The sequence below is a fragment of the Adiantum capillus-veneris genome, chromosome 11 (genome assembly GCF_014529385.1).
Source record: "Adiantum capillus-veneris isolate H3 chromosome 11, ASM1452938v2, whole genome shotgun sequence".
NCBI classification, from domain to species: Eukaryota; Viridiplantae; Streptophyta; class Polypodiopsida; order Polypodiales; family Pteridaceae; genus Adiantum; species Adiantum capillus-veneris.
The window spans coordinates 143,134,379-143,206,467 of NC_140941.1; the positions used below are offsets into that span (position 1 = coordinate 143,134,379).

The 72,089-nt window shown below is 43.8% G+C and overlaps 1 protein-coding gene across 3 annotated transcripts; it reads right to left on the bottom strand.

Annotated features, from left to right (window-relative positions):
* Window positions 1–13,061: 13,061 nt before the first annotated feature.
* Window positions 13,062–48,246, bottom strand: LOC147448144 (polygalacturonate 4-alpha-galacturonosyltransferase-like). 3 transcript variants are annotated; one of them, XM_086524003.1, is made up of 10 exons: window positions 47,385–48,246; window positions 47,128–47,162; window positions 46,989–47,048; window positions 46,739–46,876; window positions 46,459–46,645; window positions 46,327–46,361; window positions 45,876–46,207; window positions 14,194–14,551; window positions 13,483–14,070; window positions 13,062–13,400 (listed from the first exon to the last, which is right to left on the bottom strand). In XM_086524003.1, the coding sequence occupies exons 1-10, from the start codon at window positions 47,521–47,523 to the stop codon at window positions 13,125–13,127; spliced, it is 2,148 nt and encodes a 715-aa protein (XP_086380129.1). In that variant the 5' UTR covers window positions 47,524–48,246; the 3' UTR covers window positions 13,062–13,124. The 3 variants fall into 3 exon arrangements, with proteins under 3 accessions (XP_086380129.1, XP_086380130.1, XP_086380132.1); XM_086524004.1 differs by having other exon boundaries at window positions 46,459–46,525; window positions 47,385–48,244; XM_086524006.1 differs by lacking the exon at window positions 47,385–48,246 and having other exon boundaries at window positions 47,127–47,145.
* Between the last annotated feature and the right edge of the window lie 23,843 nt (window positions 48,247–72,089).

Sequence of the window (72,089 nt, forward strand, 5' to 3'; positions counted from 1 at the left end):
GCAACTGATTGGATCACAAATAATTTCACCTTACTTCCCAAATCAATCTGTTGTAGATATAGACTTCCTCTGCAACTATCCACACGACAATGATGTGTTTCTTGTTTTTGCTAGCATAATAAAATCTTGATCAACACTGCAAAAATTGTAGCTGAGAATAATAAAAAGGATACAAGAGAATTTTGTAAGCTCCCGAGTACCGATATATTTCCTCACAAACTTCATAGTGGTATGACGAATTCTTGCATGCTATTGAAACATCCATTGGTCTTTGTCTTGATATTCAATTTGAACATTAAAGTTGATATCCATGGTATGCTAATATCCCTCAAAACCATAATTACAATTGTGAATCTACTTCCTTCGTACAATTGCACAAAAAATTATCATTGTTAAAGCCAATGTTTTTTTTTAAAGTTATGAAGGAAAAAACTAGAATGAGTGTAAGGAAAAATATCATTTTGGAATACCCATGACACAGAGACCTTAAAGATACTTATTCTTAATCAATAACATTCATTATCCATACATATAGCAAGGCAATTTGGAAGTGCAAATTTCAGAGATATGCATAAAATTAATGCAATAACAAAAAAGATCAAAAGGAGTAAGAAAATTTTGATGCTCATTACCAACACGCTTTCTAGTACTCTAGAGTCAACCTCTCCTACTCTTTAAAAAGCTATTCCATAATATAGATATACATGTTTATCCTTATTTTAATCGTGGATGATTGATGTTTTCTTGGCACCTACTTAGAAAAATGAAAAATAAATGCTAGGGAGAGCCACTAATAATAATGAAAAGGTACCCTTGTAAGCCTTATGCTGGTAACAAAAATAGCCATGGAGCCTTTCTTCGTCGATCACACACAATTGGCTTCAACACACTATTTCAAAACTTGCTTAAAAAATTAAAAACAATGTTGGTTTGATTAACTCACTATCCAATACCTTTTAGCACAATCATTGAGCCATTACAAAATATGGAGCATAGTAAGCTCCCACTGCGATAAAAAAATAAACATGCAAGTTAGAGACAATCTCTCATTATTAGATTAGCAGAACATATATTCCTGTCAACCGTTTTTATTTTCTCTTTGAGTTACTTTTTGTAAAGAATACATTCATGCTATTTCTTCTCACACATCTCATGGATAACTATTCTTATAAGAAAAGAAATCAAGAAATTTTAAATGAACAACTTCAATCCTACCTTCACAAAACTCTCAAATGGAAATTTAGACATAGAATATGTTCTTTACAGACATGGTGCACCAACCTACTCCATCTCATATATGACAAAGTTTGATATCAATCAAGCAATTAAAGAAGAATTTAACACTTGTGTCCAAACCAACACAAATACTTTGAAATATTGCATAAAATAGGCTCAAAATCAATAACAAAATTTTAAACAGGCAACAAATAATGCTAGCTAGCTACTTAGGATTAGCAGATTTTGGTTTGGCTGCTTATGTTTGGTCACACTAAATTGGGTTAAGTTTGGCCATTTCAACCCGCTTAGGGCTAGCTGCTTAGGATTAGCGGATTTTAGTTTGGCCGCTAGGAGTTGACCTTTGTAAAGGAGCTTAGGGTTGGCCATGTAAAGGCGCTTGGGTTTGGCCGCTCTAAACTGGCATAGGATCGATCGCATTAGTTCGGCCATTTCAATCCGCTTAGGGCTAGCCGCTTAGGGTCATTTCAATTTGCTTAGGGCTAGTCACATAGGGATAGCTGCTTAGTGCTAACTGCTTAAGGTTAGCAGCTTTTGGTTTGGCCGCTCTAAATTGTGTTAAGTTTGGCCATTTCAATCCGCTTTGGGCTAGTTGCTTAGGGTTAGGGACTTTTGTTTTGGCTGCTAGGAGTTGACCTTGTAAAGACGCTTAGGGTTGGTCGTGTAAAGGTGCTTGGGATTTGGCCGCTCTACACCAGCATAGATCGCATTAGTTTGGCCATTTAATTCGCCTATCCACTTGGAGTTAGGAGCTTATGGCTTAGCCATTTCAATCCATTAAGGGTTAGCAGCTTTTGGTTTGGTCGCTAAGAGTTACCCGGGTAAAGCTATTAGGGTTGGTCGTGTAAAGGCGATTAGGGTTCAATGATCTAAATTGGCTTGGGGTTGGCCATTTCAATTTGTTTACGGCTAGCCCTAAAGGGATAGCAGCTTTTGGTTTGGGGGTTAATAGTTGACCGTGTTTGGCAGCTTAGGGTTAGCGGCTTTTGGTTTGGCCGCTCTAAATTGGCTTAGTGTTAGTGGATTTTGGTTTGGCAACTCTAAATTGGCTTTGGATTGCATTACTTTGGCCATTTCAATCCGCTTAGGGCTAGCCTTTTTGGGTGTGTACACATTGGTGTCATGTAGACATGGGTGTGTACGTATGTCGCACCCACAAATATTGGCATTGACCAATAAAGACAAGATTATAACCTAATGGTTCTGATCTATGTGCACCTCTAGACCAAGGTGTGTGAGGATCGGGCATGGCTAGAGAATGTGAGGTAGTTCACATTGTGCCAATGTATAAGCTCTAAAGGGATAAGTAGCTTATGGTTTATTTGGAACCACTTGTTGAGGATCTTCAAATCTTGTGGATAGGGACTGATGTGGTTGACATGTCACAATCGATCAGTCAACAGCATGCCTATGTGCAAGGCATTCTCATGTGGACCATGCAAGATTGGCCACGCTTTGGTGAGTGTTCAAATAAGTACTTTTAAAGCCCGATCTATATGCATTATGTTGGTGGTGTTTGGTCACTACTTTATGCTTTTTATTTTCTTCTTTCTGATTTTAAGGTGTGAGCTACTTGGGCAATTGTGCATGTCCAATATGTGGTCCTCGACTTGGCTTCCATCGCTCTAATTATTTTGGCAAGACAGTTTACAAGGAGCACGAAAGATTTTTGTCAGAAGGATATGAGCTGCGTGGACCAAAAATATCCAAACACGACACCCATGAAGGTGAGTGATTGGAAAAATATGTGGCAAGAATCGAGAGATTTCATGCCACCCGACATGAAAAGACTCTCTATTTTTCATGAATTCGGAGTTACTTACTTATCAATCATTTGCTCGACCATATGCATATTTTTAAGAATGTGAGGGAGAATTTATGGAAGAACATTAATGGAAAAAGGGATAGCAAGGCCCAAAGAGACAATCTGCAGGCTGTGGGATGAATGCCCAAGATGTGGCCTCGACTTAAACCCAATGGAAAATATGTTATTCCAAAAGATCCATGGATTTTGAGTCATGCAAAGAAGCAACAAGTGAAAAATACCATATCTTCATTCAAGACTCCTATTAGGTGCATGTGCTATTTGAAAACAGCTTAACTAGGAACAACAAGCTTAGTGGTATTAAGTCTCATGATTGGCACAAATTTTTACAGCTTATCCTACCAATTTCCATAAAGCATTTTCGAATAGTTGACATTACAAACACGATCTATAAGATTAGAGAGTTAGTGCATTGGATCTCATCAAAAGAGATGAGAAAAGATAGCATAATTGGGGCTGTCTCAAATGCTATAGAGGCAGCAGTGTCTATGGTGAAGAAGTATTTTACAACAAACATTCTTACTACTTCGTTCGTCAAAGGGCTCACCTTGAGGGTAGCATAGTGGAAGGATAGCTAGTACAGGAATCTCTTGTTTTTATCAGTGAGTTTTTGGGTTCGATTGACCCAGAGATGCCCACTCTGAATTGCTGAAACAAACGCCAAGGTAATTGGGAAGGAGCCGCAGGAACAAGACATCATGAGAAAGATGGATGTTAAAATGCATACAAAGGTTATGATATTTATTCCTCTCAACTCAGAATTCGTGTAAAAGTAGATTGAGAATTATGAAGTGGAAAAGCAACAACGTTTGGCTGATCGCTTGTTATTCAAGCATAATCATGCCACTAGAAACCTTCCCTTTCCAAATCATCTACAAAAGCTGCCAGACTTTCCTATTGGACGTTGGCTAGATGCAACAATTTCAGAGGCAAAGCAAAATAGACTCTTGATTACTGAAAAAGAAGAGGAGATGTCGAGGGGATGCGATTGGCATGTGATCACAAATATGAAGCATTGTGGTCACATGGGCGACACTTTAGAGTGCAACGGATAGACAAACGAAGAGTTACCTTCAAAAGTGGTTTCAAGGCAACCTTGTCCAAGAAAGTCAAAGTAGTGTCAGGGATGACAACACAAAGATTGGCCATCTTGAATACTTTGGCTACATCCAAGACATCTTGAAAATTAGCTTTAGAAAGTTTGACATTTTTATTTTCGACGTGAAGTGGTTCAAGGTTTTTACTAGTGGTCCCAATGTAACTTTGCACAAAGATAGGATTGGACTAATTCAAGTGAACTCTAGCCGGGTGTGGACAGATAATCGGGATACATTTGTACTTCTATAGAATTGTGAATAGGTTGTGTTATCATAGATCCACCATGGAATGAAAAAGATAAAGATGATTTGACTAAATTGCATTGGTTCTTTGTTATCCAAGTTGCTCCACAAAGCAAACAAGTGTGTGAACGATTGGAGGTTGAGGACGAAGAGACACATGAGGAGCATGCATGGATTGCAGATGATGTGGATGAGGATATTGAGCTTAAAGTCGGTGCTCTTGGGAAGCAAATGCCTAGACATGGAGATGAACGATCAAAGATGGAGATAGATTCAGAGATGGATATAGTCATAGAGTTTGATGCAGAAGTTCATACTAAGATAGATATCTTTGGTGCATCAACTCTCGTAGAAGATGAGAGATTGACTAATGATTTTTGTTAAGTAAATTATTGTCCAACAATGAATAGATAGTGATTTATGTTGCTTAAGTTTGTTACTTGTGATTAAGTGAACTTACGTATTATATATATGTTTTCAAATTAGTTTTTGCAGTCACGGTAGATGATGAGGAGCCATACCCTCCGAGCTTCAATTTTCTTGTTAGTCCTGCCGGCATGTCGGCATGTCACCTGAGTAGATGGCCATATTTTTCTCACGGTTTATTCATGAACAAACACTTTGGAGAGCAGATATAGCTGCTCCGATTTTTGTGACCAGTGTGCCACTTACACCAATAGGTGGTACCACACCTACGACGAGTGTCCCAGTTACGCCGATGTGTTAAGCTACACTGGAGATTGCACTCTCTCGTTCTTCCTCGAGATGACGCGGGCCTCATCGTTCTTTTGGGGGTGGGTGTTGCAGTAGTGGCGCTACCAATGTGTCCACATCATCGAGAGCGTGTCCACCTCTCTCTTCAGAAGGGAGTACACCACTTAGCACACCATATCACTTGGGGATCACATGAGTTTGATCATAGCAAGGTGTACAAGACCAAGCATGGGACTAGAAAGTCCATGCGACAAAGGGTTTGACAACTCTGTATGGTACAGTTTAGGCACTCTGTGATGGAGCATTGCGTTTACCAGGATCGAGAGACAAAGAATGACATCATTGATGTTATTCACAAAGAGTACAGGTCAGTAGATAGGTATGATCCAATCTCCACTGAAACTATAAATCATGAGCGTGGCTATTGTGACGATGCCACATTCTCCATCAAAGGCAAGAGACAAGTTCAACAATAATGAGCCAAAGCCAGCATGGTTGGACGTAGAGGAGTGGGTGGGGATTGCACGAGAGGCACAAGAGTATCCTAACACGTTTCAACAGCAGAGAGATGCAGCTATAGTACACCTAAAGTCTGTAGGATCATCTCATCTTGGGAGTGGAGGCTACAAGACTATTTAAATAGCGTATGTGCATATGTTTTCTAATATCTATCTTGAGTGTTTATCTTACAAAAACTTGCCATGAAGCGTCCTCCGACACGTCAAGCAGAAAAGTATGGAGATCTATTCAAGCATGGATTGTCAGCTCTTCTGTACTAGCTTCAGGATGAGGGAGAGGCCGTCGACTGGGAGGCTTTACCTTGACGAGTATGGTTCATGTATATGTTTTCATTGAGTACAATTCATGTATAGTTAGTTATGGTTATGTTTTTAGTTCATGTATACTTAGACATCGGTTATGGTTCTGATTATATTCGTGTATACTCAGTTTTGGTTTTGGTTATGATTATGAACATTATTATGGTTATGGTTATGGTTTTGATTGTGGCCACGGTTATGGAATTTTTATTTGGTTATGATTCTGAAAATTTGTTATGGTTATGGTTTCAGAATCTTGCGATAGTTATGGTTATGGTTTTGAAATCATGTTATGGTTATGGTTCTAGTTATATTCGTGTATACTCGGTTTTGGTTTTGGTTATGATAATGAACATTATTATGGTTATGGTTATGGTTTTGATTGTGGCCATGGTTATGGAATTTTACTTTGGTTATGATTTTGAAAATTCGTTATGGTTATGGCTATGGTTATGGTTTTGGAATCATTTTATGGTTATGGTTTTGGAGGCATGGTATGGTCATAGTTATGGAATTTCTTTTAAATTATGGTTTTGGAATCGTGTTATGGTTATGGTTTTGGAATCATGTTATGGTTCTGGTTTTGGAATCTGCTGAAGGTTATGGTTATGGTTTTGGAGTCATGTTATGGTCATGGTTATGGAATTTCTCTTTGGTTATAGTTTTCGAATCATGCTATGGATTTGATTATGGAATTACTCTTTGATTATGGTTTTGGAATCATCTTATGGTCATGGTTATGAATTGCTAGAGACTACTAGGCCAATTCTTGCTTGAGATATACACACACAAAGTGAGCTTACTACCAACCGAGAGTTGGAGAGAACATATCATACAAACAAGGCTAACAAAGTTCTTTCAACCTCTCGAGATGACATCTCACTAGGGTCACCCTTAGTAGAGTAGAGGAGATTAGAGCACATCAATGTCGAGGAGTGCCTAAAGGTATGCCCATCACTTTTATGTAAGAGTGCCAAGCGGTGCTGACTTGGATGGCATTTTCATGTTAATGTACTCTCCAAGACATGTAGTAATGCATTGAGCACCATCCTGAATAGATCTCCATATGGCCATCGTATAATCTATTTATGCCTTGTATAGATCACAAATATCCATCCATAATTTCTAGCAAAACTATATCACAATAGGAAATATTTTCTACTGAATTTGATGGCATAAGAATAACATTAACATTTTGTACATGGTTTTGTTTCATATGCTAGTTCACTTTCGCATCTATTAGACATTCCTAAAATCTCTCTCTCTCTCTCTCTCTCTCTCTCTCTCTCTCTCTCTCTCTCTCTCTCTCAGAAAAGGAGTTGATTTCTACTACTTGGAAAGCCCTCAGAACACCAAAGCGGCATCGATTCTAAGGGAAGTACAAAAGTGTTTACAAAGCGAGCCCGATAGCAATATCTAAAAAAGCCTAGATACGACTAGTAGCCACAAGGGCATGACTGTAAAAACTGGAAAGCCATGGGGGGAAAACTCTCCTAAAGAGAGTAAAAGGTGACATGATAGAAAGAGGATGATACTGTCGTTGAAAGATAGGCACTCCCACCCAAATCTCACTCTTCCACTGCATATCATAAGCCAAAAGCCACCCATGGTGATGTGGAGTAAGCAAAGGCAGAAGGAGGCCACAAGATATAACTAGCAAAGCAATGCACTGAGCAGACAAGAAATTGTTAGTAAGATAGAGACCAGTCCACTTGTTGAAGGTGGCTCCGAAAAAACAAGAGCTAGGGAGGGAACTCCAAGAAGACAATGAAGGAGGCTCTAATGACAACCAAGTGAAATCCCGTTGTACAATCATGATAGAGAGAGCAGACAGCAAGCCAACATCCCTGCTAAAGAAAACAAATACAAAATCAAATAAATAGAGGAAAAATAAATAACAAAGGACAGAACAAAACATCCAAAACAGATAGTCAAAAAACAAAGCAAAAACATACTCTAAAGACAAGCCTCCCGCTTATCCACACACACACACCCAAAAGCAATTCTTAGGAGTACAACAAAAACGAGGCACACAAAATCTGACTCCCACACACACGCATACACACACAAAATTAAACAAAGCAAACAAGGCAAAAAAATTTAGGAAAACAAAAGTGCTATCCCACTGGATGACCCAACATTAGAGGGCCACCAAGACCAACAAGGAGATAGAATGGCAAAGCGAGAGGACATCAGGGGGTGGGGGGTGGTTTAACGAGTGAGATGGAAAGAGAGAGGGTGGGAGGGGACGACGGGAGTGGGAGAAGAGGAGGCCGTCCTTGAGGGAAGGGAAGGGCGGCTAGAGGAGGAGAGGGAGGAGGTTGAGGAGGAGGAGCAAGAAAAGAGGAAAGCACATGGGCGGCAAGAGGAGGAAGGCGAGGGTGGACCGAAAAAAAAAAGGCTTGCTCTATTGAGGTTGCTTGAAGACCTAACTCAAAACAGGCCTTCAATAAGCAACATGGAGAGTTATTAGCTTCACCACAAAGCTTGATGATGGTGCAGCATAGGTCTTCAAAGAGACACCCCCCAAACACCACCGACATGGTGAAGAACACCACGAAGTAAGAGGCGGCCAAGCCTGATGATAAGGTGACGTCCTACATTGTGGACATCCTCAAGGTCATCGCTAACCGACTACACAAGCTTGAGAAAGAGGTCGAAGGATTGACCAAGGAGAAGGAAGCATGGAAGAACGCGAAGGAGAAGTGGGAGGAAAGAGAGAGACACAGAAAGAGGAATGGAAGAAAGAAAAGGAAGAACTGAGGCAGAAAATCAAACTCCTCCGTGCCTCTATCGCATCCCTCACCGCCGAAGAAGAAGAGATCAAAGTAGAATCCAAGGAAGCTCTCAAGGAGGAGATCACCAAAGCTGTTACGGCAAGCATCGACGACAAATTGGAGGCCATCAAGGAAGGATGGGTCGAAGTAGTCAAGAAGAATATAAAAAAAGAGACAAGAGCAGAAGCCCAAATAGATGAGGTGCTCATCATACACTCAACCATTGAGGAAGAGAAGATGCAACAAGCCTGCCGCCTCAATGTACGAGTGACTGGCATCAAAGAAGAGGAGGGGTCCACACCCGAGAGCGATGGGAAATCCCTATGCATGAAGCTTGGGCTCCGTTGGATTTGCATTCCATAGCCAAGAGTGTTGGTGTAGACTCTCAACTTCTCTACTAGCTTGTAGAAGGAGATGGAGCTCTTGCACTTTTCACTCAATAGAATGAGAGTGTGTGGGAGAGTATACCCCCCAAGCTATCTCCCTTCTTGGTTTGGTCAACCCCCCCCCCCTTGTAGCTCATGCTTGAAGCTCATTGGATCCCAAGCTTGGCCAATCACATGCAGGATGCATTACAAGCAACAAGGATAGTCTTGGGACAAGTATCCCCATTTCTCCTTTGAGAGAAAGAACTTGATAAATGAAAAAATATATATACTTAATTATCATTGGACCCCTTGGGATGACAACCAATAGGCTTTGGACACTCCTTGAGGGTAACCTAGGGGCTTGACATGTGTCCTACATGCCTCTTGAGCAAGGGGTGCCCTTTGGGAGAGAGAGTAGTAAGGCAACCACCCCCCCTACTTGCATACAAGGAAGACGTTGAGCTACCCTTCTCCAAAGCTTGGAGAGCCGGCAAAGACCTAGAGAAAAGAGCCCTCATCCTCCAATTCCCCTCCGAGGAGTTTCGAGCCTCATTTATCCGAAAGAGGGCCATCTTGAGAGGACTAGAGGGCCCACCTATCTACCTCGACGACGACCTCACAAAGATGCAACAAGACAACCGCCCATGCATGCCTAGAGTCAAAAAATCTCGCAAAGAGGCGGTTTACCAAGATGGTAGGGTCTTCATCGATGGCAACACCATCCTATAGGGACTCGCAGTCTATGAGACACATGAGGAGATCCACATTGCCCTTTGGAACTACAATGGGGATCTATGGACACACCTAGAGAGACTTGAGGAGGTGATAAGAGGATGGGACCTTATTCTCTTGAAAGAGACACGGAGTCTATCGAGGGTCCATGGTTTTCAATGGGAGTCCTCACATAGAGGGAGTACTCGCCAGCACACTACATGAGGATCGGGTGGGGTGGCTATACTCTTCAGACATGGACTCTCGAGCAAGATACAGATTGTTGCACGAGACCCACAGGCCCACTACCTTTGGATCAGCTTTGAACTATCACGGGACAAGATCCTTTACATCGCCCTCTGCTACTTCCCCCCTTAGGCTCTAGATTTTCTAGTACAGAATTGGAGAGGCATGGAAAGGACCAACCATCCCCATTTGCATGCCTATCAAATGAGATTATGGAGTACTCTACATTGGGGGAAGTTTTCCTTACAAGGCGACTTCAATGCCAAGACATGTTGTGACCAGTGTGAGACATACGACATAGAGGACCCAATGGCACTGCATGCCACACACGAGGAGACTACCATGAGAGATTCAACAAACACGATCCGCATCACAAAGTACATGGATTTACAATCGGGGGGGAAGGGGGGAGGGTACCGTGGATTACATCATGGGCTCCGAAGAGGCCACCCACCTACTTAGCTCGTTCACCATCCCGCCCATACCTATTGGAGGCGATCACACCTAGCTTGCACTCTCCCTCCCTAGAAACACCACCCACGACACGGCCCCCACACACCACGATTTATTTCACACACGAGCTAGCTCCCATATACTCCGCAAAGGTTGAGAAGGGACTCCTTTTCCTCCACCCCTCTACACTACCCATGCTCACCTCCCACATCACATTCATCCTCAAACATCAGCCATTAGCTCTTTCTCGTTCACCACTCAGACATGCCAACCCCTCCCCCAAGGAATTCGCAACAAAACAACTAGTATGATGATGAGTGCAGAGACCTTTATCGCCAGTTGTGTATGCAACAAAGGCACTCTTTCAGAAGATCTACTTTATCCAGAGAGTGAGAGAGCTCTCGGTCGTCAAACTTACATAGCGAGCATTTGAGTCAACCATACATATAGCAGAATCAAGATATGACAAAGCTTGGTACACACAAGCTAGAGCATGGTGCGCATGGCTTTGATCTTAAGAGCCTGCCACCTTTCCAGTATGATCCCAGGTTCATCTCTCACGCAGGAGAGAAATATAGTGCTCCGATAGGATCCCAAGCAACTATATATCAGACAGGCTTGGATCACATCTCCCCTTTAGCGAAAGATGTCACATTACAAAGATCATTTCCTTACCATATTGGAGGACCGGTTCATACAACGACCACGCTATATGAACATTTACAAACCACACAACTCACGAGTGGCGATTGGTCAGCTCAGAGTATCATCACACAGGCTAGAGATAGAGGTGGGATGCGCTCATGACATTCCCAAGGACAGTCTGTCGAGTATACAACGACGAGTGGAGAGAGAGGAGTCCTTTGTTTGCAAATGCAAAGCCTACAATGATATCAAAGGCAAATACAAGTCACTTTTCAAAGGGCAACCTACCCTCCATGAGATCATGCTCTCTCGAGATCAAAGAGAATTGGGGTGCTACCTGTTGGAGATACCGAGGCATAGAGGCATACTTCTACAACCATGACTCTCGAGCTGGGCCAAACGACACCCACATGTTATTGGACGCCAGGCCCACGACTCCACCACAGACAGATTTAGGAGATCCAAACCTAAGCGTGTCAAGCTATTGAGGAGAGACAAGCACAGATGATGGCTCACCTAGTTGCTTTCATCCGAGCATAGCATAGGATGGAGCTATCTAGCTTGATGCATTTGGATGGTTGTACTACCTGAGCATATAGACATGCACATACCCCTAGTACTAGAGCCCCCCCCCCCCCCCCAAAATCCTTATCCTTATTTGGTAACAGTTTGAATTGTTTTGTGTTTCCCAATAGATGGAGGACATACATGTGTACTTGATTTGTCTCATACAAGACGTTAAAATCTCTCTCTCTCTCTCTCTCTCTCTCTCTCTCTCTCTCTCTCTCTCTCACACACACACACACACAAAAATAGAAAAGCATGCAACATCTGCGATCAAACTTCAAAGGAGCCAATCAACAAGGTACTATAAATGCATAGTCAAAATTAAGAAGCGGCTTGTTAATTTTTAGAAATTCGAGATCTCTGGAAAAGCCCTATTAAGCATTTGAATTTTTTCGAAATTCGAGATCTCTGGAGAAGCCCTATCAAAGAATCAACCAAAAATAGTTACCAGCAATATGCAAACATATAATGTAAGTTGTGGTTGAAATGAAACGGATGCATGAAAGTAGAGCGGGTGCAAGAGGTGAACCACTTGTAATGATGATAGCATATAGTGTTTAGGGTTTAGGGGTTAGGGTTGAGCTTGATATTGGATGGACATAGCAATCAAAACTAAATGCAACTGCAAAGATAAATTCTAAACATGCTCGAATCAATACTAGCAAATTCTAAACTCATAGCGATCATTCACAAGACTATAAGACCGAAATCACCAGCTCTTCACTGATGACATAGGGTGGTATCAAGTTTCTCAACCACGATGAAGAATTTGAAGATTTGGGCTGACATAAAAAGACCAATATAACGGTAAATTTATAAGATTGCACTACAAAAGCTAATAACTATGACCAACATTAATACTGAGCGTCCACTTGTACAAAATATCCATGACACCTTAAAAAGCATGGTAGTTTCGTCCAAAACTGTCATTACTCCCATATCTAAGGTCTACAAAAGATCTCAAGATCTCGTTGACTAACACAACCCAAAGATTTTTGCATGTCCCAACTTTTATACATAACATACATGAAACCTTTTAATACATGATATCATTTCAAGCTGTCATCAGCAGCATTCTATGGAGCGTTTAAACATGGCAGATATTGGTGGAATACCTTAATGACTAGCGCAACCCAAGATATCAGGATTTATAACCACACAAACTACAGATGGGTCAAAAATAACTTCAATTCACAGAGGTTAATGTCCTTCCAGCCTATTTGGTCTAGAAGCTAAGGCATGTGCCCCTCATCAGGGCCCGAAATTAGAAACTAGAACTTGCACTTACTAAAGAACAAGAGCATGTTCCCAATTCCCAATTTTAACCGTTGACACGCGTGCAAGATCAACTTAAGCGGCACTTCTACTCATTACATAAGTGTATTAAAGAATGAAAAAAATATACCAAGCTTTCATGCCATGCTCTACACATTTACGTTGCATTGTTGCACAAAAAAATTGCTGTAATTTACATATTTTGTCCAATATGATTTGTACCTTGACATGGATAAATCTAGCCAGGGCTTCATGTTCCCGTTGTAATGAACTACAGCAGCGCCCTCTATGTCCTCGCGCTCAACATGAGGATCATAGCCTAGCCCAAGCACATGCCACGACTTGTCCAGAGGGTAAGTGAGATTATAAAATGTAATTAGACCAGGAGGTAATGTTCCGAGCTTCCATAACTCCCGTTGCTCGTTCTAATGGCATCCAAGCAAACACTGATCTTTTAATACGATTCTATAACATGTATTAAAAAAAAACGCAAACTTAAAAACTCACCAGATTCTGCCACCTGTGATAAATGCTAGTGATATCCCTCCTTTTCCACTCTTTCAGGTCAAACACATTCATGCCATAAGCCCAGCCACAGGCATTTGGATTAAAATTATCCAAAATCAAGGGATTCGAGAAGTTGAGATACTTATCAAAGCGATGGAAAGTCTCTCCACATGTCTCCACTGCCCCATTCACATTTCCATGCAGGTCTATTGACCATAAAGAAGTCAAGTCTTTCTGCACCACTATGTCGTCATCCAAGAAGAGAATTTTGTCCAGCTTTGAGTAAACCTCTGGGAGGTAAAAGCGTAAGTGATTTAACATCGATAGGTACTTGGGGTTTCGGTACTTTAGGTTTGTTGCAGCATCAGCAAGTGTTGTGGAATGATCAGATTTAAAATAATACTCTTTCATGGATGCAGTTTCCAGTTGGCGCAAAACTGGACAATAAGTTGAGTTTAGCCACCTGAAATCGTCTATATTTTCAACATGAACAGTCGCTTTCCCAGGTGGATTTGCAATAAACCACATCTTCATTGCCGCAAAGTTCAGTTTGTCTGAAACAAGGTGGAATACATGTTTCTCAGGCTCCTGCAAAAACCCAGAAAATATAATCTCAAATGTCTAGATAATGAATGCTCTGAATTGTCCATCTCAAACCAAAATATACCAACTGGAATATTTCTGTCTGCATGCCAAACATACAAAATGTACCTTGGCGTTCTGAACTGTTGAGTTTACCACCACTGCAGCTGCAATAACATTGTCTGAAAACAGTGCATAGTGAAAGAGACTAGGATCTTCTAGCTTCTCCCAGTTAGCATATGTTTTTAGATCATTTGAGAGTGAGTTGAACTCTAGAGTCAAAATCATGGATAGGCAATGTAACCCTTTCGGTATTGTCTTGGCTATGAGTTGTCGTAAAACACTGCTCTGTTTTATCAATGCATGCGCCTGATCATCTGAAGCTTGTAGCATTGCCCTCAATTTCTTTGTGACAGCTTTACAATCAAAAATGTGCTTCCTTGCAGACAATAAAGCCTGACCCATTTCCTTAATCTTTTCAGAAGCACTGCATCATAATCAAATTCAATAAAACTTCCTGACAGCTGCTGTACAAGCATTATATGGTTTAAAATTTTAGAAAAACCCATTGCATAACCAACAGAGAAGATATGTGTGCATGAATTTTCTTTGAAGTGCTCGAGTACATACGTATGCATTAATCCTTTAAAGAGAGCAGAGACTTTCCGCACCAGGAAACAAAAGTTCCACAGCTTTGGAGAGTATTTACAAGCGAAGGTATACTATTTTCTTCGAACAAGCCTCTATAGGAGACAAGCTAGACTTATGTGCCCCAACGTTACACTCTCTACTCATACTCAAGAATGCTTACAGTGCCAGAGTACTACATTGTTAATCATATCAGTTTTTTTTCCACCACATGCTAGTAATGCATCCCACCACATATTCTGGTACCTTAACATGCTTCTTTTACATGCATTTTGTGCTGTACCATATTTTTTGTGACGTGTCCCATACACTCAAGCCTCCTCCCTGTACTCAAAGCTGCCCGCTTGTCAATGTCACTTTTGTACTCCCACAAGATGCACACCCCATGGGACTCCAATTATGCCACTAAGTATTTGCCTATACCACACATCCTGCTATGTACACCTTGATGTCACTCAAAAAGCTGAAATCAACCGCGACAGCACCAAATAACCACTTCAAAACGATTCACAGATCACAATAGATTTGCACTGGCCCGGCGGAGTTCTGTGCCTAGAGATATTGCCCCCAAAGACTCGCGCCCCTTTCGGTATTTCTTTTTATATTAATCAGTTCAAAGTACAAGAGAGTGGGTCGGGATTCACTCTCAGACTCTGCGTCCAGATGCTCTGAGAAGTGAGGCCCTCACCACTAATTTAAAGGTTACAAGGGATGCCCAAAAGCAGAGCCCCAAAAGCTTGAAAGCAAAAGCAAATTCTCTCTGTCTCTCTCTCAATGAGAGTTAAAATAAAGCAATTCAACTCTCTCTCATCCAAAATCCTTGCGTAGCAAAAAGCTAGGATTTGCGTTGCTCATCATTATTCAAAAAAAAAAATATTTATTTTTTTCGCCTCCACAATTTTCGGAAATTAGGGTTTCTGGCAGAAATTAGGGTTTTTGCTATCCGCCACGTATCACTTTGTGACATACCCCCCTCTTGAAAGCATTGTAATCGACCGCGATTACGCCTGCAAAACCGACAAAAGCCATAAACCGTCTTAGCAGACACTGACTATTAGTACCTACGTACTAGGAACACACATCTAGCACATGTACAAAATCAACAGTCATATCACAGGACATCACATGACATTCAACATTCATTCGGATCTTAGACCATGATTTATCGGCAATGTAGCTAGCAATCACATCTAGGTCCAATCGGGACCTCATCGATGTCCGATTGTCTAACCCCTATTGCAACCATGTCTATTCGAGATCAATCAGACCAAAATGTTGCAGTCATTTCGTCTATCAGTTCCTGCACTCAAAAGAAGTCAAGAACAAATCAGTATCATTATCAGGAATTCCATTTCATAAAGTCATCCAGCAGAATACTATCAGCTCTCAGTATCCCTGAAGCTCAAAGAGACATCAGTGACTTTAGTATCAAAATCAAGGCATCTATTGACAAAGGAGCGAAGTAACTCCCCTCTTGTGCATCCCACTGCACCAGATCTTCGGCCAAGCTGAATTTCTGGTTCCGTTTGGAGTAGACTATGCTAAACCAAAACATCGAGGTAAAGTTTCACAATCCGAGGAGTATCTGCTAGGTCCTCCTCCTCCACCCACTTTGCATCAAATGCAGGAAAGTTCTTGAACTTAACCAAGAACCGCCTTCGGACTTTTCTTTCTTCGTATCCATATGTGCCAAAATCTGTTCAGGAACAAGGGTCTCCTCGTTTTGTTCCACTACGGGTTGCTCATCAAGCTCCCCATCATCAGGCACATCACCCTTAACAGGTTTCAAGAGACTCACATGCAATGCATTGTGAATCCTCCAAGTATCTGGCAGTTTCAATTGGAAGGAGACATCATTTATCTTTTCAATAATCTGGAAAGGTCCGCAGTATCGCATACTAAGCTTTGGAAAAAGCCTCTCCTTTCCCTTTTTCTTTCTTAGGCGTGCCTTCTCAAAACGTAAGAGCACCCAATCATCCTCCTTCAGTTTCAAGTCGCGACAATGGCGATCAGCTGCCTTTTTTTGTCGTTCTTGAGACTTCTGCAAAGTCTCGCGAACCTTGGCAAAAGCCGTATCCAAATCTCGCGAATATTCATCCGCTTCAAATATCTAATCTTTCGTGCTCAAGAAGGATGGAACCTTCGCAGCACTTTCAACAATCTCAAATGGCGTCTTCCCCGTCGAAGAGTGTATCTTGTTATTGTAGGCAAATTCCACCAAAGATAAGTTCTTTTCCCATTGAGTCTTCTGATCCGAGATACAAGACTTCAATAAATCTAAAACCACTGAATTGGCAATCTCAAATTGCCCGTCAGTCTGCAAGTAAAACAATGACGAGAACTGCAACCGCATGCCAATGTTCTCCCAAATTGCCTTCCAAAACAAACTCATAAATCTGGGGTCTCTATCGGAGACAATCGTCTCAGACGTGCCATGTAATTGGAAAATCATCGTCATCATTATGTGCTCTCGGGAGATCAAAAATGAAATCCATTTCAATATTTTCCCAGGGGCGGGTGGGTATGGGTAAAGGCTGTAACAATTCCTGTGCCTTATGCCTGTCAAACTTGACCTTCTGGCATACTGCGCACAAACTCATCTGCATCCTTTTTGAGTCTCGGCCAAAAGAAGTATCTCTCTACCCCTTCATGGTGGTAGCAATGCCGCAGTGACCCGTAAAAGGTGGACAGTGGCATTCAGTCATAACCTTTTCCCGCAACGGCTGTGTAACGCACAACATAGTCTTTCTCATCAAGTAGCCTTCCCGAAGGGAGTATCCAGCTACTGTCTCCCCATCCTGTATCCGTTTGAAAATATCTGCAAAATCTGTATCGGTGGCATACTGATCGACCATATCCTCAAAGCTCCTATGATGTATCGCGGAAGTAGCCAGAACCAACGGCTTCCGAGACAAAGCATCTGCCACCACATTCTTCTGTCCCTGCACATGGACAATCTGGAAGTGAAACTGTGACAAGATGTTCGTCCATCGCATCTACTTTTCTGAAAACTGCTTCTGTGGCAAGAAGTAGCGCAAACTCTGATGGTCTGTAAAGACAGTAAAATCCGCTCCGAGTAGGTAATGCCACCACTGAGTAAGAGCATGGATAACCACCAAAAGCTCTTTCTCATAAATCTGTGCTGTCATCTCCGGCCTAGAGAACAATCGGCTCTCGTAAGCAATGACATGGCCTTCTTGCATCAAGACCGCACCCAAACTACGACCATAAGCATCACAAAATACTTCAAAATACTTCATACTGGTTGGCTTTGTAAAAATTCTTCTTGTTCGCATAGAAGTTTCCATCATCAAAATCTAAGTTGTCTGTAGACGAGTCCTCAGTAGAACTGTTAGTCTCTGGGCGAGATTTAGTCTTCTTTGCCTTTTTCTTGCCCTTTCCGAAGCTTTGTTTCTTGCTTCGCTTTTTACTTTTTCTGTCTTCTTCGCTCGAATCTGAAGAGCTAGAAGAACTGTCAGAAGAAGAAGAAGAAGAACTGGGTACTCCTTCAAATCGAACACGCTTCTTCCGTTTCTTTGCCTTGTCAAAAGTCGACTGACGACCCAAATATCCCTGGAAGTTAGTGCTTTTCTTCTGCTTTTTGCCGTGCTTTTTGGCTTTCTTTTGCGCGTCAAAATGCTGAGCAATCCGTGCATCAGCCACCTCTTGTAATTCCTTCTCTGTATACTGTTTGTGATCAGAAGGTTTCTTGAGAGCGGGTTTCAGGGGTGGTGTAGTGGTTTTCTGCCACTGTGCATGCACTTCCTGAAAAGAAGTCTCGCTCATATATTTTGCCAATTTCGGATCCTTCGCAAAATTGAGCATCATCTTTGTTGCATCGCCGATAAATTGACAACGCTTCATCTCTCTTTGCTCCGCCTGAGTAGGCCGAGGCGGGCCATACTCTGTCTGAATCTTCGTTGTGATCCCTACCTGCATCTCCAGATGCAAAGGGAGTCGACTGATCCTTGCATGAGGCCATAGGTGCCGCAGAAAAAAATTAGGGATCGGATTTCCCGTAGAAGAGAAATCGGCCGTGCTCTGATACCACTATAACAGACTTGGACACTCCAAGTCAAGAATCAACCGCGATAGCACCAAATAACCACTTCAAAACAATTTACAGATCACAATAGATTTGCACTGGCCCGGCGGAGTTCCGTGCCTAGAGATATTGGCCCCAAAGACTGGCGCCCCTTTTGGTATTTCTTTTTATATTAATCAGTTCAAAGTAGAAGAGAGTGGGTCAGGATTCACTCTCAGACTCTGCGTCCAGATGCTCTGAGAAGTGAGGCCCTCACCACTAATTTAAAGGTTACAAGGGATGCCCAAAGCATCTTTCTTCTCTGGGTTGCTCTTCCTCTTTCTACTTTCATTTATCGAAGTCTGTTCAGCTCTTTGTGTCATGATCTCATCGCTGGGGTGGGTCAAACTGCTAGAGTGAATGGCAAAACCCCGTTTCGCATGACTCATCAACTCCTGCATAGAAGCTGACTTTTGTTCCAAGCACTGATCTCGGATCTCTGTAGGTAGACCCAAGGTAAACCGCTCAATCTGTTCCTTGAACAAGATCTTCTTAAATGAAGAGGCGGGTAGAAAAGAGCCCAAGAATCTCTCGCAATAAGCGTCACTGTATCCTTCTTGGTCATCCGAAGATGGTTCCAAGCAGTTCGTATGTTGCGTTCGTACTCTCGAGTCAACAAAGAAGAAATAAAAAGCCTCTTGAATTTCAGCCATTTAACTGGCGCAGTCTTGCTTAATAGAAGTGTGGACCACCAAGTTCGAGCATTTTCCTTAAAATAAGAGAAAGCTCTACGAATCTTAGAGTGCTCTAAGTAACGCCCTCCCGCGAAAGCGATGTCAAACTGCTGTACAAAAGACAAAGCCTTTGAAGCATCTCTATAACCAGAAAAGGTGTCAAATTTAATTGATTGTCCACCTTCCTTAAACTCTCAGACTTTCTTGCTTTTGTCTTCCAAAAAGTCATACTGGTTGGCTTTATAAAAATTCTTCTTCTTTGCATAAAAGTTGATGTCGTCAGAGTCTGAACTGTCTGTAGACGAGTGCTCTGTAGAACTGTCATTCACAGGGCGAGATTTAGACTTCTTTGCCTTTTTCTTGCCCTTTCCAAAGCGTTGCTTTTTGCTTCGCTTTTTGCCTTTTCAGTCTTCTTAGCTCGAGTCAGATGAGCTAGAAGAACTGTCAAAAGAAGAAGAAGAAGAAGAAGAAGAACTGGGTATTCCTTTAAAGCGAACACGCTTCTTCTGCTTTCTTGCTTTTTCAAAGGTAGACTAATGACCCAAATAACCCGGGAAGTCGGCACCTTTCTTCTGCTTTTTGCCGTGCTTTTTAGCTTTGTTCTGCGTGTCAAAAAGCTGTGCAATTCACGCATCAACCACCTCTTCTAATTCCTTCTCTGTATACTTCTTGAGAGCGGGTTTTGGGGGTGGTGTTGTGGTTTTCTTCCACTGCGCGTGCACCTCCTCCAAAGAGGTCTTGCTCATATATTTTGCCATTTTTAGGTCCTTGGCAAAATTAAGCATCATCTTTGTTGCGTCGCCGATCAATCGTTGACACTCCATCTCCCGACGCTCCGCCTGAGTAGGCTGAGGCGGGCCATACTCCTTGCCTGAATCTTCGTTGTGATCCCTTCCCACATCTCTGGATGTAGAGGGAGTCGACTGATCTTTGCCTGAAGCCATAGGTGCCGCGGAAAAAAATTTGGGAACGGATTTCCCGTAGAAGAGAAATCGGCCGTGGTCTGATACCACTGTAACAGACTTGGACACTCCAAGTCGAGAATCTACCTCAAATAACCACTTCAAACAGTTCACAGTTCACAATTTATTTGACACTAGCCCGGTGGAGTTCCGTGCCTAGAGACATTGGCCCCAAAGACTAGCGACCCTTTCGGTATTTCTTTTTGTATTAATCTGAGTTCAAAGTACAAGAGTGCGGGCAGGCGCTCACACTCAGACTCTGCGTCCAGATTCTCTCAGTTATGAGGCCCTGCCTGCTTATTTAAAGAGTACAAGGGATGCTAAAAGCAGAGCCCCAAAAGCTTCCATAAAAAGCTGCCCCAAAAAAAAGAAAATGCTTGCAATTTAAAGCTTCTTAAAATTAAAGCTCTTTCTCTCTTTCAAGCTTACGTAAATAAAAGCAAGGCCAAAAAGCTTCAACGTAGGACTTTTCAGCCAGCATCACGTGGATCAAAAAAAACAGCCAGAAGCTGAGCGCTGCCGCAAATGCTGCCACATCATCAACTGCCGTCCGTACTGCTGCCACGTCAGTCTGCCTGCCAGCCAGGTCAGCATTTCAGCCGGCCACAGGGGGGTGTGCACTGGGCAGCCCACGTCAGCATTGCCAGGAATTTTCCCGGGGGTTGTCCATGCTGAAAGGGTGTATGTGTGTGCAGCCACATCACCAGTTTGTGACAATCTCCCCATACCAACATGCTGTGTCTCCCGGCCTGACTAACCGTCGAGAGGACTCAAGTGCAAGGTGGGCGTATCTGTCTCTGAGAAGTTCCCACAAGCGGTGTAGGAAGGAAACAGACCTGGTGAGCGCCTCAACTACTAGTGGGGGGGCAGCTAGCTCTGCTCGGATAATGGCACATGGTACTGAAGCCTTGGCTCTAATGAGCCGCGAGATCATGAAGACCAGAGGCTTCTCCATGTCCCCCCATCCATCAGTACGACCTCTTCTCCCGTGATGATCCAATGAAGGCCCCCATATCTCAACTCCATAGAGCAATACAGAAGCCACCAAAGTGTCAAAGAGCCAAAGCTTCATCCGAAGCTCCTGAAACTGAACCTGTGAACACATCCTCTCCAGTCTTCCCAATGCCGAATGGGCTCTGGTCAATCTAGTCTCTACTGCTCTCCTCAAAGAAAATGTTGGTCCACTAAAAACCACTCCAAGGTAAGTGTAAGCATTTGTATATTCCACTGTCTCCTGGCCATATGTGAATGCGGGCGCTGACCTCCTGATCCACTGTGGGGTGGTATTAAATACCATGACCTTGGTTTTACCAAGGTTGACAGACAAGCCACTCTCATGGGCAAACCTATGCAAAGCATCCAAGTGACGTTGCATCCCTCCGGAGAGTCGGAGATCAACACAATATCATCAACATATAACAATAGCGAAATCCACGTCCTTGCCAGCGGTGCACCTCTATCACCATCTCTCTCAACGTAGTCAGAAACCTTATCCACATACATACCAAATAGAGTAGGAGAGCGGGCATCCCTGCTTCACCCCAATAGTGGAGTGAACCGTTGTAGATAGACCCTCTGAGGTGCGTACATGCCCTACTACTGATCTGTATAGTGCCATGATCCCCCAAATGAGCTCTGTGGGTACTCCCATCTCCTTTAATCTGCGCATCAATCTAGCTTTGGGTACTGTGTCAAATGCTTTGCAGAAGTCCACAAAGCTACAATAGATCCGTCTCCCACGAGATATGCCTTCCTCGATGATTGCCCTGAGTGTCAAAATATGGTCAAGAGTAGAAAAAACTCTCATGAACCTTGCCTGCCCAACAGCACGCATTCCCTCCCTCTCTACCCATCTACTCAGCTCAAGAATGGATGCGTACAACCATGCAAATGTGTGTCCAATCATGATAGTGCGATAATTTCCAGGCTCCATAGGGTCTCCTGACTTGAAGATAGGTACGATCGTAGACAGGCTCCAAGTATCAGGCAAGCCCTCACACATGGCACGGTTAAACATAACTGCTAGAAGCTCTGCTAGTAGATCTCTGGCATGCATGAAATACTCAGCCACTAAGCCATAATGATCATATGCTCTCCCAATCCTCATCCTATCAATGGCCTTCTTCACCATCTCAGCGGTGAAAAAAGCACATGTGTGTGGGCATGGATCGGGGGGGTCGAGAAGGGGTTGTTGTCCAGAACTGTGTACAAAGATGATGCGTACTGAACCCCAGGTCTTTGTAGAGGTAATGGTGGGGGGGGGGGGGGGGAGTGCTCATGAAAGAGCCTCCATGCCTCACGCGAGTGCTTACTTAAGAATAGCTGGTATAGATTCTGCTCTAGTCAAGCCAAAAATGCCCTCTTCTTCCGCCGCACTAGGCGTCGGAAGTCAATCAGTGACTGTCTGTGTGTGATGTTCCTCGAAGTCTAGCTCTAGTCTGACGGCATTCCTCTTCATACCAACTGTTCTAAGGCATGCTCCCAGAACGACGTCTCTGTTCACGCTGTGTGTGTGGGTATGCCTCTGCTGCTGCATCATGTAATGGCTGTGTCAGTATGGTAGTAAGCTCTTCCAGAGGTCGTCCTGGCTCCTCAGTGGATAGGCGTCTGTAGATCCCGTCTATGTATGCAGAATCCGTCTTCCGCGTGAAGGTGTAGCGAGTAGGGGCTACTACTCGTGGAATGTGTGCTACACTGAACTAGAAAGAGATGGTCAGCGACACAATAGCATGATCCACTGCCACCCCCACAAGCGTGGTCCCAACTATGAGATCCTGGATACTAGAGATGAGGCTCGGCTGTGCCATGACATAATCAGAAATCTACCGTGCTGGCTCCATGTCTGTGTGGGAAGCATGTGAAGCCTCCCGCAACGGGAAATCTCTGTAGGCCATTCAAGATGGCCAATCCATGTGCAGTCCCCATCCATGTCTATCAGGTGTCGTCCATACTCAGTATGTTCTCCATCCTGTGATATCCTGGATAGGCCCGTCTCTGCAACATCCAGCTCTCTTACCATCTCCTCTGAAGTATCATAAAATACCGTCTGATGATGGGCAGTCCCAGCATTGAAGTCCCCTAGAATGATAATGTCACCATCTCTAGAGAATTCCCATATGTCATCATCCAAAATAGAGAAGGGGGACTATCCTCTGGGTGGTGCATATACTGACATACTCGGGGGAAAGTAGCAAATGGCAATGTAAAGATATCTACCAGTCTCTGCTCTCAATCTCACCCACATGTACCTAGCTTGTTCATCCCTACGAGCTATATGTATCAATGGTTGCAACTCCTCCCTGAATAACACTGCCACTCCTCCTGAGCCCTGCCCTTTGTGCTCTGATCGTGTCTCCTGTCTACAAATGTCTCCCATCTGTATCCACTAATGTGAGGCATAGACTGCCGGGCCTGATGTGTCTTAGAGTAGAAGATGATGTCTCTCCCGATAAAACTCTCCTCAAAAGCACCCACATCAAGACGCATAGATCCATTACAATTCCAGGTAGCAACTTTGAGTGTGGTCCCATAGGTCTCACACCGTCATGTGGAGCATGGCTCCAATATCACCACTCTTCCATCTCGGTAAAAAGCGATCTTACCTTTTCCCTTGCCGCTCTAATCTCTAGCATTACCTCCTGCATATGAGCGATCTATGAGAGGGTAAGATCATCCCCGAGAAAGATGCCCGATTTCTTAAGAGTTGGTCTCTTCTTCAAAAAGTCCTTTGCTTCCATGGAGGAAAACGAAGGATGAGTGCCCTTTCTTTCGAGGTTTCCCCCTTGCTCCCATTTTCTTGTTGCTCACTCTCCATGCTCTTGAGTGCATCGGCTCATGAACCCCCATCAAAGCCATGATTTCTTTTACCTCTTTGTCCACATTATCTTTGTCTTTAAGGCCGCAAATTCTCACATGTAGAGAGCGCACGTGCCTTCTTTGCTCCTCTTCTAGTGTCAGGTTAATTATGGTGGGTGTGGACGTTGTTGTTTCCTTGCTTTTCCCCTTCTTGGCCACCTCAACCCATTTCTCGGCCTCATCTGCCTTCTGTTGAGTCTTTGTGATAACATCCACCCAAGAGATCGTCATTTCTTTGTGTTGCTCTTCCGCCTCTTTGATGGCTCGTACTTGTTCTTTGATCGTGTTGAGCGCTTCTATTACTGAAGGTTGCAATTCTCATCCTTCAAGCGTGTTTCGTGAGCATGCCTCGGCGAGCTCCTTCTTGAGTGATGCAATCTCTCCGTCTTGGGCCGTCATCCGATCTCCCATTGCCATGATCTTGCTTTCTTGGGCCGAAACGCGATCCTCGAGCATTCTTATTGTACCTAATAGTTGGCGGTTGATATTGTTAATAATTTCGACCATTTCTTCTTTGCACTTTGAAACTGCATCTTCTAAGGGGTCGGCCTTATCGTTTTGCTTCCTCATGTTTGATCGGTGTCAAAAAACAAGAGAAGAGAGAAAATTGACCTACACGCACAAGCGCTTCCACATTATGCAACATGTTCCACACTAAGCATACATGGCGTGCATTTCTTACAATTTCTGCACAATACGATCAAAATGACCAAAAAATTCCGTTTAATGCAATTTTTTGAAAATCAGCAATTTCTGCACTTTTTGAATTCTGTGATTTCTTGTAAAATCCTCTGTAAATCTTCTGAGAAAACTTTTTAACATCTATGTGAGGCCGAAATCGGCCTATGAGACAAATCAAGCATACATGTCATGTGACACATCCAACCCTATATGTCCGTGGACAAGCTACTGCACGACCAAAGTTCAGTCAATCAAGCCAGCCTAGAATAGGAAGTGATCTGGCACTTTGTGAGTCTGTTCGCAGACCGTGCATGACCAGTCATGTAGAGTAGATGCATATCCTCCGGTTGCACACGGCATGATCATCAGCATTCCCATCAAAATCCATCAGGGGAATTTTCCAGTGCATTAAACCTATTTTCCCTATTTTTGACATTTTTCACTTATTTATTAGGTGACTTTTGTTGGGAACTAGGTAGGGCAATTTTGCTAAGATAATATATAAGCAAACCAGAGCTAGCACTTTCTGGCAGAAGAAGAAGGAGAGCATCAAGCACTCAGTGCAGCAGGCCTCCGAAGACCCTTCTCAGCAAGACGAACCCCCCCCCCCCCCCCCCCCTTCAACCTGGCGTTTTTGGAGCCTAACAGCCAGCATTGTTTAAGCCTTGCACCTTGGCGATTTCAGCAAGCAGATTTCAGCCACACTTCGCGTTTTTGGACAGCAGTACAACATCGATTTTCAGCCTGTGTACCAGCGTTTGCTGCAGCAGGACTTCAGCCAGCAGTAGGGCGTTTTTCAGCAGGAGATTTCAGCCCTTGGGGCAGCGTTTTTGCAAACCTTGCATCAGCGTTTTTAACCAGCCATACCAGCGTTTTGCATCAGCCAAATCCGCGACATGAAGCCACACTCAGTAGCGTTTTTATGACCAGCAGAAAGTAGCGACAAACCGCATCAAATCAGCGTTTTTTTGTCAGAAGCATTAGCGTTTTTGCAACAGCAGTGAGTCATCGTTCAAAGCACTCAGTTCCAGCATTAGCCTCGTCCTCGTCGTCCAGACCATCGACATCGACATAGCAAGCATTTAGATTTGCATGAGCCATTGTACCAGATTGTGCAATCAATAGTAGACCACTCTCGCCATCGAGAGTGGGGCCCTTGGAGGAGGGGTTTACAACTCCCTGAGGTCGTATTCACTTCTCTCTCTATCTCTCAGTCTCATGCATCTTCACGCACAGTGTCCATTGCACTCTCTCATTAAAGAACGGAAGGCTCTCCCTTCCATAAGTAAAAGGAACCTTGAGCACACTTCGGAGCACTCATCTTGAGCAAAGTTCAACATTCATTCCGCTGCACCTTACAATACATGTGTGTATGTCCTCTGTCTATCGAAAAAGACAAAATGACAAAATAGTTCAGACTGGTACAAAATAAAAGAGAGAAGGACGTCTGGTGGGTGATGAGATCTATGGGGATGGGTGGGGCTCTAATACTAGGGATATGTGCATGTCTACTGTGAGAGCGATGTGCGGAAGCGTGAGAGAGAGAGAGAGAGAGAGAGAGAGAGAGAGAGAGAGAGAGAGAGAGAGAGAACACAAATGCAAGATGTGGGAAGAGGGGCGATCAGTCCCCCCTGGCCCCATAAATAGGTGCCCAAGGGGAGGTAGGGCACGCAATTCCTAGAAAAAATCCCCCACGACCCAACAAGAAAAGATATATGGAAATATATATGTGGGCGCCCGGACAAGGTGGGCGCCCGGACCCAAACTCGGGCGGCCGTACTAGGTACAACCTAGGCTATGGGTGGCCAGCCCGGAGACATACTAGCCGTACAAGTATGCCCTAGACCTATGTGAAGCAGCAAAGTGGTGTAAGTCTAACACCCCCTCTCAACACCAGATGTTGAACAAACCGCGTGAAGCCGAAGATGTGAGGCAAATGATGAAGATGTATGCTGCGATGTCCACTGAAAGACAATACTCAAGTGAACTCCGTGAGTGTAGCCGCAGTCTGGGGTGTCCCGACCGCCAAGAAATCTCCATGGTAAAGTGTCGTCACGAGCAGTGTAGCAAGCTGCTATACTACGTGAAGGTCCCGAACTGAGTGTGAAAACAACTCCTTGTTGTGAAAGAAGTGTTAATAGACCTGCAAGTGTCCTGCCCACTAGGATATGTGGTGTCTCTAGTCAAACCAATCTGGAGAAAATAAGGAAGCCCAGGAATCGTCATGAGAATGACCGGAAGCTTGTCGATGCATGAACCTGTAACCCAGTGTGGCCAGGTGGCTAAACTATGTAAAACTCCAGGAAGGCCCGATGTGGCAATCTGCGTAGTAAACTCCTCCGAATGAAGGAAAGCCAAACTGAACAGTCTACACTATAAAAGCTACCATAAGCTGCAGCAGTCACCGACAAACCGCACAGACCACTGTAACAAACTGCTGACGTGTCAAAGCCCTGAGGAAGGGAGCCAACTTGTAAATGTCGGCCGAGGGGCCTAAACTCTAAGAAGAACAAGTAACAAAAGAAGTCCTACCAACTTATGGTGACCCCGTCCGATGGGGCCCCAAGTGACAAAGGATTAAAATAAAGCAGGACCTACACACACATACACAAATTGATGACGTGGCAGATTTTCGAAAATTGCGCTGACATGATGACGTGGTAGGCTGTACAGATTTCCGCGTTTTGCGCTAGCTGATGACGTGGCAGACTGTACATAGTTTCGTAAATTGCGCTGGCAGCTTTTTGGCTTTGCTTTTGGACCAGAAGCTTTTGAGTTTGAAGGCTTTTTACTGTAAACTGCTTTTGGGGCCTAGGGCCTTTAAATATGAGGTTAGGGCTCATTCTCTGGCATGCTTCCTGGAGAAGGTGCAGAGTATGGAGTACGACTTGTACTGTGTTGATGCAATATAAAGAAATACCGAAAGGGGCGCCAAGGTTTGGGGCCAATACTCTCTAGGGTGGAATTCCACCACTCCGTGTCGCGTGTCGTCTCTCTCTCTCAGTTATGTTTTTATTGAAGTGCTAAAAGTCTGTTCAGTCTGTTCTTTTCTATTGGCACGTGGTGCCCGTCTTGTGACACCACCATCGGATGGTGTCGTGTTAGTAGGTAGGGTAATCCAAGATGAGATAAAAGCGAGACTCAACAATCTACACTGTGTAGGGCCTCTGAGAAGAGGAGTGGTCAGACCAAGCTGTCTGCACCGTAATCATCCAAAAGAAGCCGGACTGAACAGTCTGCATTGTGAAGATCCTCTAAGAGACCAATCTTTCTGCGCCGTCTTGCCTGTATCTCCTGCCTCCAATCCTTCGGTGTCAACCAAAACAGAATCTACGCCAACAACGCCACCAAGCCGCCTATCGGTGTGGCTCTCAATGTGAATGAGCTGGGAGTGGCCTACTGCCTAGGAGGGGGGATAAGTCTATTGTAAGGTTACGGAGGGTGAGTGTAAGCAACTCTGAAGGTAGCAATCCAAATGATCAGGAGTGTAGAAGAGCAACTGCACTACCATCCAAGCAAAGCTCCGAGTGACTCCGGATGTAGTCACGGGATGCCTGATCTCTCGCATCTCGCGGGTAAACTCCTCAAGAGAGTCCAAAGCACTCAAGTCCCACTCCGGTCTGTAGATCCAAGCAGTCTAAGAAGAGATCCAAGATCCTCTCCCTAAGTCCATGTAGATGCTCCTATGTAAGCAAGTGATCTGACATGTCGAGGTCAAGTGGTAAGTGTCTGTCCACCCAAGATGGTGGTGTCTTCTCTGGGAATGTCAAAATCCCATATGCCGATGTCACGGCCATATCTCGTGTGTCCTCCTCTAATACAAGGTGGAAAGGTACGTGGCGTACGGCATGGTTAAGGTACGTACGAAACGTACTTCAATACTGAACCACCTTTCAGGTACGTAATAGGTACGTACCATTTGGTAAAAAAAACCATATTATACTGAAATTAAATTCACAGAGCTTTCAAACATGAGACTCATAAACAACTTAACTCGCGCGGCCGGACCAGGTAGAACCTAGGCTAGCCCGGAGACATACTAGCCGTACAAGTATGCCCTAGACCTATGTGAAGCAGCAGAGTGGTGTAAGTCAACCATGCAAATGCATCAATCTAGCTAGCTCCATCCTATGCTAGTGGGGGGGGTGTAAAATGTAGTTTATGGGAGGGTCAGGGCAAGGTTTGCCCTGATGAACGCCTCTGAGTAAGCCATCATCTGGGCTCGTCTCTCCTCACACACACACACACACACACATCTCGGAAAGGCTCTCCATGCTGATCACAACTGCTCATGCAAGTGACCAAGGGTGGTCCGGCATAGATCTGGCATGCCCCAATGGACAGACCCGGGGTAGGTACACAACTGCGACTACTCGTGACACTGCCAACTGCTCCTACACATGAGACCTCTGACAACACCTGGGAAACCACCAAGCAAGCACGAGGACAACAAGTCTAGATCTCCTCCTGGCAAAGGAAGAAATGCCTTGAGGATGATCGGATCTAGTATTGTTGCTCCGGGTGCATGGGGAACTAACTGCAACGCGTGTGGAAGGACTATTGTGTGCCTGACCGGCTGCCCCTCCTGTTGCACGTCTCCCCAACCTCCGCTCATGCTGGCTGCCCAAAAAAGCTGGTATGGGAGGCTGCCCCCTCTCCTGCCTACTGGGTGTCGGCCTCCTACAGCTTCCCACCGGGGCACCCAAGGGAGGGTGCCCCATATAGGTCCCCACCAAAAGCTGCCAACCCACATGCCTAGCCCTCACGACCCAACAAAAAGCCCATAAATGGGAAAATAGCAATGAAAGGTGCCCAAAAGGCCCCTGGGGTCTTGGGAAGGCAAGAACCCGGCTTGGGAAAAATACCCAAGGCAAGCAGGAGCTTGTATGGCCAAGTAACAAAGCCAAAACCTTGAGCTTAACATGGCTAAAGCATCCGGATATGAGAAAACTGCCTCACATTGGCTAGGCACAGCCACAAAACAGCCCTCACTCCTTAACACCTGTCCCCTAGGAAAAATTGGATTGACTAAACAAATCCAGAGAAATGCCATAACTCTAACACCCCCTCTTAGCTCCTCGAAAGGAAGACCGACAAGGAAGCTTGAGAAGAGAGGGTTTCATCGATGAGGATATCTGCTATAGAACTATGAGGTTGAAAAATACAAGGCGTCCTACTATCATCCAACCTACTATCCCCGAAAGATGTTTGGGAAGTAAAATTATTGTTCGCTCAAAGTAAACCAGCTCTATCAAGAATCTCCTCAACTCAACCGACTCACAAGTCGCACAACCAGTATTGTTGTTAACCGCTCTAAGAGAATGCATCAAAAGGTAACAACATAAACTACCAATATCCAGATCATTTCCCAACTCTCATGTGCTCCATCCTTGAGAAAAGAGTCAAAAACTTGTACCTCCCGTCACATAGCACATGCCAGAATCTCCATTGCCACGAGAAATCCAAAGAATGCGGACAACCAAGGCTACTTAGAAATCAATTGTCTGATGATAAAGAACCAAAGAATTGCACTAACCACCATGTATCATGATGAACTGCAAACTATATCTAACGACCGTGAAGTGTTTACGTCAATGCGTAGAGCTCTTACCTGCGGTTGCAATGCAACAAACACGACTGCAATGTGACAACCGGGGAGGGAGTAGGAAGCGTGAGAAGGAGAGAAGTAAGTGTCGTTAGCTCACACTGTGTTTCATTATCCAAAACTTAATAATAACTTACAAAAATTGGCTTTTATACGTTAGCCAAGGTTTTTGGTGATCAAAACTAATAATCTGGGAGCTCTAACTAAAGATAGGTAATGACACGTTGATAAAATTTGGAAGCTTGTAGCCCGGCTCATCTATTACAAAGTTTATCCAAAAAATAGGAGTAACAATATTCCCGATTTAAAAAAAATAGTAAGTGTTTTTACAATGAGAGCTCCAAAAATGGTATCGGAGTTAGCTCGTTGCTAACATTCCCCCCCTCCTTGCCTGTGTCGTCCCTTGACACAGCTTTATGGGATGAAATAGTGTTCAGGTTGACTTCATCAGGACTGAGTGAAAACTGCTACTGATCTTCATCTGTTTGGAACACATCCCGAGAGGATATCACCCAACTCTCAAAGTGAATTGGGAACAAACATCCAACAGAAAGAAATGCATATCAATACTGAGACTGCAGGTACCACAGCAAGATCAAGGGACCCTACATCCAAGCTCTGTAAGAGAAGGACAAGATGCTATGAAAGCCACCAAAAAGAGTGTCAGTCCTGTCCGCTACACATGGAACCACTAGAATTGTAGAAGGTAGTCCCAGAAACTGACTACCAAGCTGGCTCCACACCCCCTCTAAAGGGAGAACACTCGGACCATGGATGACTGCCATAACTCTCCAACAGTCTCCACTTGTGGAACTAGATCACCCGAGATAAGAGAATCCGAAAGAAAATATACATCTGGAACCTAGAACCAAAACTGGGAAAATCAAGATCATCTCCCTAGGGATGGCTAATTTGTACACAGTAGAGGGCGGTACTAATTCAATTGCCTGTTAACTTTACACATAGCACTGAGAAGAAAAGAGAGCACAGGTGCATCCAACGACTAGAATGTCACTGCGCACACGAAGACCAACACCTTGTAGGCCCCAAAGACTGGCGCCCCTTTGGGTATTTCTTTATTCAATTGAAAATAGGCGATCCGAACACATAGATCAAAGTCTCACAAAGCTGTCCAGTGTGACAAACTGCTGATGTGTCAAAACCCTAATTCTGCTGAAACCCTAACCCTAAAATCAGAAGCCCTGATTCTACCCGAAACCCTAATTTTGCTGAAACCCTAACCCTAATTCTGCACGAAACCCTAACCCTAAAATCAAAAACCCTAATCCTAATCCTAAACCTCATTTGCTGACGTGGTGGGCTGACACGTGGCCTACTGTACGGACACCAATGCGATTTACGAAAAGCTGGTAGCTTTTGGCATTGCTTTTTGGACCAGAAGCTTTTGAGTTTTAAAGGCTTTTTACTGTAACTGCTTTTCAGGCCAAGGGCCTTTAAATATGAGGTTAGGGCTCATTCTCTGGCATGCTTCTTGGAGAAGGTGCAGAGTCTGGAGTACCAGCTTGTACTGTGTTGATGCAATAGTATTTAGCTTGTACTGTGTTGATGCAATATAAAGAAATATTGAAAGGGGCGCAAAGGTTTGGGGCCAATACTCTATGGGGTGGAATTCCGCCACTCAGTGTCGCATGTCGTCTCTCTCTTTTAGTTCAGTGGTTATTGAAATGCTAAAAGTATGTTTAGTCTGTTCTTTTCCATTGGCACGTGGTGCCCGCCTTGTGACATCCAAACCTGGAGAGGGCTGCAATTGCAGGTTTTTGACCCAATTTCAGCAACATAACTATGCCAAAACCCCTGTAGGTCAAAAAAACATGTACAAGATGGATTCCCTTGCAATTTAGTAGCTGTAACAGAAATTCAGGGTGCTGTAATTCCCTGTTTTGTCACTGCCAACTGCCCGAAGCCCTGTCTAAGCATCACGAGGCCTTCCCGAGGCTCCCCTAGTGTTCTCTTGCAGTTCAGGTGTGAAACCCTAAACCTGCAGGGCATTACAATATGCGCAAAGGAAAGAGAGAGATGCACGAGAGCAAATCATCGAGCTGCATAAGACAAAGGAGAAGGCAAGCTTTTCATTAAAGCTGTGAAACCTGCACCCACTAATCACACACACACACTGTAGGTCACAATGCTTCAAAAATCAGCCCCTCTCTCTCTCTCTCTCTCTCTCTCTCTCTCTCTCTCTCTCTCTCTCGGGCGCCCCCTCTTGCTGAGGTGTCTTGCAGGTTGCCCTCCTACTGCCATGTGTCCAGTTTTCCCCTTTGGTTTAATTTCCTAGTGGCCCAAATTCCATTTGGCCCGCACAGGCTTCCATACTCATCAGAATTCAAAGCTAATTGACCCGACCAGTCCCACACTGACTGACCTAGATTCCCGATGTGAGAAACCCCTTTGGCCGCAACCGTTTTACACTAGCCATGCAATGTCTACTTGCACCCTTTCAAGGGTTTCAAAGAAAACAAGTTAAAAAAATTTATTTTATTTTATTTTATTTTATATATATATATATATATATATATATATATATATATATATATATATATATATATATGTAGTACATATTTAAAGAAAGCAACAGGAAAAATACACCTTCTCGTGACACACCCCACCCTTGAAATACTGTAAGCGACCTCGCTTGCATGCCAATAATATATGTTGATATCTCTTGATATCACATAGATTCTATGATGGGAATCCGAGATATACATGCTTCTGGAAATGTAGAGTTGGACAATAAGACAATCCCACCAACCTGGCTACCACACATATATCAAGCATAGAAGTCTTCTCGTGTACTCTCAAGCACAAATTTCTCTAGCCAAATTCTGTATGGAAAGAGTACATAGAATTGCTTTACTCCTTTGAGCATCATGAACCATGCTCTTATCTTGCTCCCCCCCACTCGATGAGATTTTGTAAGTTGGCAAAACTTCATATGTTGCTTTTGTTTCTTCTACTACTACTTCTCTTAGGTTTTAGGCCCCTTGGTCGGGATCTGCAAGTCGGCTAGGGTTAGGTTTAGAGAACCCTAACCCGTCGGGTCTTCAGTGGCTAGACACATCAGCAGTTGATATCCCCCCTTCTTGAAAGAAGAGTAACCGTCCGCAGTAACCATGTATCACCAAAACAACTCAAGTTAGCTCAAAAATTTACGAGGGTCATCGAGAGGGACATTCCAAGGGACAATCAATTCTCTCATTCCAAATCGGAGCTCTTGATATTCCGGCGTAGCAAAATTAGCCATCACACCCAGACCGTGCTGATCTTGAACGGGTGTCTCGAAGCACTAAAATTACATACCCAGGCAATCTCACCCAATTAGGAAATTTCAGTGATTGGCACATCACAATGCAACACAGATGCTTACATATGTATGTTATAAGACATAGAAACATAAAGTCGCCGATGAACACCCCCCCCCCCCCCCCCGCAAATAACCATCCCGATCCGGGCCATGAGCTGTTCAACGACTCCCTCATCATTCCCGCAAATAACCTAAGAGGTCCGGGCCATGAGATATAGAGGCCCTTTACACCCAAATGCTCCCCAAACCGCAGCCTGCGTCGCTTGGAGGTACTAAGAGTAACCACTGCTCAGACTTCAATACTCCCTCCTAAATAACCATCCAGGTCCGAGCCAAGAGTAACAACAGCACAAACATTCAATACTCCCCCCGTAAATAACCATCCACGTCCGAGCCATGAGTAACAACAGCACAAACATTCAATACTCTCCCTCTAAATAACCATCAAGTCCGGGCCATGAGTAAAAACAACACTTTTCAAACATTCAATACTCCCCTCGCAAATAGCCAGAAGGGTCCGGGCCATGAGTATGGGCAAGCATTCTCAATCTCAATTCTCGTCAATACTCCTCCTGGAAATAAATTACTAATCATTGAAACCAGTATTAAACCCAGAGTCGAACAATTCAAATCGGCACCAAGACAGGTTTAAAACAAATACCATCCATTTCAAACAAATTCCAAATAGGATCTCTAAACATTTTCTCAAGCAGATTCAAAAAACTGCTAAATCAAATTGAAAAAGCATTCTAGACAGCTCGAAAAGACAACCGGCTTTCCATCCTGAGACCTACACAAAAATTAGGGTTAGGTTTCTTCCAGAAGTTTGTAGCCAATCGCGACATGATCCATAAGCTCTTAATTCGTAAGGCAGTGTACCTGTAGTGGTGATGGTAGTCCCATGATATAGCAATCACACTAGGCCTCCAAGGTTATCAATTCGAGAAGAGGCACCTACTGAGAGATGTCGAGAAATTTCAAGTTGTAACCTGCTAGGGTTTCCGTGGCAAGCAGAAGCTTAATTTTTCAAAATTGTCGAAATCAAAAGCTACTTGCATCAATGCACAGGGTTCGTCGAGACGAGCTCCTTCTTCATCTCCTCCTTCTCTTGCAAGTGGTCTTGGGTTTTTTATGGCTTATGCCCCTTAAGACAGAGCAATGAAGACGGGCGATGGAATAAGGATGGGAGTGACTTGTAAGTCCGAGACAGGGACACGAAGATTCTTTGATTGAAAAAAATATGAGGTTCTTTAGCTTCTTTCTTGAGTGTCGTTTCTTCTTCATCCAAATCCATAACTTCCATCTGCAGGTCCATCTAGGTCAAGTTTTTCTCTCAAGAAACCAAAAAAGAAAAAAAAAATCATGTAAAATCTGAAAGTGCCATCTTGCTCTATCTGCTCTTGAAGGACCGGTATGCTTTCAGAAAAGCACACGCCTAAAGCTCCGATACAACTGTAACGAGAAGGCACCAGGTGCCAGGGGGAAAGAGCAGACGAGACAAACTATTAAGCATTTCACACAACTGAACTAAACGAGATGCACGGCACACGAGACGAGGAGTGGCGGAGTTTCACCCCGAGAGAGCACTAGCCCCAAACCCTGGCACCCCTTTCGATATTTCTTTATATTGCTACAACTCTGTACAACGTCGGTACTCCATGCTCTGCACCTCCACGCATGAGCATGCCAGAGAATGAATGAGCCCATGGCACATATTAAAAGGCCCTAGGCCCATGAAAACCATTCTACATGAAAAGCTTCAAACTCAAAAACATCTGGTCCAAAAACTGAAATTGGAAAGCTGCCAACGCTAATCTCGGAAATCCGTACAACTGCCACGTCATCATGCTGCAGCGCAATTCACGAAAGTCTATACTGTCACGAGGACGTGGCAGTTATTAACCATGTCACAGAGATGTGGCAACTGCTAACCTTGGTTGTTGGTTTCTTTCCAATGGGGTTTATTTTATTTATTTTGAGACCCTCTTTTTCAAGTAGCAAACGGTCGGACATTGTATGGCCAATGTGAACGGTAGATTCACCCGCAGACGGGAAGTGGTCGGCACTGGAATTCGCATGGTAAGAGGATGTCTAGGCTCAGAGCAAGATCATATAGGTCCCCCCGTCGTACTTAGCAAGTTGGTGGATACTAGGAAGTGAACTCAATTAAGGCGTAAAGTCAAGGTGGGACTACCAACAAAAAGTATCCGACAGTTGGGCCACATTGCATTTTTGGATGCGGTCCCAATGAGGATAGATGGTCAGAAGACCAGTGGGAGCCCAACGGAAGCATCTCCTAAAATTTAGGGAACTGCTATTTTGGGCCACGAAATGTGTTCGCGTCATTACCTTCGGTATGACTAGGGGAACACTTTACAACTCTGCCGCGAAGTCAACTGACGCACCAGTTGAGATATTTTTAGCAGGGAAAGCCCAAACTCGGAAACTGGGCGACGTGTCAGCTTGTGAGCGATTCTGCCACTCTGGGAGGCAAAAACGAGCTGCATATCATCAAAGGGGGCGCCATTTTCAGCCACAGGCGGATTGCAACAGGTACAGAAGCTATGGAATGCTTACCTTGCCCTCTATGTACAGTATGGTGACGGGAGTGATGCCCCGCACGCTACATACTGCTCTCTTTCTCCCCTACGTGCAGTTATGTGATGCCCCACAAGAGGGCTACTCATTTGACTGATGTACAGTTGTGTGGGTTCATGCTTTTGTGCTGAGGCAAGAGCCTCCTTGAGCAGGAACAGAGGTAGCTAACTGCTGCTCCAAAGCAGGCACTGGTGAGGGTCATAACCTCACCGTACAGGTGCAAAATCAGCGCTGTGTATGCGCTGTAATTTGACTGTTTTTCAGCCATACGGATGCCAGGATCATTGGGAATCGTGCCCCACTGGCAAAGGACAGTTAGGGGACTGTTTGGGGCTGAAAACAGGGCAAAAACCAGTAAATACAGCGTGCTGAATTTACTGTTTTTGGACAGGAATCAGAGGGTATACGACAGTGCAAGCGAGTTCCAGCAGGGGAATTGGTTTCGCGCAAGTTTTGGGGCTGTTATGCTGCCGAAATTTGGCCAAATCAAATGGTATCTAGGTGGATACACGTGAAGGATTCCCAGGACCTTACCTTGTAATTTACCCTCCTAAAGAATAAAGAAATACCGAAAGGGGCGCCAATTTTGGGGCCTACAGGTTGTCGGCGTCTGCTCGGAGCATTCTAGCTTCCGAGCCGTGTGTGTATTCAAGTGTTAACTCCCGTCGCAGGTTCTCTTTGCAAAGTGCTCTGTGTGTGTGTTTAAAGTAAAGAATTTCGGGTGAAAGCCAACGCCTACCGCCCTACGGGCCGGTTTCATGGTTCCATTGCCGGGATATCAATCACTTTTTCCTCAAAGAGTGAGCCTGGATTGTTCAGGGTAAAGACACACAGTGCAAGAACACGGGGATTACACTATGGCCGACAAGGGGAAGGGAATTATGGAAGAGGGTTCCTCTCCAAAGGACAGGCAGGAGATTCCTATGGTTTTTGAGATTGGCGAGAGCTCACGGCCACGTCAGTCTGTACCTCCTGTCAACGTGAATGTCCCTCCAGTAGTAAAGGGCTTTATGACAGGGCAACTTGAGGATGATGCGTTTAAGACTCAGTTAGTTGCCGCGGTGAATGTCTTTTCGCAACTGGTGCAGAATCCGAGGTTTATGGAATTCTTACAAGCGCCACCAGTGCAACAGCAAAATAGGCAACCTACGCCGCGTACGGAGCTTGTTGAAGCTCAAGCCCAGGTACTTCATGAGGCGCAGGAGGAAAGGGAACACTCGCATGTTGCGGAGTCGGGGGCTCCAAAGCAGGTTCCTCCCGTGCTTGAACAGGTGGCTAGAACGCCTATTCCACAGGTTATGCCAGTTCAGCCCGCCACCTTTCAGAGCCAGCATGCTGTCTTGAATGGACAGGGAGCTGGATACCAGGCTATGCACTCAGTTTTTCCACCACCCACGGTACATCCTGGGTATTTCGGGGGTGGATCAGTGTTCCAAAGTATGGCTGGTTATGCGTCTGGAAGTCAGCCGTACATGCCAGGAACAGTGTTTGGGGGTATGCAAGGCATCATGCCAAACCCCATGTATGGTACTATCGGCATGCAGCAAGGTTTCCACGGCAACCAGGGCCAGTTTGGGGTGCCACAGGGTCATTTTGGCATGGCTGGTTTTTCTGGACAGCAGCCAGATATCGCACCTCTGACGCAAAATGTGAATGGCCAACACGTGCCGATCATGCCTAGTACAGTGCCCATGTTGCAGACCATTCCGTATGACAATTTGGGGGCACTAGAGAAGCCGAAGGCTTACAAAGAGGGTGGTGCAGCAGTAAAGTTCAATACCTTCAGTGGTTTCGAGGACAAGACAAAGGCACTCACTTTCCTCCAGCAGTTTGATACAGCTTATGCGGGAGGGAATTTTACAGAGGCCTCGAAGGTCAGGAAAGCTACCACTTTCTTAAAGGACAATGCGCTTACCTGGTGGACGACATTGTTAATGCAAGGACAGGCACCCGCCACTTGGGTTTACTTCAAGCAAATGTTTGCATCTGCTTGGCTATCAAATGAATTTGAAGCCGATGTCTTGACAGATTGGCACCAGCTTACGGCAGCTTCGTGCAAGAGCTTGCTGGAGTACAATAGGAGGTTTTGTAAAGCATTACTCTCAGTGACCTCCTACAGATTTGTGCCACTGACAGAGCAGATAGAGAAGTATTGTTGTGGGTTGCCTAAAGGGCTACGCGATTACTGTACAAAGAATAGAGTGGCTACCCTTACTCAGCTTATGGAAGTTGCGAACACTGGTCTTGCCCTGTTGAAAGGAGAGGACAGTGCATTTCCGAGCAGTGATAAAGGAGGGCAGCAGAAGAAAAATTCAGCGAAGAAGCCCTTTGTGAAGACGGCTCCTGATGCGTCACAGGGGTCAGAAAACGCCACCAAGGACAAGGATTCAGCTGGGACTTCTGGAGCGCAGGCAAAGAAACAGAAAAGGAAGCCTTTTGTGCGCAAGTCGCTCGAGGAAAAGAAGGTCCTAATGGCTGAAAACAAATGCTTTATATGCGAGCAGCCTGGTCATATTTCTATCAATTGTCCACAAAGAAAAAGGCCAGCTGACTCAGAGGATAAAGAAGGCCAGAAAGGCAAGAAGCCTAAACCCACGGCAGGTTTAGTGCCAGACATGGTGGGTGACAGGCCCAGCACAGATGCCAGTGAGTTATGCAGGGCATGGGGTAAAGTTAGGGATCAGACGGCACTCATCTTCTTTGATCCAGGTGCCAAAGCCAACTTTATCTCACCAGAGTTAGCTATGAAGCTCGGCATCAAAGCTGAAGAGATGGGGTACACAGCAGAGGCAGGGTTGGCATGTCCTGGCCACTCAGAGTGTGTTACTCCTATCATTGGAAAACTGCGTCTGCATATTCAGTCGTATGTGGACACTGAAGAGTTTTACATCATGCCGCTGGAAGGTTGTGATGCCTTGTTGGGGATCCCGTGGATGTTCCGAGTGCATGGAGTCTTAGATGCCTACAACAAAAAGATCACTGTACAGCATAGGGGCAAAACTCACATCTTGGATGTAAAGCTTAAAGGAGAGTCAGTCCCTATTGTATCAGCTTCTGCTATCACTTCTGTAATAAAGAATCATCTTTCTGTGTACTTGATTTTTGCACGTGATGTCTCAGATAGGGATCAGTCAAATTTATCTGTGTTAGATAAAGAAAGGTCAGCATTTTTGCAAAAGTTTAGTGACTGTTTTTCTGATTCATTACCGTCGCAATTACCGCCAGAGAGACCTGAGGACCATCGGATAGATTTGGTGCCAGGGTGTAGCCCACCAAATAGACCTCCCTACAGGGTTAGTGCGGCGCAGCAGAAAGAGATTATGGGCCAGGTTGAAGAGTTATTAGAGAAGGGGCTGATTCAGCCTAGTTCTTCACCCTTTTGCTCCCCAGTGCTCCTAGTGCAGAAGAAGGATGGCTCATGGCGCATGTGTATTGATTACCGTGCGTTGAATAAGAATACCATCAAGAATAGGTTTCCTATTCCTCGCATTGATGATATTCTCGATCGTTTAGAGGGTGCTGCAATTTTCAGCAGGATAGACCTGAAGAGTGGGTACCATCAGATTCGTATAAGCCTAGAGGATGTGCACAAGACTGCGTTTAGAACGACATTTGGTCTTTATGAGTTTCTAGTGATGCCGTTTGGGCTAACAAATGCTCCTGCCACGTTCAACAGAATGATGGACCGGATTTTCCGCTCGCATCAACAGTTTGTTGGAACATTCTTCGATGACATGATTGTGTATTCGAAGAATGAAGAGGAGCATAGGCATCACTTGACCATTGTGTTCGAAGAGCTGCGCAGTCACAGGTTACTTGTCAATCCTGAGAAAAGTGAATTCTTCCTTGAAGAGATCCACTTTCTGGGCCACATAGTCTCAAAGGATGGTGTTAGAATGGATCCCGCAAAGGTCGAAGCTATCAAGACATGGCCAGACTTGAAGACTGTGCACGATGTCAGAAGCTTCTTGGGATTGTGTTCCTACTATAGAAGGTTTATCAGAAATTTTGCAGAGATAGCATCGCCTCTTCACGCATTGCAAAAGAAAGAGGTCACTTTCAGATGGACCCAAAAAGAGATTTCAGCTTTTAGTCTCTTAAAGGAAAAGTTGACTTCAGATCCAGTTATTGTTTTGCCAGATCTCAGGAAGTCATTTGTGGTCCAATGTGACGCGTGTGGCAGTAGCATCGGAGCAGTGCTAATGCAAGATGGACGGGTAGTAGCCTATGAAAGCCGAATTTTGCAAGGGCCAGAGAGGACTATGCAAGTCTATGAGAAAGAACTCTTGGCCGTGATTCATGCGCTTTCTAGCTGGAAGCACTACCTCTTAGGTGCTGATTTTGTTGTCCAAACAGATCATCAGACCTTGCGATACTTCTTGACACAGTTAAAGTTATCCGAAAAGCATATGCGATGGGCAAACATTCTTTCCATGTTCCACTTCCAGATTATGCATGTGGAAGGCAAGAAGAATGTTGTGGCTGATGCGTTATCAAGAAAGCCACAAATTTCAGCTGTGTCAATTCCTTATCATCATGAGTTAGATGACATGAAGGAACAGTATACTGCTGATGAAGATTTTGCAAGGATCTTTGAACAGTTACAAGAGGGGCAACATCACGAGCACTACCTCCTCAGAGACGGTTTTATGATGATGCATGGCAGACTTTGTGTCACTAGGCCACTGCGACATAAGGTCATGGAAGAGAGTCATGTCCCACCGTATGCAGGGCATCGTGGCATTGATGCAACAGTTAAAGCGGTAGAGACGTTCTTCTATTGGCCTACCTTGAGGAGAGATGTGGATGCCTTTGTGCGAGCATGCATAGTTTGCCAAAAGGTCAAGTTTGACAGGCAAAAGGCACCAGGGTTGTTACAACCACTCCCGATTCCGGATAAGCCATGGGAAAGCATTGCTATGGACTTTATCTTTGATCTTCCAAGGACGCCAACAGGGAATGATGGTATATGGACCATTATCTGCAGGTTCAGCAAGCAGGCCCATTTTATCCCTGTCAGGAAGAAGATAAAATCTGATCAGATGGCACGCTTGTTCATGTACAATGTGTTTAAGTACCATGGTATGCCACAATCGATTATCAGTGATCGTGATCCTCGCATGACCAGTTTGTTCTGGAGAGGATTGTTTGAGAACATGGGTACTACGCTCAAGTTCTCGTCTTCGTTTCATCCACAAACTGATGGACAGTCAGAAGAGGCCAATTCTACTGTCTTAGATCTGCTGAAATGCTATGTGTCAGATAATAAGGGCAAATGGGAACAGTATTTGCCTATGCTTGAGTATGCGTACAATAATACGGTGCATTCGTCTACTGGCAAAGCACCTTTTGAAATTGTTGAAGGCGGCAAAAAGGTTCCTCCCATTTTGCATACAAAGGACAAGATCTTTGAGGCAGATCGATATGTTGAGAACATGGATGAGATGTATAAGAAGATTAAAGTTGCCTTGGAGAAGACTCAGGCAAAACAGAAAAAGGCTGCTGATCGTCACCGTCGTGAATTGCTACTATCACCTGGTGATTGGGTTCTCTTAAGGTTCGAAAAGGCAAGATTAAAGAAGATGAAGGGCAAGGAACGGCTGTTTCCTAAGCTCAGCATGCGTTACTATGGGCCTTTTCAAGTGCTTGACAAGATCAGCGATGTGGCTTACAGGCTGAAATTGCCTGATGCGTGGAAGATTCATAATGCGTTTCACGTGAGTCTTCTAAGACCCTTCGTGGGTGATGTGCCAGAAGATATGCCAGTTGAGGATCAGCCAGAAGTTGAGGAACTTGATGAGATCCTCGTACCTGAGCAAGTTTTGGCACATAAGGACAGAAAAGTTAAAGGACAAGTTGCAAGACGCTATTTGGTGAAGTTCAAGAACTATCCGCCTATGGATGCAAAGTGGATGGAAGAGCATGAACTGTCAAAGTCACCAAATGTATTGCAGCTTTACCTTGAAGCCTTTGGGTTACAGCCTACTTATGCCCCAACCCAACGTGTGCAAAAGAGGGGTAATGATAGAGCTAGTACATCGAATGTACATATGAATTCAGTGCCATAGATGGAAATGGCAAAAGTATGAAGGCCTCATTAAGTCATTTGTATCTATGTATGTTACGACCTTTCTTGCGGATACATGCGATGATAAAAGAGTGTTGATAGCACAAGATCATCAGTGGCGTGTATTTATGATATGCAATCGAGGACGTTTGCGATTTCAAGAGGGGGGTATGTCACGAGGACGTGGCAGTTATTAACCATGTCACAGAGATGTGGCAACTGCTAACCTTGGTTGTTGGTTTCTTTCCAATGGGGTTTATTTTATTTATTTTGAGACCCTCTTTTTGAAGTAGCAAACGGTCGGACATTGTATGGCCAATGTGAACGGTAGATTCACCCGCAGACAGGAAGTGGTCGGCACTGGAATTCGCATGGTAAGAGGATGTCTAGGCTCAGAGCAAGATCATATAGGTCCCCCCGTCGTACTTAGCAAGTTGGTGGATACTAGGAAGTGAACTCAATTAAGGCGTAAAGTCAAGGTGGGACTACCAACAAAAAGTATCCGACAGTTGGGCCACATTGCATTTTTGGATGCGGTCCCAATGAGGATAGATGGTCAGAAGACCAGTGGGAGCCCAACGGAAGCATCTCCTAAAATTTAGGGAACTGCTATTTTGGGCCACGAACTGTGTTCGCGTCATTACCTTCGGTATGACTAGGGGAACACTTTACAACTCTGCCGCGAAGTCAACTGACGCACCAGTTGAGATATTTTTAGCAGGGAAAGCCCAAACTCGGAAACTGGGCGACGTGTCAGCTTGTGAGCGATTCTGCCACTCTGGGAGGCAAAAACGAGCTGCATATCATCAAAGGGGGCGCCATTTTCAGCCACAGGCGGATTGCAACAGGTACAGAAGCTATGGAATGCTTACCTTGCCCTCTATGTACAGTATGGTGACGGGAGTGATGCCCCGCACGCTACATACTGCTCTCTTTCTCCCCTACGTGCAGTTATGTGATGCCCCACAAAAGGGCTACTCATTTGACTGATGTACAGTTGTGTGGGTTCATGCTTTTGTGCTGAGGCAAGAGCCTCCTTGAGCAGGAACAGGGGTAGCTAACTGCTGCTCCAAAGCAGGCACTGGTGAGGGTCATAACCTCACCGTACAGGTGCAAAATCAGCGCTGTGTATGCGCTGTAATTTGACTGTTTTTCAGCCATACGGACGCCAGGATCATTGGGAATCGTGCCCCACTGGCAAAGGACAGTTAGGGGACTGTTTGGGGCTGAAAACAGGGCAAAAACCAGTAAATACAGTGTGCTGAATTTACTGTTTTTGGACAGGAATCAGAGGGTATACGACAGTGCAAGCGAGTTCCAGCAGGGGAATTGGTTTCGCGCAAGTTTTGGGGCTGTTATGCTGCCGAAATTTGGCCAAATCAAATGGTATCTAGGTGGATACACGTGAAGGATTCCCAGGACCTTACCTTGTAATTTACCCTCCTAAAGAATAAAGAAATACCGAAAGGGGCGCCAATTTTGGGGCCTACAGGTTGTCGGCGTCTGCTCGGAGCATTCTAGCTTCCGAGCCGTGTGTGTATTCAAGTGTTAACTCCCGTCGCAGGTTCTCTTTGCAAAGTGCTCTGTGTGTGTGTTTAAAGTAAAGAATTTCGGGTGAAAGCCAACGCCTACCGCCCTACGGGCCGGTTTCACTATACAGTCTACCAAATCATGAGTCAGCGTGAAATCCAAGCATCCGTACAACTTGCACGTCATCACTTTTTACACTAGTCCTTCGTGTGCGTTCTTGCTTTATTTTAATATCTGTGTCACTTGGGCCCCATCGAACGGGGTCCCATAAATTGGCGGAACTCTTTTAATAAAGTGCCACCCTCGGCGAGACTTTGTAAGTTGGCAAAACTTCTTTTGTTGCTTTTGCGACTTCTTCTCTTAGGGAGAAGAAAAGCGCTTTTTTGTTACTTTAAAATTCATCTTTAGACAAAAAATTCGTTCTTAAAGAGAGAAAATCAACACGTTGAAAATATAGTTGCAAGAACGCACAAGAAAATGGCAAAGAGGAAGCAGAAGCTCAAGAGCACACAACACAGGAGATAGTACTGCTGAGTGTGCTAATACAAAGATAAGGCTTGCACTAGAACGATGAGCATATATACAAGCCGGGAAAAAAACCCTCCTAGTTTGGAAAAAAGGTGTTGAGACTATGTTTACACAAATAACTACCATAATATGGTAGCATTTCCTTCATTGGAGTCTCCACAAGTGACCTTGCTCAAACGGGAGAAGCAACATGTGACGTAGAAGATGCCTGCAACAAAGGCAATATGGGAGTCATGGCGTCTCTCATCGTCGTCAATGGATGGAATGACACCTGCAAGAGGTCTATCCAAAGAGTGGTGGGCAAATGTTCTTCGTCAACTCTCATGATGCATCTAGACCACTCAAACTAAGTCTAGACCACTCAAACTAAGTCCACTGGCCAGGACATGATCTTCATATCTTGGCATCCGCCATAGCATCCACACGGAACTAAATAAACCTTTAGGCTCAAACAAGGAAGCTAGACCAACTACCTAAGCCTGTTGCATGCAAGCCTAGAATTTTCCTCTTGATGTCTCTGCACACAAGCCTAAAGTATCCTCACGAACTCCAATACCATAAGAAAAAAGAAGTTAAGGATAGAATTAAAATACAAAACGGCCCACAGACTTAACACCATCCATGGCACACAAGCCCATTTAACTTGGTTGGCAACCCAAATCTCGCCCGGCTTGACACTCACTGGGTATAAGCCATCTTCCATCACATGGGAGAACAACCTTACAAGGCCTGCTACAATGGCAAAGAAGCCCTCACTCCTTAAAAAATAGGTGAACCCAAGAGATGACCACCAAGACTCTACCAACAGTAGCTCAAAACTATATCGGAGCATTCTTCTTCGAATGCAACTGTTATGCATACAAATTTATCGATAGGTTTTCCCCCCAAAGATAGCCTGGCCTCCTGCCCAGATCAAGGCATCTCAAGAATGATCAGTGGTTCTTGGACAGTCGATACAGATACAAATACTAGTACAATCAAATCCAATGAAAATTGACATTCTTTGACAGAATCAATTTGGGCATACAATACTTCGACTTGTCACCAAGTAGTACTTGTCATCCTTGTTCAGAAGTCTCACACGTCTCAGCATAGCAGGTCAAACCTGGATTTTCAAACTTGCATGATAAAGGGAACAAAGCATTACACTTACTAACTTTCTTACCCTCAATATATGAGTACAAGATCAATACCAAAATGGGAATAAAATAGAAAAAAGACTGCAGCTTGAGTAACATGAATATAAAAGAAAGCAACCTGCGTGGCAGATCCACGTCCAAATTTGCCTCTCCAAGAACACGGTGACTCTCTTTTATGCGTATATTTAACTCACGCTGAAGATCGATCATATTGCGAGAGTGGGCCAAACTTGCATATACCCTAGCCATTATGAGCTGATCTCGCATGAGTCGGACAAGAGCGTCTGAATCAACATCAAACTCCGGCCTCCATATGCTGTACTTGTTTAGAACGTTGTCATCAATCTCTTTCTTTCTTTGTGATACTTCCTTGACTATTCTTGGTGCAGCCACTTCACCGCCTTGAGTGAGCTCAAACACTCTCTTATCTTTTCTTTCAAGTCGTGTTTGCTGAATGCACAATGTTCGCATCCTTTTAGGACAACGGCAGGCAAGTGGTTTTTTTCTTCAATTAAGTAAAAGTACAGGCAGCTCACAGATAATCTTGAGATTTTTTAAGGCTACCATACCAGTCTTGCTATTCTCTCAGCTGCACTACCTTTATCTGCAGAATAAAAAGTACAACCGCATCATGATACGCAATGTAACATGGAAAAATGCAATTTTAAACAAGTGTCCATATCTACTTCCCATCTGCTTACTAGTAAAACTTTGTTCTGAGTCCTCTCGCCCACTCTGTTCTCCTTCTTTCTTATCAAGCTCTACTACCTGCAGAATATGAGTCTCCTCACCCTCATGGACATCCAAGGCTTCCCTCCTTACAGATGCAAGGCTAAAACTTGAAAGCACTGAACCTTTTTTTCTGCTTTGTGTCTCATTCAAATTTTCCTTCAAAAAGTTTTGAATAAGTTTGTGCATAGATCTGCTTGGTAAAAGCTCGGTGCAAACACGTAATACCAGTCAGAAAGATTATTTGCTTACCTGAGAAGAATTTTCTTCAGCCTTGCTTAGTTTGACCGGTTTCTCTACAACCCAAGAGGATGATAAGTCCTTTCTTCCAATTACATTCAGGCTCAAAGGCCCAGAATCATCCGTGTTTGTTCTAATCACATCAAGAACCTGATGCAAGGTGCATTTGATAGAAGTTAGCAAGAATTAAAAGACAGCTACTGATGCTTCTCAAATCTCAAATATAATAAGGAAAGGAAGGGTAAACGGGATGCTTTCTTACATCTTTAGAAAACAAGCTCTCAATCTGTTGCAGGGCATTCAGATTTTTATCATCTGCACCCTGCAGTAACAATTGAAATGCATGAGAACCCCAGAGTGAGTTATCATCTGCTGCTATACATATCCTTAAATTACTTAACAGTGTTTGTGAGGCTGCCTGACAGATCCTTGTCACCTGCACCAAACCAAACACAGTAAAAAAATGAGACATGTTCCAGCCACACAAACAGCTAAGTCCATCAACCTATCAGACAGACTTCCTAATTAAGACTGCCCACTCAACTACAGACAATAAGCATGCATGTACTTCTATACAGAAGAAACCAGAACTACTCGGTAAACAACAGATAATGCCAATCCAAGTAAATAAAAAAGCATAGAGTTTATTTTTCCATACCAGAGGAGGAGAAGTTGCCTAGCCTTGCAGCCAAGAAAACAAGAGGAGTCACTACTGAAACAAGTAACAAACTGACCACCGGAATCCGGAATTTCCCTGCTCGAGATCTTGGGTTTCCATTCCCTCTTCTAGATGGCATGGTAAAACTTTACCTTAAAATTCAAAACTGAGCATTGGAAACTACTCACTGCCGCACTTTCCTGTTATATTCGTAACCTGGACAGTTACTTTGAACTGTACGCTCTCTGCTCTTTGCAAAAGTACAAACGTTCTGGGAATGAAAGACTAGCCGCTTTTCAGCTCAAAATCTGTTTTTCCAAGATTCAATGAACTAGAACTGTGTAGCGGTTAATCTCTTTGAAAACCAAAGTATCCTCAACTCCACCTGACAATGCATGACTATCAAATGTTCGCGCACCAAGAAGTTTTCATTCTGCTACTTTACGTTTCTCTTACTTTCCATACATCAATCCCTCAGAAGAGCTCCGATCTCATCGCAAGGATGTCGCCGAAAAAGCCGAGATCTGCTGTAGAATGCAGGCAGTCACTTATTTGGCTGAGAGGAACGAGCAAGGGCTCTTGAAAATGAAAGCTTTTGAGCTAAAGGGTAGCTAGGCTCTGTAAGCTTTAACGGGATGAATGTTTACTCTCAAAGGGAAGGGTTGACTCTGCGGCTTTGTGAAGCGACTCAAGAGCTTGTGAAGTTGTGATCCTGCGTCCTCGTGAGCTTCACCACGGCTCTTTGTTTGTGTTTTGTTTAGAACGTGCAAAAGCTGATCGACGTCATCAAAACCCAGCGCACGATTTCCTTCCCCCTCCTAGGTATCAAGAAAGTTTACAGCAGTTTCGCACGGCCACCATAGTCCACCCCCGCTTGCAAACGTCAGCAAACGAAGCTTGCAATACCCGATTTCGGCAGGCCCCCCCTCGTCACTATATGGCACGGCTCTAGCAAGGGGGGATCTAAAGCCCAAATTTGGCGGCGCGAGGTGGCTTTAATCTCGGTCGTCGGATCATGTAGTGAACTAGGGGTGAACTCGGGGTGAACTCGGGGTAAAAATGGCGCCCCAAGTTCACTCCTAGTTCACCCGCCTCGCGGGATGTGGGTCGAACATGGGACGTCTCGGTTGCCACACGAATGTCCTACCACCACGCTAGCGCGCGTCACTGTCCATGTTGGCATGGCACACGATCATATCCTAGTTTAAGCGCCCCTAGTTCACCCCCAGTTCACCCACCCCTAGCTTACCCGCCCCTAGTTCACCCTCAGTTCACCCCTAGTTCACTGTGTGATTTGACGGCGGAGATTAAAGCCGCCTTGCCTCCCAAATTTGGGCCCTAGATCCCCTCTGACCCGGAGCCGTGCCATATAGTGACGAGGCAAACCCCCCACCTCGATCGCCAAGAGTTCACGCTTGCAAACGTCAGCAAACGAAGCTTGCAAGACCCCCCACGGGCAAACCCCCCACGGTCCACCTCCTCGATCACCAAGAGTTCACGCGCCTTGTTGATTTTAGCCATTAATCACTACATGTCAAAATTGCTTACGAGCGGTTGAGGTTCTACCCCAGCTTCTACGGAAGTGGTGTGGATTTTACCTCATGGCATAGCTTGTCTCAATAGCATCTCCTCCTGAAATCTTTCGCCAAAAGCTCTCTATGGCCTTGTATCACAAATGAGATTTTGCATTTAAAGATGTACGAAGGTGAAATATGCACATTATAATATAAATCTAAAGATAAAGAGAGATGCATTTCATGCATTACGATACTTGTGTCCATGAAAAAAAGAAAAAAACATATGTATGGTGTGGAGTTGGCACCGTTCTCCACATATATAATAATACGGTAGAGAACGTGCCCTTCCCCTTCCAGTGTTAAAGGGGGACTTATGCTTCTCCTCTAGTATTGGAGGGTATTTCTTATTGTAACAATATTGCAGTTATAAAAGGAAGAACTCAATACGGATGTTTTATGAAGACGTGTATCATTCCAGGTTGCCATGCCATGGTGTACTTGAGAAATGGCCAAGTGGTGACTGGTATTATATGCTGCAAGGTGTGCTCTACCATTGTCATCTGCCTTCACTAGAACCATCCAATTTGTCTAAATGCAATTTATATCAACAACAAAAAATTATTAGCCATTAAACTTGGCAAACCTTATCCCCATTGGATGTAATATTTTTGAGGACCTTGATACCATCCTCCTCGATAAAAGATTGTGGATGGATGACAGGAGGATGGATGACAACGTAAATTGGAAGGTGATGGTGAGCTCGGCCAAGCTGTCATTTGTAGTGGTGGTGGGGAAGGAGAAGCCTTGATTCTGGTACACGGAGGAGGAGAGGTGAAGCCTTCAATGTGTGAAGGGTGTCATGCATAGGAAGAGGCTTCGTTGGGCTGACTCGTGAGAGATGGCTTGCCAGTGGCGAGGTTGTAAGCGTGTTGGATTGGTTGTGGAGTGGTTGCCTCATAGTTGAAGACCTAGTAGTGCCACTAATCACAAAACATGGAAGACGGTTGCAAAAAGTAGGTAGACCTTGCCACTCAGCCCGGCCATCGGCATGTGCCCCCTCGTGAAGACCATTTGATGCGCACACGAAGTCGGACCATAGAGAAAATGGGGATATTTTGCCTCGATTAATTGGTTCGATATGCTATCCATTTGGGATGGAGTCAAGCAAGAGGCGTGAGCTGACATAATGGTAGGATGGACCTATGGTTGTCTACAAGATGACAGCTTGTTGTTGGTGTGCCATCAACATTCTCCTCACTTCGTTGTTGCAGGCCAGCCAACGAATGGCTCCAGTGGCAATATTACAGAGCCCTTTTCTGGGTGGTCAGCAGTCTAGTAGCTTATGAGCATTCGTGCAGTGCACGTGCTAGCCTGGCACGCTAGCTCTAGATAGTTACCCCAATACACTGCTTGGATCTGCCTAGTTGCTCTGCACGTCTGTCAACCGTCATACGAACAATTCAATTTTGAGAATATATCAAAACAATGTGAGAAATGACGATTGAGCTATATTCGATGTACAAAGCATCTTGCCTTTTCGCAATCTCTTGCTTCCTTGCATACACAAAGAGCTCATATATGTATTGCAGTTGCATTATGGTAGTGGCGGTAATACAAACCTCGTTAGCACATGATCTCCACGTTCTTGCACTTCAAACTCCACCCCCTGATCTCACTGACCTCGGTGGGCATCTGTGTTGCCATTGCCTCAATCTCATTCTCCATGTGTCCCAATTTTAGGACTCGATGGACGGGCATCAGTAAAGCTCATCCAAATCTATGACAGACTCTTTTGCCCATACCAACATCTTGCATGATGGCAGATGTCTTCTATCAGAACAAGGGTAGGACCAATCACACGGCCAAGGGCCAGGATGGACATGCAGTCAAGGGGGTCCCTATATTTAGCAGGCCAAGGGCCTATATAGGGCATGACTGGGTGGAGATTAGCATGTTCCAGTCCCCTTGTCCTTTCACTAGTATCAAAGCCAGGGGGGAGAGCTATGGAGGAAGGGGGCCTTGCATGGCAGGTGCATCTCTCTCTCTCTCTCGGGCATTCATGGAGAATCGTGGAGAGCAACCCTTGCTCTCTCTCTCTCTCTCTCTCTCTCTCTCTCTCTCTCTCTCTCTCTCTCTCTCTCTCTCTCTCTCTCATTCATGGAGAACCGTGGAGAGCAACCCTTGCAAGTCGGGAAGGAAGGGGAGCCGCAGCGTGGGCATGAGAGCTTAGTCCGAGGACGAGGACGAGCATCGGTAAGCAGCGTGTGCAGGGTCGCTTGCGACGGGGAGGGAGCATGCTCGACCTCCACAAAACCACGCATGCTCGACCTTGACGGCATCGCGCTGCAGCAAGGGAGAATTCCCGTTTCTTGGACGATGCCAGGCAACCAAAGCGGGCGACGGTCCCTCTCCTTCTCTCTCACGGCGCTGCTTATTCCACCATCACTGCAACAGTTAAAGTTTCTTTTTATTTATTTATTTTCTTTTTAAAAACAAACCCTCTCAACCTCTGCATGGTATGGTTCCCATAAAGGCTTTCACCCACGGCCGAAACCTCTAAGCCAAGGGCTGGCAAGCTTGCACCTTCGTACAAAAATCGAATGCAGTTGGCAAGGCCAAGGTGCAGAATTTTCAGAAGTACAGCCGAAGAACATGCACGTCTTGATGAGGACACGATCCTCTATGGGGAATTTTTCAAGGCTTCAATTTTTACTCACGGAAGATCCACATTGCCCTCGTATTGGTGTTCGGCAAGGTTACAAGACAATACGGTGATAGATCCACGTGTTATGCACTCGAAGCATGGCTTCTCTTATACTTGACATCAAGCAGGGAACATCAACTACACATGATCTTAAGGTTTGAGATCCATGTTTTCTTTTTCAATGAGTTTTTTTTAGCGATATGCATGCTTTCATCTTGCGGGAAATAGATCCACCTCCATGATGATCATGGCTACTTGGAACTGTTAGCAAGGCATTACCTATTTCTCGCTTTGAGCAAGAATATACCATTTAAGCCGCCAAGAAGAGTCTCTCTTTCTCCATCTTTCACCTATGGAATTTGAATTTTGGATGGAGCAAGCCTCCATCCAAACATTAATTGTTACGGAGGCAAGACCTGTCGGTTACTGTACTTAATAAGGTCTTCCTATACTTCAAGCATGGCAAGTAACGGTTGCCTTAGTTCAGCAAGGGCAAAGTACGACAATTCATTCTTTTGTTATTTTTGTCGTGGACATTGGCACGTGTACATAATACCACGAGTAGCATCCAAAGTCGGGCTACTAAGCTATATCATGCATTGGCATGTGGGTGCAAACGCATGGAGACTTGAAAATGTTTTGGCATCTCTCGGACATCGGCATGGCCGATTGCTAGACTTGCAGCAAAGGATTTGCAATTTTGCTACAGCATAACTTCTTGGTTTTTACATCCCACGAGTGTATATGATCCATACGCTCACTCACTTGAGCAGCTTTGAGAGCACTACCAGCAACTTCGCCACAAGTGGGCGACAAGGTTAGTACATTTCAAGTTCTGTTTGTTCTTGCCTATGTTTTACTTTTCGGTTTGGAAAAGATTTCTCTGCTATGCAAAGCAAAGTGCTTGGGTAGACTCCATAAGACGTTGTTGTACAAAGCAAAGTGCTTTGCCCGACTTCATGTGTAGTACGGCTTCTCTTATGGGCCAAGGTATTATCGATTGACTTGAGAAGTTGAATTCATCTGTCGGCCATGTCTATTGAACCAAACATCAGTATCTGGAAAATCATTTCTCGATTTTCTTCTTGTTGGCAACTCATTCGATTGTTCCGGCGGCAAGCTTTGTCGGCAGGTGTACTCAATAAGGTACGTAGTTGGTATTTGTTTCTTGCACATATAATTCTGTTTTTCCCGCAGATCTACAAGTAGACAAGGTCAATTTTTTGTGCATGATTGACAAGGTCGAGTCTCTTTGCTATGACATCTATCGTCAATAGCATTTGTTCGCAATAAGGCCAGACATAGTTCTATGAAGCAAAGCTTCAATTTATACATCTTGCATTGAGGCTGGCCCGTTTGGCATATGCTATGCACATACAAAATTGGGAAGGAATAGGCAATGTGTTTGCAGGTTATTTCATTATGTACCAGATGGGTGTATAGGATATACGAGGGCGTCTGTGCAGATATGGATATGAGCCGTTTCGAAATGAGTTTTTCCTTCCAAATTTTATGACAACTGGTTGCAGCAACAACTACCACGTTAGCCAAGTTTAAGTTTTCCTTGTTTTTCCCTGTTTACACTTTACGTGACAATTACTGTCATTGTGCAAAGCAAAGTGCTTTGGCAATTTTATATGAAGCAAGACTTCTCCCTTGTGCCAAGGTATTGCCCAATGACTTGGCATCACGGGCAGTGGCACACAAGTTTGGGGAACTACCAAAATGGGAATATCAGCTCACAGAATCCCTACCAGTCTAAATTGTGCAAGGCACTTATGGTTTTGGTTCTCACGGTTGAGACCATCACTCTCTGCAAGGGCTTACAATTCTGCATGCAAGGCATACTAATGAGGTGGATTCAATACTACCGCTTCATGCATTATGCTTCCGCTATCACACTCGCAACTCTGTCAAGGATAGACTAAGTAATGGATTGTTTACTATGATTGTTGGTTGTTATCAACACACAACAACACTAAATGGAACCTAAATCTAGGACTTATTTTACGTGCAAAGTGCCAAGTTGTCCTCATACAATCACGACCCCTGAGGATAGAGGGGTCGGAACGAGTTTCTGTTTTTCTGTCACCTCCCTTGATGAGAGCGTCATATCGGCAAACTGTGGAATGCTTATACGATAAGCTGTAATTAAGGCATAAGATGCGTAAGAGCACATAGCTTGGGAACACACTCTAAAACCTTAAGGAAAGTTCCTCAGCCAAGCATGCTCTTGTTCTCTTTAACTCTCTCTTTAAGGGAATAATGAAAATCCTCTACGAAGATTTTGATACATGTTTTGTTTGGGAGTCAACATGAGCCAAGGTGCTCTAACTCTCAGCTAGAAATTGGCCACGATGCCATTCACATTAGTTTTCATCGGTTTATCGTTTAAACACTAACTGCGGTTGATCTGAGCTAGGCATCTCGTTTGTGTGGATTTCTTGTTCTCTCTATAGCACTACGAGTGTCTATGGCATCATAGTTTTGGGGTACGACCCAGTGGGTGCTTATTAAATCACCCGATACGCATTGAGGATCACAGTTTGATCTATTCTCGTTATACTTTCAAGGAAAGAATTTCGTAATCTACCGCGGTCGCGAAAAAAATCAACTTTTCAAGTTGATTCTCATCATTCTGTACACGGTTAACTAGGTTGGTTACCCTTACTTGCTAGTTGAGCAGTTTCGACAAAGGGTCTTACCAAGGGATTTGACTACGTAGATTCTACCCAACGGGTTTGGATTGCGAAGGCAACACCCAGGGTACCTAGTGCAATGTTTTCACAAGGGGGAGAAGTAATCCTTTGCATTTGAATACGGGTAACTGAACTTTCAGTTCAAATCCTCAGGGCCATGCCAAGGGCATGAAGAAACAAGTATTTTGGGCCGTAGTGTCCAAAGTACATTATGCTATTATGAATCCATGTAGGATTTGATTTGGCACATGTTGTCACATGGGATACAACATGATCTAGGAACTCAAGGAGTTCGGTTTAGCCAGTGTGGAGCAATGAATGAGGGTCCCCCTCACTCTTGTCGCAGAGTGTTTAGAGTTACTTCCACACACAAGCACATCTTGTACTTGAAAAGGACGTTCTTTTTTCAGACATCCTTAGTTGAGACATATTCCACATGTGGCGAATATGAGTCTCTGGGACTGACACTGGTGCCCCCTATTTCAAATATGGGTCACAACAAAGTCCCTACGTGCTGGTCAAATTTGTTTTCTCAACCATTTTTTTGCACGACGTATCAGGAGCAATTTCAGTGGCCAAAAATTGTCGGATACTTAGAATGACTTGTTCAGCTACAAGTATTGCTAAACAACATTACAGATAGTTGTTTATATATATAGCAAGGCTATAAGTTGTTAATGAAAAAGTTTCATTGTCTGTACCAAGAAGTGATCAATGTTTCACCTTCTATTGTGATTCTGAAATTTCAGCAAGGCTTGCAAGAGATTGCAACTGAAAGTATTTACTTTCTTTTCGGAACTATTTACATTCCTTTTTAATGTGTGCTAGGCGCATCACATTTGCCATAAGTATTGGCAAGGATCACCATGGATATACAGGTTCGGATCTGTTTTTTGCTAAATGCATGCACACTAGGTGTTATGGGCCCTAGTGTTTAGCAAAGGTTGATTTGGACCGACATGCATATTCCTCCAGTTGTTGCTTATGAAGCATTTTGCACTCTATGTGCAGTATCTCTCTGAGATTACTTTTGGGTCTACTAATCCCCAATAGAGGTCATGGCTCGGTTTGGGTGTTTGTGGATTTTTCAAGTTAACCACGATGGTTATTCTGGACATTTTTGATTCCTCAACAATGTTATACGCTATTGTGATTCCCCGTTTACCAGTCGTCTGGGAAGACTGTCTGTAAACCGTGGGGGAAACACACCTCAGTACTATCAGTTATCCAAGGGGATAGACAGATTATAAAGTGTAATCTGGTGTTGAAGGATATGCAAAATGCGTGCGTTAGCACCAAGAGATTCAATCAGTAAGCATTTATTGCTCTACTTAGAGTTTGCTTACTATAAGTTAAAGCATGTTTGCGACTAGGTGTAGTCTCTTCATGTATAACTCAGGTTCTCAACCTTGCACACTCATTAGGGTGGGGTTGTTTACTGATGATGAAAATTGGGAACAAGTCAAGGACTTAAACTTGACTGATGAGTTATGTCAGCAAATTACTTTCATGAAAAGTGACAAGAGATACTCTTTTTGGTACACCTTTGTTGTGATAAACTTGTTTACCATGCTAATGAGCGTTCTAAATGGAGTCTACACACGATAGGAACCGGTACCATCAGATGGTTACAAATGGACAACAATGTAGAAAATCAAGATGTTACTCTTGATTTCATTGAACCTCTTACTGAACCGGGTTTCGCTCAAATGAACTGTTGGATCCACGAGGGATGTTACAGTAGAAAACATTAGTGTTCTTATGTAGATACCATCACTTGTGTTTTCGTGGACGAAAACGCTTCTCCAAGAGGGGAGTAATGTCAGGACAAGGGTAGGACCAGTCACGGCCAAGGGCCAGGATGGACATGTAGTCAAGGGGGTCCCTATATTTAGCAGGCCAAGGGCCTATATAGGGCATGGTTGGGTGGAGATTAGCATGTTCCAGTCCCCTTGTCCTTTCACCTTCAAGTTGCATATGTAGGTCATTGCATTTGGAGAGATTCCCTCTCTTTGCATCTATTGAAAACAATCTAGAGCTTCCTAACCCTTCCCCTGTTGGGCATATCCCACTATTAGGCACCTTTGAGGGTGCACTATGTGATCACGTTAATGTATAACGTGAGTTCGAAAGGAGGGGTTCTAAACAGAGATGCATTAAAATAAGGGTTTTTATTCAATTTTGGAAAAAAAAACATAAAATAAGGGGTCAATTTATTCATTTAGACATGTTAAAAGAGGGGTTCTTTAATAACCACAAATGCACGGTATATAGGGGGGGTATTGAACGGTGAACCCCGAGTAAAGCACTCCAACAACTCATCAAGGACTTATCGCGATCGGACAAGTACACTAACTAACGTGTTGGCTAAGTATGTGTTATTTTCAAGTAACCCACTATCACGAATATTAGCATGTATCCTCCTACCTTGATACAAATCCTTGTTCTTAGCACAATCTTTAAGTGAGCTCAGAAAAGAAAGACTCGTTCTCTTCCTCTCCATATTTGTTGTGTAGCGGATATTGCTCTGCCCTGTGAAAACAAAACCAATGATGCATAGAGAGAATATGACGTGCATGTACACAACCTCTCGTTCAAAAAATAGAGGTTCTTACCTTCATCAAAGCATGGTGCATGGTCCCATCTAAGAACCTACACTATCTTGCTATGCAACCTTTGTGTCTTCAATTATATGACCGCTTCTTTGGCATCCACGACCAAACCTACAACTAGCAGACATGAGTGAGTTTCCTAGGCAAGTCTACCACCATCAAGTGCATCATGACACAAAACAGTATATACACTCTCTCAATAAAGAGTGCTTTATGAAGTACACCACATTTGGCATACATGTCAACCAAGGCAGTGTCAACAGCCTCTGGCTCTAACAATATCATCGTGAATTACTTTGCCCATGCCATCATCTTGCATAATTCCACATGCCTTCAAGATACACACGTAGGTGATTGCATTTGGAAAGATACCCTCTCTTTGCATCTGCTGAAAACAGCTCACAGCTTCCTGCCCTGCCTTTGTTGGACATATCCTATGATCAAAGCATTCTAAGAGACGACATTCAGGACAGGAAGCTCCTCGAGCACTTTTTGAGCTTTATGAATTACACCACATTTGGCATACATGTCGACCAAGGCAGTGCCAAGCACGACTTTTTCTATCAACATCCCTTGACTAACAATACCATCGTGACCTCTTTTGCCCATACCAACATCTTGCATAATGTCAAATTTCTTCAAGCTGCACGTGTAGGTGATTTCATTTGGAGAGATTCAATCTCTTTGCATCTGTGCTAAAAACAGCCCAGAGCTTCTAGGCCTTGTCCTTGTTGGGCATTTACCACGATTAATGTACTCCAAGAGACAACATTCCAGACAGGAAGCTCGTCAAGGACTTGCTGCACTTAAACAAGTACATCACAGTTGACATACATACTAAGTGCTTTATGAAGTACACCACATGCCCCAAGCACGACATTCTCGTTTGTGTGGATTTCTTGTTCTCTCTATAGCACTACGAGTGTCTATGGCATCACAGTTTTGGGGTACGACCCAGTGGGTGCTTATTAAATCACCCGATACGCATTGAGGATCAAAGTTTGATCTATTCTCGTTATACTTTCAAGGAAAGAATTTCGTAATCTACCGCGGTCGCGAAAAAAATCAACTTTTCAAGTTGATTCTCATCATTCTGTACACGGTTAACTAGGTTGGTTACCCTTACTTGCTAGTTGAGCAGTTTCGACAAAGGGTCTTACCAAGGGATTTGACTACGTAGATTCTACCCAACGGGTTTGGATTGCGAAGGCAACACCCAGGGTACCTAGTGCAATGTTTTCACAAGGGGGAGAAGTAATCCTTTGCATTTGAATACGGGTAACTGAACTTTCAGTTCAAATCCTCAGGGCCATGCCAAGGGCATGAAGAAACAAGTATTTTGGGCCGTAGTGTCCAAAGTACATTATGCTATTATGAATCCATGTAGGATTTGATTTGGCACATGTTGTCACATGGGATACAACATGATCTAGGAACTCAAGGAGTTCGGTTTAGCTAGTGTGGAGTCGTGTCTTCGGGGTCGTGTCTTCGCCTGTCGAATTTCACTCCAATCTGAGCTGGTGACTCTAGCCTCCTGCAGTGTTGCCCCGAGCCTCGATCTGAGCTCTGATACTAGTTGAAGGAGTACGAGCGGAAGTGCGACGCGAGAGAGAGTGCGAGAAGAAGAGCACGACGATATGGTGAACTCGCTCTACTGTAATGTGTAGAGCATAGTGAGTTCTTATTATGTTTTAACAAAAGAATATGTGTACATACCTGGCGGCCCGCCCACTTACCTGGGCGACCACATTGGGCTTTATACCCCAACACATTGTGCCTTTGCCCGGGGCCGAACGTCCAATGTCCGGCCACCCCATTGACCACACTAACCTTATTCTTCATATATCAAAGAATAAGGAGCTTCTCACATCTGGGAGGTTTGCTCCACCCACACAACTCTCTCTCTCTCTCTCTCTCTCTCTCTCTCTCTCTCTCTCTCACTATACCGTGCACACACGCATTCCATGCACGAGCGGCGCACTCACAACTCCTTCAAAATGCAAAGAGGCTTACATACTCTTTTCATTGGCAATGGAGATAGACTTTAATATTTTTCAATCTAGATCAAGGCCTCATCGCTTTGCACTATGCACCTCCTGAATAGTTCATAGTGTACTCTTTCTATATGCCACCATGATGTTTAACTAGTGCTCGTACTATACTCCACCTATTTTTGCTTTCTTTGGGAGATAAATTAATCGAGCATCCCTATAATATCTTATACACAGTATATGGGTGTAACTTTTTGGAGAGAGAGAGAGAGAGAGAGAGAGAGAGAGTCAAATTCACAAGTTAATACAAATTAGTCTGGATTCATTCATGTGTAAAATTTCCTTGCATGTCATTGCGAACAAGGAGTATTATTGCACGTATTTCACAATTCTACTATCAATCACTTGATTTTAATATTGTTGTTTAGTGTACAACTATTACTCCATGCCCTGTGAGAGGGACAAGGACTGACCCATACCCTTAAAATCCATGTAAAAAAGAAACTTATCTTTTTCCAAAGATCAAGAGGTTACTTTGATAGAGCGATGGAAACCCTCTTGATTTAGCATGTTCACCCATATGGTGTAACATATACCTACATACCTTAGAGTTTGAATACATCAAAAGCCTATGTATACAACACCACCCCCGAGCACCATGCTATAGCACAAAATCACTCTCTCTCTCTCTCTCTCTCATTACATTTTCCTATCTCTCTCTCAAGTCAATCATCTATCAATCCATCTCCACATACCCTGTCAGATCAATACCATAGCCTTCAGTCATCATTCATGTAGCACCAATGTGGCATAACAACAACCATTGCTTGCCTCTCTAAATTGGTTGCTCATCAAGCCCACCTTGACTCTACCTGTTTGTGGCACCACAAGCGTCGTTGTTGCTGCTAATTTTTTGCAGTCAAAATCTTCATGCAACCTAACAGATAGAAAAGCCAAAGACTACCCAAACGATTTTCTCATATCAAATTGATCATTTAATGTGGAAGAATAAACGAGAACAAGAGTTAGAATAGAGACATGCGCTTCTAGACCTATCTCAGCAGGGGACCAAAAGGAGAGATGGTTGCCAAAAGGAGATTTTCTACCAAAGAGCAATGTGTAATAAGTGCTTCTAGACTTATCTCAACAGGGGACCAAGAGGAGAGATGGTTACATCTCAATAGGGGTCCAAAAGGAGATAGTCTATCAAAGAGCAACGTGCATCTAATGGAGCTTAAAGACCTTAGGGTTAGCTTCATTAAAGACCTCCAAAGGTCAGTGTTAAAAGTCCTTAGACCTTAGGCAAGCTAGGGCTGTGCTTGAGGTGGGGACTCGGCCCAATCTTGAGGCGCTTGTCGTGCTTGCTGACTAAGGTGATTGAGGTGCTTGTCATGAGTAAGGTGCTTGAGGTGCTTGTCATGCTTGCTGACTAAGGTGCTTAAGGTGCTTGTCATGCTTAATGAGTAAGGTGCTTGAGAAGCTTTCCATGCATTTAGGGGGGGGGGGGGGGGGGGGGGGGGGTAAGGTGCTTGAGTAAAAAAGAGACTCTACAAAGGAGGGGGAAAGCCCCAAAGTTAGGGGAATCTTTGACTTAACCTCCCACTCACCCAAAGGGCACCCCCTTTCTCAAGGGGCACATGGACACTTGTCAAGCTCTCCCGATGCTCAACCACATGGTGTGCTTGAATCCTATTGGCTGTGCTAAAGAGGGGTTCAATGATTTTCTAGTTCAATACAACAAATATATAGATATTTTCAAGCTCTCTCTCTCAAAGGGGTAAGGAGGACACTTGTCCAAAGACTACCCATGTTGCTTGAAATGCATTTAGCATGTAATTGGCTAGGCTTAGAGGGGTCCAATGAGCTTCAAGCTTGAGCTACAAGGAGGGGTCGAGCAAGGAAAGCAAGGGGTGTGCTTGGGGGTATACACACTCTCACACACTCATTTTTCACACATTCTCACTTGGTGAAAGTGCAAGAACTCCATCTCCTTCTCCAAGCTTGTTGAGAAGTTGAGAGCCTACACCAACACTCTTGCCTATGGAATGCAAATCTAACCAAGAGACATGCTTCAATTCTTAAGCTTTCCATCTTCTTCATCTTCATTACTATGCTATTATGTATGCTATCAAGAAGAGTGAGGATAAGTGAGGAACTATTTCTTTCTCCTATGAATGTTTCTTCTTCCTCTTCCCTACCCTCATTCCCCGCTAGCTCTCTCCACCTTTGAAGGTGTTTGAGGCCTTGGGATTGAGGCTGGGGATGGTTAATGATTTTTACAAATTCTATGTTATGCCCGTGATGCATGAAGCTTTCCATCTTCATTGCATCACCTAGGTCACAAGGAACACAAAGATTGTGTTGTACCAAGTCTCTCTTTATGGGAGAATCTATAATACAAAAGCCTATTAGAGGGGGGATCGACTCCACATAAATTCGGTCCTCAATTGTTGTCAAGTTCTCTAATTCTCTCTTTTGTAAAAGTATTGTTCATGCCAAGTTAATTAAGTTTAATGGTTATGTTCCTACCGCTAATTAAGTTCACCTTCTATGTTCTAAAAGTAGTCTCACAAAAATGCTCTTTTCAATTCTCCTAAGTCTGCTATTCTCGAAGTTCATAGGCCATTTCCATTACATTGGTATCAGAGCTATTGGTTTCTATTTTCTTGCTTAAGAAGAGAGGTCCTTAAGTTGTCCATGAAAGGTTGGGCTTGTTTATTACAATAGGGTAAGTGGGACATGGATCTATTATCTTGGTTGAGACGGACTTAGTTCGAGGTACACTGTTGGGAACTATAGTCTTAATAATGGAGTCTCTCGGAGCTTGCCTTTGGCTTAACCATTATTGAGCTACTAGCAAGCTCAACAGGAACTATAATCAACCAAGCAATGTTAGACCCTCTCCACTAGTCTTTGCAATCAAGTCTGGTTGCTTGAGAACTGAATTTCAAAGGTAAAGAAGAGTAGCGACTAAGGTTTTTGAGGGTACCAAAGCACAAAGTAATTTTATACATAAGTTTTAATTAGCATGGTTGACAATAACCAAGAGAGTAGAATGAACATTGATAGCTTTGATTCTGCACATGAAGGTGCTAATGATGATGCACTCATGTTTGTCAATTATCTTGTTACTAGGTTGCAACAAGCTATGGGCAACCCTGGTTTGCAAGCCGAAGTTAACAACTTCGTGCTTATGGGATTTCCCTTCCTCTCCAAGAGGAGAGAGAGCTCAGAGGCCTTTTAATGAGACCCCCAAAAGAAGACTCTCTCCCATAGGAGAGGAGGAATCCAAAGAACGAGAAAGAAGCAAATCACTAAGTTCCTCTAAAGATGTGGCTCCATGAAGATGGTGGTCTACACGGTCTCCAACTCCGCCCAAGAGGAAACGGTCAACCCACAGTCCTTCTCCTCGTCACTCCAAAATGGGAAGAGAGGAAACAAAGGAAGAAAAAGGTAAGAAAGAGGTCACCCTCTTCTCCTTCTTCTTCACCTTCCTCCTCTTTTCGACGAAAGCAACAACTATTCTCCTAGAGAATATAAGAGGAGAGGACATCGCAAATCCTACCTTGCATGGAGAAGGTCCCAAAAGATTAAGAAGTTCAAAGAGGGACGAAAGAGTATCTCTTTTCTCACCTATGATGGCACCTTTGGTGCTAGCGACAAAGTATTGGCCTTCATCCAACAATTTGATGCGACCTTTGGAGACGAGGCCTTCACGGAGTCCTCTAAGCTACACCATGTAGCTATGCATTTTCAAAAGTCCGCCAGGCAATGGTGGTCTAGCCTACGGGCAAACGGTGAAGCTCCACGAACATGGCTAGCCTTCGTGGCAACAACAAGCCCCAAAGACATGGAAAACTCTACGAGTTTCCATCGTGAAGCAATTCCTTGCAAGTGATGCAAAGGACAAAGTGCTTACCGAACGAATGGTGAAGTTTGAAGCTCCTCTACAATGAGTCTATCCACAAATATGTAAACAAGTTTTGGGATTTACATCTCAAGGCTAGTGTCTTTCAAAAGATAGACTTCATCGAGCAAAAGCATCAATTTTGTGCAGGACTACTTGAAGAAATGGTTGAGTATGTCAAATCCCAATGGCTTAGTTCTATCACAAAAGTAATCGACCACACTATGGTTGTTTCACCCATCAATTTTCAACAAGGAGCTAAAGGGAATGCCAAGCCCATGGAAAAGAAAGATCAAAATGAAGCAAAGGAGAAGAACAATGGCCAAAACTCTTCCCAAGGCAATTACAAGGACAACAATCGGTCCAAGGAGAAGGGAGTTTATAAAGGTAAAAATAATCTCTCTCTTGAAGAGCTAGAAGCTTTTCGTAAGGACCACAGGACCACAAATGCTTTAAGTGTGGGGAGCAAGGGCATGGCTATCGTTCTTGCCCCAAAAGAAATACCCGCAATGAGACTCCTAGAGCTTCCATGATTGAAGCTCCAAAAGAGGATGCTTATTGCAAAGGATCACCTCTCTCCTATGCTTGGGGAAAGGTAAGGAAGCATGATGCCTGCATTTTGTTTGACCCTGGCTCTATTCACAACTTCATATCAACAGAGTTGGCCACCAAGTTGGGCATTCAAGCTTTCGAGATGGAAGATACTGTGACTGCCTATAAAGCTTTCAAGAGACAACAAGCCTCGTTACTCCCTTGATTGGGAAGTTGAGGCTTTATGTCCAAAGCTATGTCGACAAAGAAGAATTTTTCATCTCTCCTCTTCAACATGAGGAGGCTATCCTAGGGGCACCATGGTTCAATCGCATGGCTGCCAACATGAAGTTCCCTAAAAGGAGAATCTACTTCACCTACAAGGAAAAGAGCATGTACATAGATGCTAATGAGTTGGGGAACACCATATCCCTGGTAAATACGCTTGCTTTTGATAAGTCAATGAAAAACTCTATTTTTGCATGTATGATTTTCGTTAAAGAATCTATAAATGATTCTAATGTTTTCACAAGTACCATTAAAGGGAATCAAGAGGAATTAGAGTTGTCTAATTTTCTAAATGGATTCCAAGATGTTTCCATTGATGACATCCCTAGTGAGCTACCTCCAAAATGAGGGGATGATGACCGTGCAATAGAGCTTCTACTAGGAAGCTCACCGCCTAATAAACCTCCTTATTGAGTTTCACAAGCTCAACAAGAGGAGATCATAAGGCAAGTGCATGAATTGGTGGAAAAAAGGATGGTGAGGCCTAGCTCCTCTCCATTCTATTCACCAGTACTTTTATTGCAAAAGAAAGATGGTGCATATCACATGTGTGTCAACTATAGAGCAGTAAATAGAATCACTATAAAAAAAAGATCTCCCGTGCCGCGGGTAGAAAATCTATTTGATAAGCTACAAGTTTTGGCCTGACAAATGCTCCAGCCACATTCACTTCATGATGGACAAAAATCTTCATGCCACTCAAATTTTCTTGAGGAGTACAAGCGACACCTTGAGGTAATCTTTCAAGTTGTGAGAGAGAATAAGCTTTTCATTAATCAAAAGAAAAGTGATTTTTTCCTACAAGAAATCCAATATTTAGGTCACATTATCTTTAAAGATGGTACCCGTATGGATCCAACAAAGCTAGAGGTAATAAAAGGATGGCCTAATCCAAGGAATCTATAGGAGGTACAAAGCTTTATAAGTATGTGCGCATACTATAGATGCTTCATAGAAAAATTCTTGCTAATAGCAGGTCCATTACATGACTTAACAAAAAAGAACGTTAAGTATTCATGGACTGCAAAAGTGCAAGAAGCTTTTGAGGAGCTTAAGAAGAAGCTTATCTCTCAACTTCTGCTCACACTACTAGATCTCTCAAAGCCATTTGAGGTCCAATGTGATGCTTGTGGGGATTTCCTTGGAGCTATTTTGCTTCAAGAAGGGCATGCCATAGCATATGAGATTCGAAGACTTAACTTTGATAAGTGAGTATTGGGCAAATACGAAAAAAAGCTACTAACTGTTCTATATGTCCTAGACACGTGGAAACACTATCTCTTGGGGACTCCATTCATCCTACGAATGGATCACAAAGCCTCAAGAACTTCATGACGCAAACCAAGCTCTCCAACAAAAAAAATGAGGTGGGAATATTTTCTTTTGCAATTTCAATTTCTATTGCTCACATTGTTGGCAAGCACAATCAAGTGGCCGATGCACTTTCACGACAGCCAAGGGTAAATGTGGTGTCAATATGAATTCACAATGATCTATCTTTTATGATAGATGAGTATGCTATTGACCGAGATTTTAAGTATGTAATTACAACCTTTGCATTAGGAAAGAAAGAAGAACCATTCACCCATGAGGATGGTTATCTCCTAACGGCAATAGGCTATGTGTCACTCACCCATATAATAAGAAAGTCCTGTATGAATCCCATGCTTCTCCTTATGCGGGGCAAAGAGGGACTCCATAATCTACTCTTTGAGGAGTATACATGTATTTTTGTTGGTCTACCATGAAAAATAAACATATAAGAGTATGTTTCAAAATGCGTGGTATGCTAAAAGTTTAAATTTGACCGAGGGAAGCAACTTGGATTGTTTCAGTCAAGAAAACACATTCTATGCATGTCAAAAAAACTATTAAGGCACATCAAACGGCAACCCTCTTCAAATCTCAAAGTTTCAAGTATCATGGCTTGCCAACATCCATGGTATCGGACATAGATCCTAGAATAAGCAGTAATTTTTGGAAGGGTCTCTTTGAGAATCTAGGAAGTAGATTAAATTTCTCTTTCGGCCTATCATCCACAAACGGATAAGCAAAGTGAAATAACTAATCTAACAATTCTTGATCTACTAAAAGCCTATGTCATAGAAGTAGAGCAACGTTCTCAATGACAGAAGTACCTACCTCTTATAAAGTATGTGTACAATCACATTGTATATACTTCTATGGGGAAAGTACCTTTCAAGGATAAAGAGGAAAGATCCAAAAGTCCCTTACTACTTAAAGTACATGGAAAGATATTTGTTGTTGATCAATGTAGCCGTGACGTACAAGAATCTTTTCCAAAGATTAAAGAGGTTATATCCATCTCACAACAAAGGCAAAAAGGGATGCTGCTAATAAGCACAGAAGAGCCTTAGCCTTTAAGGAAAATGATTGGGTCTTGCTAAAGTTTCTCAAGGCTCATCTAAGGGATAGTATGGGCAAGAATCCTATGGGCCACCAAGAGTATTATGCTAAACTAGAAAAAAGATACTATGATCCTTTTTAAAAAATTCTTAAACCAATCAATGAAATGGCTTATTAGTTAAAGTTGCCCAACCATTGGCTCATGCATCATGTTTTCCATGAGAGCCTACTTAAGCCTTACAAAGGAGTGCCACCAAAAGAAACAATAGTAGCAAACCTTCCAAAAACAGAAGATCAAGAAGAGGTACTTTAATCTGAGTCCATCCTACGACATGAAGACAAGGTATTAAGAAACGGTAAGATTATCCAATGATATCTTGTTAAGTTTAAGAATTATCCTTTTAAAGATGCTAGATGGATGCAAGGAACCTAGCTTAAGGATAATATGAACCTTCTCAATGCTTACAATGCTACACTAGATTAAGCAAATGAAAATTCATTTTAAATGAAAAATGTCTTTGTCTTATAAGACTCATTCTCTTTTTATTGTGCACAAATTTAAGTAGTATGCATGCTTAGAATCATGTTTTTGTTGACGACGTCTCTTAAACACCAAGTAGAATTTGTCACTCTACTTTGGAAATATGATATGGACTCAAGAGCAGACATACTTGCGGCAACTAAGTCTCCCAAGTACCAAATGGATTAGTCTTCCATTCTGGAATGATGTCGTAGGTTAAAAAGAGATCCTCTACCCGCTAAGAAACATGCACTAATCACTAGGCTTTATCTTCTCTACCTCATAGTCGAGGACGACAATGATTTCCAGCGAGAGGTAATGTCATAAAATATAATATCTAGCTAACCCAAATGATTTTCTCATATTAAATTGATCATTTAATGTGAGAGAATAAACGGGAACAAGAGTTAGAATAGAGACATGTGCTTCTAGACCTATCGCAGTAGGGGACCAAAAGGAGAGATGGTTGCATCTCAATAGAGGTCCAAAAGGAGATTGTCTCCCAAAGAGAAATGTGTAATAAGTGCTTCTAGACTTGTCTCAGCAGGGGACCAAGAGGAGCGATGGTTACATTTCAATAGGGGTCCAAAAGGAGATAGTCTATCAAAGAGCAATGTGCGTCTAATGGAGCTTAAAGACCTTAGGGTTAGCTTCATTAAATACCTCCAAAGGTTAGTGTTAAAAGTCCTTAAAGCTAGGGTTGTGCCTTGAGGTGGGAACGCGGCCCAAGCTTGAGGTGCTTCTTGTGCTTGCTGACTAAGGTGCTTGTCATGCTTGATGAGTAAGGTGCTTAAGGTGCTTGTCGTGCTTGCTGACTAAGGTGCTTGTCACGCTTAATGAGTAAGGTGCTTGAAAAGCTTCCCATGCAAGGGGGACGGGGGTAAGGTGCTTGAGGGGCTTGAGTAAGAAAGAGACCCTACAAAGGAGGGGGAAAGCCCCAAAGCTAGGGGAATCTTTGGCTTAACCTTCCACTCACCCAAAGGGCACCCCGTTTCTCAAGGGGCACATGGACACATGTCAGGCTCTTCCTATGCTTAGACACATGGTGTGCTTGAATCCTATTGGCTGGGCTAAAGAGGGGTCCAATGAGCTTCTAGTTGAATGCAACAAATATCTAGACATTTTCAAGCTCTCTCTCTCTCTCTCTCTCTCTCTCTCTCTCTCTCAAAGGGGTAAGGAGGACACTTGTCCAAAGACTACCCATGTTGCTTGAAATGCATTATGCATGTGATTGGCTAGGCTTAGAGGGGTCCAATGAGATTCAAGCTCGAGCTGCAAAGAGGGGTCGACCAAGGCAAGCAAGGGGTGTGCTTGGGGGTATACACCCTCACACACACACACACACACACACACACACACACACACACACACACACACTCATTTTTCACACATTCTCACTCGGTGAAAGTGTAAGAACTCCATCTCCTTCTCCAAGCTTGTTGAGAAGTTGAGAGCCTACACCAACACTCTTGGCTATGTAATGCAAATCCAACCAAGAGCCATGCTTCAATGCTTAAGTTTACCATCTTCTCCATCTTCATTACTATGCTGTTATGTATGCTAGCAAGAAGAGTGATGATAAGTGAGGAACTATTTCTTTCTCCTATGAATGTTTCTTCTTCCTCTTCCCTACCCTCATTCCCCGCTAGATCTCTCCACCTTTGAAGGTGTTTGAGGCCTTGGGATTGAGGCTGAGGATGGTTAATGCTTTTTACAAAAGTCTATGTTATGCTCGTGATGCATGAAGCTTTCCATCTTCATTGCATCACCTAGGTCACAAGGAACACAAAGATTGTATTGTACCAAGTCTCTCTTTATGGGAGAATCTATAATACAAAATGCTATTGGAGGGGGGAACGGCTCCACATAAATCCGGTCCTCAACTGTTGTCAAAGTTCACCCTCTATGCAAAGTAGTCTCACAAAAATGCTCTCTTTATTCTCCTAATTCTGCTATTCTCAAAGTTTATAGGCCATTTCCATTGCGAGTTTGCAGTGATTGGGTATGAGACCTTAGTTTGCCACCCATCACCGGCACAAAGGCAATGTCCCATAATAGCAAAAGGGTGTTGAGCGGGAAAAGAAGTGCTGCTTGCATGTGAGGAAGCAAGCCTTGTGGAAGGTGTTTGCAACAGTTTAGGTCTTGCAGACTTGAAGCTTCAAAGCCTACAACATGCAAAAAACACTTATAAACAACAATAAACATCACAAACTATACGCAAGATTTACAACAGTATACATCGCTACTTATAGAAATAGCTTGTTCCTAATCATACAAAGGAGCATATAGAGGTCAAGAAGAATAGATACTCTCTAAGTTGGTCGTGTGCTAGCTGTAGCATGCTTTGTGATCGCTAGAAAAACAATCATGGTGATGAGAACATTGTGGCAAGCACCAAGGCTACGAGAGTCCCACTTGAGAGCTTTCCTCTTGCATCGGAATCATGCATCTTCCTTTTTAGGACATTATCACAACACTCACTATAATCTCGCCTGCACCAGTGCACGATGGTTTCTAATAATGTGATGCTTCACCACTGCCACCACTGTTGGCACGTATGTATCCTACACATGAGTAGAAACATGCTCTTGAATTATGTAATATGCTCACATTCTTCTATATAATCTGTGTGCCATGAATGTCACACTTCAAGTTTTTCTAATAATTCATGCAGAATCTACTTTAGAGAGGTCTAGCTACACCCTATATTCAAGCCACAGGTTTCTTTGGACTTATATACACTTAGGCAACACTTTTTAACTGGTAGTCACACACAATTCTAGTTGGTATAGCATAATGTCCTATAGAAGTTGTACTATGAGTTTAGTACTTTGTTTATAACCAGAAATAGAAAGTGACTCGTATCTATATGACATGGGAAGGAAGTGGCTCCACTCTAGAGTACTAGGTAGTCCTTAAGACCATTATTGGGGTGTATGCATGATAAGGCGTAGCTCACTTTCAACAATTTCTCCCACCAAGATAGCAAAAAAATAGCCTCTTTTTTGCCACTCCTATGTACATTTGACTTGCTTGCACTTACTTTGAAGAGGCAAGATTTGATAGCCACACAAAGCACATAGTTGCAAACACAATGAACAGCTCTAATCTTTAGTAACTAAGCATGGGTTCACAGTTGTGAAGGTCTCGAAAGCACGACAACACAAAAGAAAAAAGACAAAAAGCTTAAGAGTGCAAGCAACATTCAAGAGAAAGACAGCATATGGATGTGTCAAAGGAGCCCATTACTCTTCCTTCAATCAAGGATTTTGAGGTTGTTCCCATGCATGCATCACCTTTTGAGCGCGTAACACTTCTTCTCTCCCGCTTTCGCCTACCTTTCCTCCTGCATCCTCTACATTGGCCCCTATACCATTGACCTAAGCATGCATACTACCACAAACACATGCGACACCCATTGATGAGCTCATGCCTCCCACAATGGGTGCCTTATGACCCATTTTAGTGTATAATAGGGCCTTGATCGTCCATACTATATTGAATGGCTTTGTAACTTTGCATTGGTGGGGGAATGATGCTCAACCCTACTTGTGAAAATTCTCATAGCCATTCGATATGGTTTGGGCGGTCCTGACCCATACTATGCGCTAAAATGGGTTGTATGAACCATTTTGACACATAGTATGAGCCTTGACCACCCATATCATATTGGATGGCTATGAAACTTTTCAAAGGTGAGACCCCCACCGATGAAACTTTTTACAACCATCCAATATGGTTTGGGTTATCAAGACCCATACCATGCACTAAAATGGGCCATATGGCTCATTCAATCCATATTAGCGCATTGTACGGGCCTTGACCGTCATTGATACCATATCGAATGGCCACAAGACTTTGCAAAGGTTAAGAAATGGTTCTCACTCTCACATGTGAAAAGTCTCGTGGCCATCGAATACGGTTTGGGTGGTTTCGTATCATACTATACACTAAAATGGGCCGTATGAGCCATACAACCCATTTTACCGCATAATATAGGCCTCGATCACCCATATTAGTTCAAATGGCTATGCAACTTTGCATGGGTGGGGAAATAGTTATTGCTTCCACCCGTGAAAAGTTTTGTGGCCATCCGATATGGTTTGGGAGGTCGTGACCCATAATATACACTAAAATCAATCGTATGAGCCATGCAAACCATTTTAAGACATAGTATGGGTTTTGATCCCCCAAACCATATTTTATGGTTGTGAAACTTTAGAGGGATGTGGGAATGTTTCTCACTCCCACCCATGAAAAGTCTCATGGTCATCCGATATGGTTTGGGCAGCCCCTGACCCATACTATGCCCTAAAATGGGTCTTATGAGCCATACGACCCATTTTAGCGCGTAAATTGGGCCTTGACCGCCCATACCATATTGGATGGTTATAAATTTGCACGGGTGGGAGCTTGATGCTCAACCCCATCCATGAAAAATTTCAAAGCCATCCGATATGGTTTGGGCAGTCCTGGCCCATACTTTGCGCAAAAATGGGTGCATAGAATGCGCCTTGACCGCCCATACCATATCGGATGGCTTTGAAATTTTGCATGGGTGGAGGAACGGTGCTCACCCCCACTTGTACAAAGTCTTGTGTCCATCTGATATGGTTTGGGTGATTCCAAACCATACTATGCACTAAAATGGGCCGTATGGCTCATACGACCCTTTTAGCACATGGCATGAGCCTTGACCGCTCATACCATATCGGATGATTGTGCAACCTTGTAGAGGTTGGAGAATGATTCTCACCTCCACCCATGAAAAGTACTATGGACATCCGATATGGTTTGGGCGATTCCGAACCGTACTATGCGCTAAATGGGTCGTATGGCCCCTACGACCCATTTTAGTACATAGTATGGGCCTTAACCGCCCATACCTATTTGGAACATTGTGTAACTTTGCATGGGTGGGGGAATGGTACTCACCACCACCCATGCAAATTCTCATGGCCGTTTGATAAGTTTTGGGTGGTCAAGGCCCATACTATACGCTAAAATGGACCGTATGAGCCATATGGTCCATTTTAGCGCATAGTGCTTCTTTTTCGAGTCTTGTCATAATCGTCACTTGACGAAAGAGATTTACAAGTGGCATTGCCCTTACTCGCTAACGCAAATTTTTTCACTCACTCATGTGATATTGCTGGATCGGGCTTTCGCCCATTGTCCAATATTCCCCACTGCTGCCTCCCTATGGGGTCTTGGCTGTGTCTTAGTCCCAGTGTGGCTGATCATCCAAAAAGATCAGCTAAGCATCTGCGGCTTGGTCAGCCTTTACCCGACCAACTACCTAATACTATGCAGGCTCATCATACAGGCCTTGACTACCCAAAGCATATCAAATGGCTGTGCAAATTTTCACGGGTGAATAAATGGTGCTCACTCCAGTGTGTAAAGTCTCATGGATATCAGGTTTAGGCGATCCCGATCCATAATATGCATTATAATCCCTAAACCCTGAACTGTGAATCATAATCCCTAAACCATAAATCCAAAACCTTAAGCCTTGAACTCTGAATCCTAAACCCTATATCATAAACCCCTATACTCTATCATAAAA

Coding starts and splice junctions, on each gene's coding strand:
- LOC147448144 (XM_086524003.1), bottom strand. CDS start 47,523: ATGCCATCTAGAAGAGGGAATGGAAACCCAAGATCTCGAGCAGGGAAA. Junction 14,552..45,875: donor GACGTGGATCTGCCACGCAG/GTTGCTTTCTTT, acceptor ATTATGATGCAG/TGCTTCTGAAAAGATTAAGG. Junction 14,071..14,193: donor CAACAGTTCAGAACGCCAAG/GTACATTTTGTA, acceptor GGGTTTTTGCAG/GAGCCTGAGAAACATGTATT.